This window comes from Acipenser ruthenus, chromosome 16, assembly GCF_902713425.1.
Source record: "Acipenser ruthenus chromosome 16, fAciRut3.2 maternal haplotype, whole genome shotgun sequence".
NCBI lineage: Eukaryota > Metazoa > Chordata > Actinopteri > Acipenseriformes > Acipenseridae > Acipenser > Acipenser ruthenus.
Genome location: NC_081204.1, coordinates 20,678,743 through 20,733,258, shown reverse-complemented (window position 1 = coordinate 20,733,258; position 54,516 = coordinate 20,678,743). Strand labels below are relative to the sequence as shown.

The window sequence follows — 54,516 nt, the reverse complement described above, 5'->3', positions numbered from 1 at the left end:
TAAAAAACAAACTTACAATCACAAGTAAACACAAAAACACTGTATAAAAACAAAACATGAATCAGAGCTAACAGTGGAGTCCGTGAGAGGAGTGTGAATCAGTGTGAATAATCTGTTTACATTTACAAAGAAGGAACTCGAAGGAGAGTCAATAAAGACAGGAGGAGGTTTGCAGTTATAATACACATTCAGAAAGGAGCCCTCCACCAAAGATTGATTTGACCGAATCTTTATGCATTTGTCAAAAGGATTAAGAGAATGTAATATACATTTTGGCCCATGGCTTTGGCCATTGAGCTCTAGAGCTGCCTGTGTGCTGGCTGACTGAGATGAATAATTATTGCTTGATGACAGGTATTGCCAGCAAGCAGGACCAGTGGCACTCTGGGTCATGTTCCACTGCCCCGTGTACTGGCTGATTGTGATGTAATGTTTATTGATTAATGACAGTCATGCCAGCAGCAGGACCAGTGGCACTCTGGGCCACCTTCCCCATGTGGTGATGAATTGTTATGAGATGATTATTACTTTTCACAAGTTTTTACAAAGGCGGATACAGACAACATGCCCCACATGTCGACCTGTTCCTATCCAGTTTTAAATAACCTTAGCATAACAGAGGCAGAAGTGTTAAAGGGACTAGGAGCTCTTAAAATAAACAAATCACCTGGGCCGAATGAGATCCTCCCAATAGTAGTCAAATAAATGAAAGAAGTTATTTACAAACTGCTAACCAATATCATGCAGCAGTCTCTTGACACAGGGGTTGTACCGACAGACTGGAGAATTGCAAATGTAATACCGATCCACAAAAAGGGAGACAAAACTGAACCAGGTAACTACAGACCAATAAGCCTGACTTCTATTATATGTAAACTTATGGAAACTATAATAAGATCCAAAATGGAAAATTACCTATATGGTAACAGTATCCTGGGAGACAGTCAGCATGGTTTTAGGAAAGGGAGATTGTGTCTAACTAACCTACTTGATTTTTTTGAGGATGCAACATCGACAATGGATAATTGCAAAGCATATGACATAGTTTACTTAGATTTCCAGAAAGCTTTTAACAAAGTCTCGCATAAAAGATTAATTCTCAAACTGAACGCAGTAAGGATTCAAGGAAATGCATGCACATGGATTAGGGAGTGGTTAACATGTAGAAAACAGAAAGTACTGATTAGAGGAGAAACCTCAAAATGGAGCGTCGTAACCAGTGGTGTACCACAGAGATCAGTATTAGTTGCTTTTCCTAATCTACATTAATGATTTAGATTCTGGTATATTAAGCAAACTTGTTAAATTTGCAGACGACACAAAAATAGGAGGAGTGGCAAACACTATTGCAGCAGCAAAGTTCATGCTTCATAAAGTTGAATGAAACCTGCTGAATAATGTGACGTTAACTTATTGAACTACAAACCGCTTTGTAGTTTTCCACGTACTTAACTAAAAACTGACACAAATTGAAAAAATTGACATTTTGAAATCTAACTTAAAATATTGTACTACTATTATATCTTCCAGTAGACTTTTGCTAAATCATTTTGTAGTTTCTTTGATTACACAATGTTAAATAAAATATCTACTTATGTTCATTTACTTTTTTAAATATGTCTCAAAAATTCTAGGTGATGCAAAACTGGCCATGGCTGTATATTTGAAAAATGATAAAGAGGTATACATTATGCATTTTCTAATGAGATTGTTATTGGTACATTAGAAGTTGAAATATGTTTGAATTAGCCTGTAGAATAATTAGTCTGCAGAGTTGTTTGCAGGATTGAACCAATTGAAGCAGTCTAATAAACTGGAACGTTGCAATGACCTCTGGAGTTTATCGCTGCAGCTCAGTGGGATTGGGTCCAGTCAGTTCCAGTAAAACTTAATTGGGTAATAGGGTTTGTATAAATACAGACAGCTGGAGGATGTCTCTGAGAGTTTTTCACTGTTTACACTGATAGGATTTTCAGGGGCTGTTCACACTTTTACCAGTTGGTCATTGTGAAATAAAATCCTTTCCAGAAAATAGCAGAACAGTAAAGGGATGTTTACTGCTTTTCAGTGCTGTACTAGGCAACAAAACAGTCACACAAGTGATAGGCTGCACACCTTAAAGAATATACAATATATTGAGTAGGCAGTTTAATGTTAAACCCCAATTTCTGTACTTTAATAACCTCGTTCAATGGATTTGCACGAAAATTTAGATGTGTGGTCCCTTTGGTCAGATCCCTTGATGTGGGCCATTTCATTCGGTTTAGATATGCAGATTAAAATATCTGTTCCTAAATTATAGGGATTTGAAATTTTGGTTCTGAGCATGCTCAGTACAGCTTTTGCAGTTAGATGATTGTGCAACTATTTATACAGCTGTGCCAGGATTCAATAACTAATTAATTATTCACTTGAATCCCAGCACGTGAACTAATCTGTGCAATCCCTGTGCTCACATATTAATACACATTTTATCTGCACGTGAAGTGATTGTGCAATTCCCGTGCTTAAATACAACTAAATATTTTAACAACACTCGTGCTAAGTATCCCACATTATATCCCGTGCACCAATATATATATAGACCAACAGTAACACACCACACACAACATAAAATACAAAATACACAAAGGGGCAGGGCACACTGCCACAGGTGGACTTTTTTTTTTCAATAAAAAAGAAACTGCCTGAAAATCATATATCTTTAGTAAACCATGACATGTCTGTATATAATTGGGAATCCATAAGATTGACTGTAACATTGTCTTTTCATTTTATGAGTGGGAAATGTGTTTATTTTATCTTTTAATATCTTTTTTTGTCACACGTCTCACGAAAAAAGGAATTCTTCTCATGAAAAAAACAGGTGTTCTGGTGAATAGAAAAAATTTAGAAAAAACAACCATTAACTACCGCTGGGTCCTTGGTTAATATGGGGCGGGCCTGTAGTGTAGAGGTTAGCACGTTTGCCTAGCATGCCAAAGCTCATGGATCGAAAACTGGTGAAAACATCCAAAATGCTAACAGTGTATTACGTTCGATTTGATATATTAAATATTTTAATTATAGTAAAATTAAACGTCCTCGTCCTCGCTGTGAAGTAGACCAGAATCCTCGGATTCTGGTCTACTTCACAGTCTTGCACCAGGGCCCAGTAAATCGTAACGCCAGTGTCACACGAAATTTGGGCCCTTCTGGAAAAGGTTCCCCCCCAGACTATTTTTCATAGACCAGCCTATGAAAAATGGTCCTCGCGGTCTATTTTTCATAGATTGAAATGAAATATATAGCTTTGCAGGATGAATTACATTTTAAGCATGCGTATTTGTAAAAAAAAAAAAAAAAAAAAACTAAATATTTGGGTTTAAAATGTAAAAAAGGCCTGAAACAGAAGGATGGTTTAACAGGTGTTGATATATCAATGTAATTGGCTACATGATGCATTTTGTAATACAGGATTATCACAAAATTATTATTATTTATTTATTAGCAGATGCCCTTATCCAGGGCAACTTACAATTGTTACAAGATCTCACATTATTTTTACATACAATTACCTATTTATACAGTTGGTTTTTTTACTGGGGAAATCTAGGTAAAGTACCTTGCTCAAGGGTACAGCAGAAGTGCCCCCCACCTGGGACTGAACCCACAACCCTCCTGCCCTAAACACTACTCCACACTACTGCCTGATGCAAAAGGCTGAGCATGTGCCTGCATAAGGTTCAGTAATAGCTGCTTTTAAAATAGGTCATACAGTCATACCTTTGGATGGATGCCAAACCTCCACCCCTGTAAATATAATAGGAGGCTGTGTGGTCCAGTGGTTAAAGAAAAGGGCTTGTAAACAAGAAGTCCCTGGTTCAAATCTCACCTCTGCCACTGACTCATTGTGTGACCCTGAACAAGTCACTTAACCTCCTTGTGCTCTGTCTTTCAGATGAGACATAATTGTTAGTGACTCTGCAGCTGATGCATAGTTTACACACCCTAGTCTCTGTAAGGTGCCTTGGTAAAGGCGTCTGCTAAATAAACAAATAATAATAACTGATAACCTTATTGTCATGGAAAAAACACAATTTTGTTTTAAAAAAGTAATTTTAATGCAGAATTTTTACAGATAAAGTAATGCGAAATAACAGCTATCTCAAAAACTGAAGCAGGTTATATATTTATAGTCTACCGGTTATTTAAAGTTTAATGTGAACAGCAACAATACTACTGCGACTGCTAGCGGGGACTGTTTTTCATAGGGTGATTTATGAAAAACAGTTTGGGGGCTCGTATTTCATGGGGGACAAATTTTCGCATGACAAAAGCACAGGGTGGGGGGTGGGGCTAAGATCGCTAAACACTTTGCATATATAATCCTGTGACATTTTTAATCAAGTTCACAAATATAGCCAGTTTTACTTGTTGTGCTCTATTATAGAATATACATGCTTGCTAGCTATAAATATATTCTCAAAAAGGAGGGAAATTATTTGCAAAAAACTCTGTCAATGCATCAGTTAGTGTTGATATTCAAATGAGAAAAGTAGGGAAATGCGATGTTAGAGTTTTTAACCCTAACTCTGCATTCCCTCCCACCCCCTTACTCAGTGGAAGAGGCAACACAAGCAGCCACAGACAGCCATCATCAGTTAAGACAAACAACAAACAACTCTCTGCAGATAACACAAGAGACATCCATCATCATGGTCCACTAGGTGTATGAGGTCTACTGCCATGCCGGTGTGTTGGGCAGCCATGTACTGTATATGTGGGCAAAGCTTATGCAGGTTTAGTAGCAGACAGATGCATAATAGTGGCACCAACATCACACTGTAACTCTATGAATTGATGCGCCTAGTTGGAGACTTGATGGAACCTGTATTTTAAAGAGTTCAGAGTTCTAGCTTTGAATAACTTATTCAAAGCTACAGTGTTTGTTTTGTTTTGTTTTGTTTTGTTTTGTCTAATTTTGAAATCTACCATGCCTTCATTTAAATCCAACAACATAATGACTGGATCTCATTTTTCCAAATCGTCCCGCGTTGCTGAGCAGATGCGACGCTTCATCTAGGGAAGTAACTCTCCTCGGCGGAGGAATTTAGGGTGAACAAGACTGTCCTTTACGTGCATTATCCTAATTCATGGAGCAACTACAGTATCCCATGGGCATTAATAGAGTTTCCTCGTTACATGAAACCTTGCATTGCTTTCTTAGTAGTTTTGTTTTTATAACTTATAAAAGATGACTATATTAAAAGCATATAGCAAAGTGTAATAAAGCATAGGTAAGCATTGGAAAGCACAGAGAAGTCAGTTGAAGCATTGTGACGGGGTACTCCCTGCCCGTGCATTTTTGTATTTGTTTATTCATCTTATTCTTCTTCTTATTATTATGATTTATGTATTTTATATGACGATGGAAAGCCAGTGTTTTGATTTATTATGTTTGGCAGGACGAGCGAGGTGTCGTCCACCATTATTTGTTTTGGTTTTTAAAAATACCTCATGAGAATGCAGGGCTGTCAGCTACTGATTATTTAAATAGCTGACAGTCATAATAAGCTGAGGGATAATAAGATCATTAATAGCTAGTTAACCCCTCGGTCACCACTATAAAGACCTGCAGCTTTGGCTGCAACAGGGTTGAGTGTTCAGTGAGTGGAGAACAGGAGTAGAGAGGAAGTAAAGAAAGGAAAACTAAAAAGTAAAGTACAATGATACACTGTGTATGATATAAAGTATAATGCTACACTGTGTATGATATAAAGTATAATGATACACTGTGTATGATATAAAGTATAATGATACACTGTGTATGATATAAAGTATAATGCTACACTGTGTATGATATAAAGTATAATGCTACACTGTGTATGATATAAAGTATAATGCTACACTGTGTATGATATAAAGTATAATGATACACAGTGTATGATATAAAGTATAATGATACACAGTGTATGATATAAAGTATAATGATACACTGTGTATGATATAAAGTATAATGATACACTGTGTATGATATAAAGTATAATGATACACAGTGTATGATATAAAGTATAATGATACACAGTGTATGATATAAAGTATGCACTGTGTTTCAGGAGTGGTGTGTCAATGTATTAGCAGCTGATTTGAGGGTTAATTATTAACCACTTCCTTTATCAAACAGCCTGGAGCAGGCTAACTCGCTTTGTATGTTTTAACAATACACCTCGATAAGAATTTGTTTTCCTAAATGAAACTCCCCTGAAACAGGTCCGAACACTCTCATACCACACCTTTCCTGACTTTTGTCTGGAGGCAACAAAAGGACTCTGTGTCTGCATTTAACACTATGTGATTTACTAACAGAGATCCCCTTCAGTGACTGGACAATTCTTGTTAAATATACAGTATACTAATCTGTCCAAAAACATTTCACAATTGCAATAATGGGCAAGTCAGAATAAAGGGACAAGTCATCTTAACATGTCATATAAAATAAAGTTTATAAAATAAAAAAAGCCCTGTACATTTAAACAAGACATAATTGGGACAACTCCCTCCCCTCTCATTTTTACTTCAATAGGAACTGGTACAATGTGAATAAAAAAAGCAGGGGGCAAGTTTGTCCCATTGTGTCTTGTTTAACTTTTACGAGCCAGTCTTCGTGCTGCATCATTATGGGTACTTTTTATTAAATGTGATCGGAGGAGCCCCTCGAGGGAGCCCTGTGGAGGGACCTCTGTGTACGGATCCCCTCGAGGGAGCTCCTCGAGTGAGCCCTTTGGGAGGACCCCTCAATGCTGCTCACGGATCTGTAGGTCTGGAGAGAGCCCTGTGGAGGGAGCCCCTCAATGCTGCTCACGGATCTGTAGGTCTGGAGTGAGCCCTGTGGAGGGAGCCCCTCAATGCTGCTCACGGATCTGTAGGTCTGGAGAGAGTCCTGTGGAGGGAGCTCTTCGAGTGACCCCTTTGGGAATAGCCCCTCAATGCTGCTCACGGATCTGTAGGTCTGAAGTGAACTCTTTGGGAGGAGCCCCTCAATGCTGCTCACGGATCTGTAGGTCTGGAGTGAGCCCTGTGGAGGGAGCCCCTCAATGCTGCTCATGGTTCAGAAGGACATTGTTTGGGAGTGGCTATGCTGGAAAGTATGTGTTGAAGTGAAACCTTTCCCTTTATTGCCTTATCTTGCTTTTGTGCTGTGGACAAAATGAGTTAGCCATGGTACAAAGTAACATTATTATATGTTATATCACCAATCATGAAATGTGATTATTGTGCAACAGGTTGAAGTGGAATTGCTACTTGATGTGTTAAAATTCAATTAATCCAGTTGCATTGTGCTTGACAAAGTAAGGCAAGGCGGGTGTTGGATATGTGTGAAGTCCAATTTGCTGCTGGTTTTCCTTGGCTATCCCTGTCCCAGGCAAAAAATACACTGAAAGCTTCTACATTCAAAACCAAAACTAATACTGCAACCTATTGCACAGTTAACAGGTTTCCTTGTCTTTCAATGCAGTACCCAAGTAAACAAATCCATTACTCTAATACCCTATCCACACTAATACTTGGACTGGAAGTGCCAAGGTTGTCTACAGTACATGTGTGCAGGGTGTGGCTGGCCTTTTGAAGAGAGGAGAAGGAGGCTTGGCAGGCTGCTAAGTACTTACAGTGTATACAATGACTCTCCACTGCTGGGCAGGCCTATAAGAGACCTGCTCAGATCTGTTTAATTAACTTAGTCAATCTACAGGAGGATGATGACAATGATCAGTATTCGAAGATAATTCTGATGGACGGAGCATCATGACAAATCTTATTTGCAGCATGACCAGCATGCCCCCCCCCCCCCCCCCCCTGTTTAGCTTCTGAGATGTGATAAAAGTCTTAAATAAAAGTTTTACATGTTTTTTTCTTTCCTTATTTTCACTATACACATGACTTTGCTTTTACCATTGCAATTCACTATTTATGAGAGCAACACTGTGCTAAATCTAGAAGTGCTGAGGACCATGGAGTAAAATACAAAACAGGAGTAGAGAAGCTAAACTTAGCCAGATCACTGTAATCATCTAATACTCACTGCAGATATAGGGGTTCTAGTCAATAGAGCTGAACATCGGCGCCCCTAAATACTGCCACTAATATATATATATATATATATATATATATATATATATATATATATATATATATATGTCATGAAAGGCTCCTTGCGTGCCAAGGTTAAAAAAATCCAGCAGTGACTACGAGCCTCTTGTGTATTCCTGTACAAATAGGAGTCATTCTCTGCTATGGGGGTACAACAAAGTCTGTCTAATGTCACATACAAACACACTTAACTATTTTCTCTGGCAAATGGAATTATCTTTAAATCAGTTTCAGAGAAGTGCAGTAAGATAAACTCCAACGACCAGATTTCGAAAAGCATTTAAACTGGCATTTCTAAAGTTAAATCTTTTGTCAAGTCTAGGGTTTAGGGTGTGACGCATCTGTATCTAGAAAGAATACTGCTGTACAAGTGAAATAATGTATTCCATCTACAACGGAGGGATTTGTTTTCTTGCTGTTCATGGTACATTTTAATTCAAAATGTTGTTGTTGATGTAAAAGTTGTTTGGAACAACGCAAGATTGGCTGGCAAGACCTATGGTCAGTGGATCAGAGCAGGATCAGTTTCCTCATCAGGTCAACATATGATGTTCTCCCATCACCACAGAATCTAAACCTCTGGGTAGGAGAGGATCCCTCATGCCCATTGTGTTCATCACCTGCAACATTAAGGCACATTTTGACAGGATGTTAGATGGCTCTTAGCCAAGGACGGTTTACTTGGCGCCATGACCAGGTGCTGCGATGTTTGGCCTTAGCATTGGAAGACAAGCGTAACATGACCAATAAGTTGCCACCTGTTCCATCAAAACATTACACTCAAAAGACAACATTCCTCCGCCCAGGAGAGCAACCACCAAGAAAAGGTGTTAAAACCAATCCTCGCCCAGGACAACTGGAAGCTGCTAGAGACTGGAAAATGCTGGCAGATGTTGGTCAACAGCTTATTTTTCCACCTGAGATTGCCACCACTAACCTTCGACCAGATATTGTCTTGTGGTCTGGATCAGTACGCCTTGTTCACCTGGTAGAGTTAATAGTGCCATGGGAGGATGCTGTAGATGAGGCGTATGAGAGGAAGGAGAGTCCGGGTTTACCCAGTGGAAGTGGGTTGTCGATGATTTGTGGCACACTCTGCAACCCGGTTTCTCAGAGACGTCGGATTCCGTGGCCAAGAGTTGCGTCGCACAGTGAAGAACATATCTGAAGCAGCAGAGAGGAGCAGCAAGTGGCTGTGGTTGAGACGGAAAGATTCTGGCTGGGGATCTCAAGCACAATAGAAAGGAAAGCTGATGTACGGGTAAGTAAGCTGGGCTGAGTTGAGTGGGGGACGGAGGGGGGTGATGCTGGGACGCCAGAATCACCGTCGAGCCCTCTTGAGGTGTCGTGGGCTAGTCGACAAAACACAGAGGATGGAAGGTGCCCACTTGAAGACCCCAGAGATGTACCCTACTTAGCTCAATCCAGACGGTTGTCATGCTGATGCGCTGGGGAGACCGCACTGTGGTTGATCCCCGGAGCCAGCATCATAGCCGTTGTGTGTGCTGATGCGCTAGGGAGGCAATAAGCTGATCCCTGGAGCCAGCATTACACTTCAGCCATCAACACCAGACAGAAGGATATCTACTTCATCATATGGAAGGAAGCGCAAATGGATGGAGACAGAGATGGATCACATTAGTTTACTGTGAAGCCAAATCTTAGTTGGTGCTTATCTTGGCGAGAGCTAAGTTCAAAACAGCATGAAGTTTTAATATCTACTCTCGTGTAATGGAGGCTGTGTGGTCCAGTGGTTAAAGAAAAGGGCTTGTAACCAGGGGGTCCCCGGTTCAAATCCCACCTCAGCCACTGACTCACTGTGTGACCTTGAGCTAGTCACTTAACCTCCTTGTGCTCCGTCTTCTGGGTGAGACGTAGTTGTAAGTGACTCTGCAGCTGATGCATAGTTCACACACCCTAGTCTCTGTAAGTCGCCTTGGGTAAAAGCGTCTGCTAAATAAACAAATAATAATAATGGAAAGCTAAATATTTGTTGGTGAGTTATTGTGAACGCCCCTAAAGCACAGAATAACCCATACGCGAAAGGTCCTTCTGAATGATTGAAACTATATATAAGTATCTTAGCAGAGGGTGACTCCTCAATACCTGGTATTGGAGACACAGCCCTTTGAGAACCCCTAGTTTCACATAGTACTGAATCAGGTTTGGTATCAGTTTGAATTACAGAGCAGTGCAGTATTCACACCCTGCTCAGTTGGTTCGACAAACAAACCTGAGCAAATAGCCAGCAGGGAAGGGAAGTGGGCTGCGTCAGCACTGGCTTGATAATGAAGGGACATTAATCAGCGCTCTTGTATGGGGTATTTGCACTTTGGGGTTTAGACTGATAAGGGGAGTGGAAACAGTTTCATTGAAGCTCGACTCACTAGGGTTGCAGAGGAGCAGGCACGGCTGGAGTAGAATCCACTCTCAGTTTAGTTCCAACACGTCCTTCACCATGCTGAAGATTATTACCATCCTGTTCAGTGTTCTAGGTAAGTTCCAAATACCTTCTATCGTCTTTACATAGAACGTTCAAATAATGCTGCAGGAATTTTATTTTTAATTGTTTTTATTGAAAATCTGAGTTGCCCGCCATTTTAGCAGGACTATGGGTGTGGCATTGCTCCATGCAATATAACTAAAATGTATGAACGATTAAATAATAACACAGTACTCTCTCTTCATTTCGCTGTCAGTCATACTTACACATCAAAAATCAAGAAATATTGAAAACTGAATTATAGAGTGCGTTAACAGTAACATATAGTACATGTGCAATTTACTGCCAACACAGACTATCCACGAATTAAGCGAATTTGTGAATTATCGAATTGTGGAAAACAATAGAGACCACTGTATATCTATATTTGCTAGCTCCCTATTTCATTTCTGGTTTTCTTTTCTTGCAATAGAAGTAGAATTGTTAGACTTGTTCAATTCTGAAATTTGCTCTAGAGGAAAAAAGTTCAAAGGGAATCATGATGAGGGCCATAATTAAATTGTAATCTCATGGCAATTGTGGATTTATGAGTTTAGGCTTCTACTGTGCCATGTTGGTAGTGCATTGTACAGGAATAAAGGATGAAATAGAAAGGGTGCAAACTTCACTGACATTGCATTGCCTATAGAATGTCTGATAGACTCACTTGGCAAAATGTAATTTTGGACGAAATATTTTCAATTTGTTGGAAATGTGATACTGGTGTTGTTCAGTTGGACTAATGTAGCCGCTCATCTGGTTAAGAGGGAGTGGCTCGCATCTCGCACTGTAGAGATTTCCAGGAAAGGTGCACCTAAAGAGCTTATTACTCAGCAGGAATAGATTTTGTAAAAATATGTGACTGGGTGTGCAAAAATATTCTTTCAAAATTCAAACGAATATTCAAATGATTTCTGTTTTAGTCCAGAGAGATTTCTCAGAAGCAATACACACCTGTTACATCATCCTGTTATCTTATAGAGGAGAGACACTTCTGTACAGGATGATGTGTGCTGTTTCTTTCAGGTGTCATTTATGCAAAGGTTTCCTTTAGATGATATCTTTGTTCATAGTCATGTATAAATGCTGTTGTAGAAACATGCACAAACATGTTTGCCTCTGCATACAATTCAAGCAGTGTAAAGTCATGCTCAGTATTGAGGCCTTCATTCGGTATTGAGGCCACCCTCTGCAGTTCCAAGTGTATCAAACCTCTTTAATGACCTAGACTAACATGCTGTAAACTACCCATTGCCTTTTCAACATGCTGTAAACTACCCATCGCCTTTTCAACATGCTGTAAACTACCCATCGCCTTTTCAACATGCTGTAAACTACCCATCGCCTTTTCAACATGCTGTAAACTACCCATCGCCTTTTCAACATGCTGTAAACTACCCATCGCCTTTTCTACATGTTGTAAACTTCAATCCTTCTGGCAGCTTGGTTTCATCAAGGATGTAAAAACTGGAAAAACAAAGCTGGAAACTAAAACTAAAAACTCGGTCAGTTTGCTTCAGAGAATGACATTACAAAAAATAAGTAAAGTGCTCAGTGTTTAATCAGTGTAAAGAACTTGTTTATATATTTTTTTAAAAACATAAAAACAAAAAAAAAACATGGTATTATTTGTTACCCCTTCAGTAGTAAGGCTTGTCTTAAAATGCCATTACTGAAAATGTTTATTGTCTACCATCCATATATGTGCTGTAAATCCTGTCCGGTATTGTATATACTGGCTGGGGGCCCAGTGAGAGGCTCAAATATCTGTTAAAATTCTCAGTTCTTAGCCAGTCACCAGTTCACCACCAGCTACTGGAATTTTCAACAGAGATGTTTGGGAAGTTACTTTTAAAAAGTAATCTGTTACAGTTGCACGTAACTTGAACAAAATTGTAGCTTGTTACATTACTTTGAAAAAAAATAAATAGTTCCAGTTACAAATAGTTGCTCAGGTACAGTTTGCATTTTACAGAGATATTTTTTTTCGGTTTGGTCAGGCTGCAGCTCAAAATATTCTTTGAAGATCCAGCTATTGAACCCACTCGTTCCCTCCTCGGACGCCATTTTCTAGCACTTTCATATTTCCACGTTATGTATTAGCCGTTGTCCTTTTTTTTTAAATCAAGCTAAGTAATTATGTTTTCACATAAAATGTCTGAAAAAGGAAGGTTCCAGTTCCAGGTTGCTGAATAATGTAATGAGATGACAGCAATGCGTTCCATGCAGTGCGTGACTGCCCAACACTGACGGTAACATTTCACTATTTGTTTCACAGTTTACACTGCTGTGTGTGGCTACCTCTGTGTGCTTTGTAATGTTTCTGTATTGTCTTTGTTACAGGCAGCAGTCACTTAGTCACCGTGAAGGTTCTAGACCAACGCCTCAATGTGACTGACGGAGGGAGTGCCACTCTGCAGTGCACCTATACAACTACTATAGACACAACAACTGATTTAAACATTCAGTGGACCTTTCACCAGGCAAACGCACAAAGGAATGATCAGGTAAATGGTTTCTAATCATGTCAACTCCGATAGTATATTCTGAATGTCCTTTCTCTTGTGAGGTATAGAATAGGGTGGCCAGCTCTATCTGTTCATAAATTCAAAATATGGAGCAATGGAAGATAAATGAAGAAGAAGGACGTAGTCTGAAACATCCAGATATAATTTTTTTTTTTTTTATCAGTTATTCACATTTTTGTGTACCTAAATTACCTTTTTCTTTTTGATTTTGCACCTTTTGGTACAGACCAGTTTTCTTTTTTCAAATGTTATATACAGTATATATCTATCTATCTATATATATAACTAACTAAACTATTGTTTCTAACTATAAACAGGACGGCTAAATCACAACACTTTTACAGATCAGAGTTTTATACCTGTTTCTCCACCCCACCCTGACACAGGCTCCCTCCACATCAGGGTTTTTATACACCGTCTGTAGTAGTTATACAGTCCCTTCTTGATTAATTATACTCATTAACTGACAATCACCTTGTTGAAGAATCAAACCCAGGTGAGAACCTCTAGTGGTCACCTCACTGATACTGCAGGCTATTTTATCCAATGCCTGTTTCAATAAACACTGACATGCACTCCGGTCACTCTGTCACAATATATGTCAATGGGAGGGGGGTAATTAACCAGTAATTCTCCCGCAAAAGTAACTGCAGACAAAATTATTAATTGTAGAAAGTGATGCGAGACACGTCGGGAGGGTTTGTTTAAATTGAGGCTTATCAGGTGTGGGGGGGGGGGGGGGGGGGGGGATGGGCAGAGAGGCCATGGCCCCCCACTTTTTGACAAAAGGGCCCAGCATATAAACATTTCTGATTCGGCATCGTTGTTGTGTGGTTCACTAGCAGAGCAGAGAGCCCGTTATCAAACAACCCAGACTTTACGTTTTGGGAAACTGCACCTCTGTACCCATTCCTTGTATTTCTGAAATATATTGTGTGTGTGCATGCGTGTTATAATTAGGGCTGTATTTCTTTCATGGTAACATGGCTAATTTCACTGCATTTGATGGTCTAAAAATAGGTATTTCAAGATATTTTACGATTAAACATAATAGACAGGATTTTCAAAAAACAGTGTTGCAGTATTGTAACGACAGCTTTAGTAGCAAGTGATTTTCAAATGAAATTTGTTAATAAAATCGATGAGGTTGTTAATTAATGCATTTCTTGTTAAAAAGTTAATTGTCGCAGGTCACATACATCACTTCCTGTCTTAATGACTAGATAAGGGGAACTTAATCAAAATGCATGTTAACGAGATCCAAAAAAACAAAGCATAATCCGCTGTTATGGAAACTACTAGTATACAGGGAGATGGCTTTCCAACCAGCGAGCAGCAGCCAAATGGGAATAAAAAATACTGGAAATATCTATTTTGTGTATAATTTGTGAACTTAATTTAAAATTGTGCATTGTGTCATGCAGAATGTACATTTATTTAGAACACTTCACATATAAAATGCTGATTTACCATTATCTGGAGTGTGGGTAAAACTCGGACGGCACGGATTTAAAAAAAAAAAAAAGCCATCTATGTAGACTTGGTTGGAATTTATTTTCTTATGTTGACATCTACTTTTGTATGTATTTTAGTGTGTACGATTGTAGGCTACAAATAAATATGTTTGAAGTGCCATTTGTGTTTATAGTTGCTAGTTATTATACATGTATGTAACACTTCATTATATATTTATTAAGCTTTTAAAATTACAATAGAACTCCCTACCCAATACACAATCTATTTCTAACTGTTCGGTGAATTCCTCTAATCATGTTGAATGCATTTTCTCTGGTATTCTTTGCTCGCCTCCACGATAAATAAACTCGACATGATTAGAAGCAGCCACTGAACACTTACAGTATTATAAGAACATTGTATATGCATACAAATGTGTGAAGGTGAAAGTGTACAGGAGTCTGACTACATTACAAATATGTTTAGGCAAAATCCATGTCAATGATCTCGATCACATTCCTAGTGGATCTGTGTGCCCTTGTATGCCTGTTCTTCATTCTTGTGTGGATTAGACACAGGTGTTAAAAGGCAAGGATGCATTGCAAATCCGCAATCACCTAAGGAAACTTTATTGTAATATCTAATATGTTGTTTCCTATACCAAGATTTCATTATTTACTCTTAGGTTTTTATTTGTATAATTCAAATGAAATCTACAGTAGAGGTCAGCTATCATATACTGTACGTATCCAGAGTTCAGGCTACAGTTGCATTGATCATTTCTTGGTAGTAACATTACACTTTGTGCAAATAACGGTTTAATAATCATTTTAGCAATGCAACAAACGTTCTGTAAAGTTACAAATGGTTAAAACAAGTGAATAAATCTCATTCATAACCACAAGTATAGAAAAGGCTAAAATATTTTCATAACTACAGGTAATGAATTATCTAGGTAGTCTGTGAGAAATTAACTCTGGTCCTGTACACTCTCTCTCTCTCTGTCTCATCGGCGTCACAGCCGAGGACTGTTAAATTTCTGTTTCAAAGTGAGTTATATACTCTTTCATTAATTAAAACCCTCCTTTTTCAAGTGCAAATTAACTCCTGATAAATTATGACAATGAACACGGATTTGTATCTAATCATATCCTGATGTAACTATCACTATTTAATCATACCCTGATGTAACTATCACTATTATCTGCTGTATTATTGAATTGTGGTTTGTCACACTTATACTTTGCTTGAACAAAAGTTATTGTATTTCTTGCTCTTATTGTATTACTTGTATTGTAACACTTGAAATGTATTTGCTTACGATTGTAAGTCGCCCTGGATAAGGGCGTCTGCTAAGAAATAAATAATAATAATAATAATAATAATAATTTGCTTTTAAATTCCCACGCAAACCAAATAAATAGTTGCAAGAAGCCCTGCTCGTTAAGATATTAACATTATTTCGTAAATCAACATAATTTCGGAAATCACAGTAGCAAGATTATTAAATAATGAAATAGGCATAATGACCGCTTGAAAATGACAAAATCAATGCTACAGTACATACCGATTTCTGGATTAACACTGGAGTTATCATTTACGGCCTTTTGAAAATCCTGCCCAATGTTTATTAAAGCAGAAAAAAATATTATACAACAGATGTTCCTAAATATTTAAATGCTTACCCAAAAAACGTAAATTGTAGAATATTTCGTTTTTTATGTCTACCTTGTAAATAAAGAATAAAAACAAATGCTGTTTATTGTTATGAAAGTTCTTGTTTAAAACAGTTCTAGAAAAAAAGTTCCCATTTCAATGTGTGCTGCCCAAGCAAGAATGTAATTACAGTTGATGGTATCTTCGATTTGTAAATGTTAGAAAATCTGCATTATTTCTTTATTGATATTTAAGTTGATAATTACTTGAGCTGAAGTTGTTCAGAGCAGAGTCCTGAACAGCAACTTACAGCAACTGTGATCAGCACTATTTCATTTTTGGAAGAAGGATACATCACCCAGTTCAAAGGTAGATGAGAGCCTCAGTGTGCAGAGCCTTTACTTTTGCTGTGAGATAACGTTTTTTTCAGCACGAGAAATAGATTAGTTTTAAAACGGGAAATATACAGAGGACTTGGATAATTAAAGAAAGTGCTTTAAAGATGATAATATTGTGGATGAGGCAGTGAAAACCTTAATTTCACCACCACCAAAAAATAAAATAAAACACGGCAACATATGAAATTATTTGTGCAGGAGCCGCTCCCCACAGCAAAGCAAAAACACTGACAACTTTAAACGCAGTGGCTTTGATAAGCATACACAAAGACAGAACTAACACCGTGAATGCTGGAAAAAACATGGACATGCTTATAACAAAGAATGAGCACAGAGAAGCCGACTGTGTACTTGAGAGCGAATGTTTCATCTTCTAACACTGTAGAAGACTATTTAAAAATGTGTTGCCATTTCATGTAATTTGTGTCTGAATCAATAAATAACTGTAGAATTAAAAACAAATAGCTACCCTTTAGTAAGGCTATTAAAGCTAAACAAATACTTTGTAGACAGCTGTTTAATATCCTTTATCAATGTAAATGCTGTACTTGCTCAAACCCCCCCTCCCCGCACATACACTTTTAGAAAGGCTCTGGTGTCGTTGCACACTTGAGCCCTTTTATACACCTTCACCAGCTTACCTTTTTGCTGACAACATTTATTGAAATAAGCAGCTACGTCTTTGTGTAGATTTGCTACGTCTTTGTGTAGATTTGCTACGTCTTTGTGTAGATTTGCTACGTCTTTGTGTAGATTTGCTAGTCTTTGTGTAGATTTGCTAGTCTTTGTGTAGATTTGCTATGTCTTTGTGTAGATTTGCTAGTCTTTGTGTAGATTTGCTAGTCTTTGTGTAGATTTGCTATGTCTTTGTGTAAATTTGCTAGTCTTTGTGTAGATTTGCTATGTCTTTGTGTAGATTTGCTACGTCTTTGTGAGTATTTTCTACATCTTTGTATAGATTTGCTACGTCTTTGTGTAGATTTGCTATGTCTTTGCACTTCTTGGCCACTGTACTGTGGGTGTTACTACACTGCAACCACATTGTAGTGAGAGACACTTCATGTCAAGTTTTACTAGTGTACAATGATAGAATTGAAGGGTAGAACGTGGATTTGAAGTAAGCACGTTTTCACCCAATGCAGCCCACACTGTGCCCAAGTGTTGACAGTTCGGACGAGTCTTCCCAGAGCCACTGTCTCAAGACCATGTACAGCACAGATAAACGGGGGAGATGTAGCTGGAAAAACCAGGTAAGAAACCATTCATAGCATGTACTGACTGACCAAGAGAAGTTGGGCAAGTAGATCAACATTTCAACTGATGTTTTCTGATAACACTGCATAAGGCAGAATGGGTCACAGTGTCATGGAGGCTGGTGTAGATGTATAGAATGGGTCATAGTGTAATGTATGCTGGTGTAGATGTATAGAATGGGTCACAGTGTCATGTAGGCTGGTGTTGATGTATAGAATGGGTCGCAGTGTCATGTAGGCTGGTGTAGATGTATAGAATGGGTCACAGTGTCATGTAGGCTGGTGTAGATGTATAGAATGGGTCACAGTGTCATGTAGGCTGGTGTTGATGTATAGAATGGGTCGCAGTGTCATGTAGGCTGGTGTAGATGTATAGAATGGGTCACAGTGTCATGTAGGCTGGTGTAGATGTATAGAATGGGTCACAGTGTCATGCAGGCTGGTGTTGATGTATAGAATGGGTCACAGTGTCACGTAGGCTGGTGTGGAAGTATAGAATGGGTCACAGTGTCATGCAGGCTGGTGTTGATGTATAGAATGGGTCACAGTGTCATGTAGGCTGGTGTAAATTGATCTAAACAATGTAAGATCTAAATACTGCTAACATTTAAATATTACATTAGGATCAAACCTCTAGTGTTACTGACTTTTAAAGACTAAAACACAATTAAGAGACTCTCACACACACTGTTAGAGATGTTGGTTTACTCGAAATCCATGTCTTTTAATGATTTAAACAATCACAGCATTTACAAGTTTCCACCGTTTCACCCCATTGTGTGCTCGCGTAAAATCATTTTGGACTTTTATACTGTTTTGACAAGCATTACCTACCTGTTAATCCCGGACTATTCTGTAACACAGCTGGCTTCTTGTGCTAGTGCCCCGTGGAGACCCAGTTGAAGGGTTGGTGTGGGCTGGGTGGAGCTTCCCTATTCTATTCCCTGGTTGAGCCTTTTCCTTTGTTTGCGTTTCTCCTCCAGCTATGACGAGAACAGAGTCCACTTTGAGCTGCAGATCTAAATACTCCCTCCCTCTATATTAACACAGGCTTCCAGATTTACAATTATACACGCTAACGACATGCTTCAGATTTACAATTATACACGCTAACAGCAGGCTTCCAGATTTACAATTATACATGCTAATGCCAGGCTTGCTTCCAGATTTACAATTATACACGCTAACAGCAGGCTTCCAGATTTATAATTCTACATGCAGGAGCTGCTACACTGCTGCCCCCGCCATGCTGCTCTGTGGTTTAATCACTCCATTCCCTACCTTCAGATCTATTACTTTGAAAGTGGACAGTCCTACAGTCTCGGAAGCTTTAAAAACAGGATCACAGCAGCAACGTCCCCAAACAACGCAACGATAACCATCAGCAACATGCAGCCGTCCGACTCCGGTGTCTACATCTGTGAGGTGAACAACCCACCGGACTTCCAGGGCAACAACCAAGGCTTGTTCTTTGTGTCTGTATTAGGTAATACAAGTGGAGTTGTTAGTCAGCAATTTAAAATCAGTACACAACCTTAAGGCAATGTACCAAGGAAGGAATGCCTTTTCAAAGAGATTTTATAAGCAAGATTTTAAAATAAGGACAGACTATGCTTGTCTAAAGGGGTAGGTCATTTCTAAACATAGTGTACGGCCAGGGATGTATGGAGATAATAATACCTTGAGATATATTTGAAAAACATCATGCAACACCTTATAGGTAAGGAGTAGGAATTTAAAATGAGTTCTAAATGGTACCGCAAGCCAATGTAGCGAAGGCCAAACCGGGGTGATATGATCATATTTCCTAGACACAGTTAACTCTTGCAGTAGCATTTTGAACAATCTGAACATGTGATCCACTCTGCTGAGTTCTCTTTGTCAGAATTAGCTCTGTTTGTCTCTGTCTGGACAAGTTGCTCTTGCTTTGAGGCTCCAGCCTGTTTGAAACCGATCAATGTTTCTTCCTTGCAGTTGAGCCATCAAAACCAATCTGTGCCATCCATGGGACACCAGAATCAGGTCACCGGGTATCCCTGACCTGCCACTCAGAGCAAGGAAACCCCGCCCCTACCTATACCTGGAGTAAACTCAGCGATGGGGTCGCCACACAACCGCTGGGACAAATGGGTAACACTTCAGTTCCAATAGCTCTTTTGGCTTGCTGTTGATTTTGTAAAGCATCATGGAATACTTGCACATGAAGGATGCTGTATCCACTTCAGTCACTGCGTGTATAATTGTACCATGTTAAGGTTCCTATCTATCTATCTATTTTATAATGCACAATGTTGTTTTTTAAAGTTTTGACAGTACAACTTCCTGAACTCTATAGAGTTCACACAAACTCTTCTAAAATTCCTAAAAATGTAATAAAAAAATTGTGACCGAAGGGGATATAAATAAAATTGGTGTGGTATGGTATGGTATGGTATGATGTGGTGTGGTGTGGAGTGGTATGGTAAATACAGATTGTGTTTAAAATGTTATGCAACTCAACAATATAATGGGATATCAATGATCAATATTTCATATATATTACTTTTGAAAGAATAATAATTCCGAATGAATCTTCTTAAATAATCGCTTTGTTTTTTTTTGTTAACGGCTATTTGAAATTTGTGGTGAAGAACAGCATGCTCTCATGCTTTTGAGTAACTTGGCTAATCAGTAACAAATTGATGCTTTTCTTTCATTTTCAGTGTTTTTTTTGATTTTGCAAAAATATATTCTTTTTTTCTCAGATATCATATCTGGCAATATGAAGATTGGAAATCTGTCCCAGTTTGAAATTGGTACTTACCAGTGCAATGCCTCCAACAGCCAGGGGTTCTCTGTCTGCACCGTGGAGCTCTCTGAAGGTAATGGCTGGACTCAGTGTGACTGCATCTCACTGTGAGCCTGCTCTCCTCATGCATTTAGCTGTTGCTGCATCTCACTGTGAGCCTGCTCTCCACATGCATTTAACTGTGAATACATCTCACTATGAGCCTGCTCTCCACATGCATTTAACTGTCACTGCAACTCACTGTGAGCCTGCTCTCTACATCCATTTAACTGTCACTGCAACTCACTGTGAGCCTGCTCTCCACATGCATTAAACTGTGAATACATCTCACTATGAGCCTGCTCTCCACATGCATTTAACTGTCACTGCATCTCACTGGGAGCCAGTTCTCCACATGCATTTAACTGTCACTGCATCTCACTGTGAGCCTGCTCTCCTCATGCATTTAGCTGTCACTGCAACTCACTGTGAGCCTGCTCTCCACATGCATTAAACTGTGAATACATCTCACTATGAGCCTGCTCTCCACATGCATTTAACTGTCACTGCATCTCACTGGGAGCCTGCTCTCCACATGCATTTAACTGTCATTGCATCTTACTGTGAACCTGCTCTCCACATGCATTTAACTGTCACTGCATCTCACTAGGAGCCTGCTCTCCACATGCATTTAACTGTCACTGCATCTCACTGTGAGCCTGCTCTCCACATGCATTTAACTGTCACTGCATCTCACTGTGAGCCTGCTCTCCACATGCATTTAACTGTCATTGCATCTCACTGTGAGCCTGCTCTCCACATGCATTTAACTGTCACTGCATCTCACTGTGAGCCTGCTCTCCACATGCATTTAACTGTCACTGCATCTCACTAGGAGCCTGCTCTCCACATGCATTTAACTGTCACTGCATCTCACTGTGAGCCTGCTCTCCACATGCATTTAACTGTCAATGCATCTCAGTGGAAGCCTGCTCTCCACATGCATTTAATTCAGAGTTGCACAATCAGACCCATTCTACCTGACCCTCAATATCGATAGCACAATCCAGTCTGGATTCAATCCACAATTGGACTGCTGGGCTTATCAGTCACCTGTTTACTGAGATATACCAGGAAGTCATTTTATGATCTAAACAGTGGTGGATCTAATACCACCACCCTTTGACTGTATTTATTTACCCTTATTGACATCACTTAAAACAATATGCATCCAGTGGATGTGATTCATAGAAGAACAGGTTTAAGGTGGCAGTATTGATATCTGCCAATGTTTAGATCCACATTGTCTCTGTTTTAAAATCTTCCCTGGCATGGAAAATGCACAACAATTCATAGACGAACATGGTAAAGAACAGAGTACGGTAAACAGTTATAAACTACTGTATGACAAACTGTTGATCTATTGTGTAAATGTACACTATTGACAAATCACAAAAAAAGAACCTTTTCACCACGTTTTGTTTTGATGTCTCGAAATGGTAAAAGTCCCAAATTATGTATTTGCAGATTTGATATTAAAATTCCACTGACCACATATGTTTCAAATTATATACTCATTGCACACATCTGTAGACTCACAGTGGGCTGGATTTTCCATTGAAATATCCCAGTTTAAAGGGACATGAATTACATGTAAAATGAAAAAAAATATAAAGTGTGATAATAGAATTTTGCAGTGTACTAAATGAAATGTCATGCCTTGTTATTATAGCACAGGGAAGAATCGGATCCTTTGATTGTTGTAGGACAAGGCATTTCCTACAATGCAGTAATATCTCCTATCACAGGTGCACATGAAGGAGCTATCGCTGGAGCCGTGATCGGGGCTGTTCTGGCTGCAGTCATTATAGGGACGGTTGTCTGGTTTATCTCAAGCAAGAGGAAGGGGAAATCTAACAAGGAGAAGTCTGCTGGTACTGAACTGCAGTAAGTGCAATACTTTGTGATATCATTCTGTAGTTTCTTTGATTACATGATGTTAAATAAAATATCTAAATTATGTTCATATAGTTTGTATTAACACAGCTTTTAAAGTATGATTGTGCCTATTAAGTAATATTCTTTACCCCTGTGTGCGCTATACAACACATGTGCATAATACAAGGCTTGTTAAATGAAACTGTTCTGTCGTGCGCATAAAGCACAGGGATCACACCCTACACAAGGTACACATGACTTATTTTGCATGCATGGTTCAATATTTTGGTTCAGACACTTTTCAATAGATGGTGCCGAAGTTCTGCCACTCATGAAATGCCCTGTTGTGTAAGGTATACAAATTGCCACCTAACTTGCCCAATCTAGCTAATTCTGATTAACTACACCATATACACATCTGTCTTTATTTATTGCTGCATATTGAGCAACATTGATATGCCTCAGCTAGGTAAACTAAACTGCCAGCCTTGTGCACAGAAATACAGTGAAACCCTCTCAAGACTGACTTTCATCAAGTCCCCAGCGATTCACCTAGTAAAGGCACTGCTGCGTGGAGAGGGGAAAAGTCATGTGCTAGGGAGCTCCCTGCTCTGAATCCCGGCCATGCTGAGTTGACAATCTTGCTTGTGGGCTGATATGAGATGATCTGAAGTTATCTTCACTGTATTACACAAGGCAAATAAAAACGGACCCTATTAATTCAAAACTTCATAAAAAATAGGGTAGCAGTAGATTACAGGGTAGGTCGTGTAATTACATTGTAATAAATGTGTAATTACCAATGGTATCTGCTCTTACACAGTAACAGGCTTGTAACATAGTAACAGCAGGGTTGAGGCCATTTCCCTGTTTACTCACTTATTCCATCAGTAGTTACCATGTAATAATGATTATACTTATTATTTTGTAATGTATGCCTCATAATCTAAAGTACTGTCAAAATAGTGTGGCTGTGGATAAAGCAAAGGCAGACTTGTGCATTACAATGTATTACTCCGGAAAATCTCACAATACTGTATACACAGATGGAATTGATATGAATGTTTCTATTTACTTAACAAAAGGACGAAAGCTAAAAGCGATGTGAAGTATCAAGATGTCCCCACTGTGGAGGCGGCTCCAGTCCAGGCCCATGCTGTGGAGGTCCAGGCGGAGGAGCCCCACGAGGAGGGGGAGGAGCAGGAGGCTGTGCAGAACAATACATCTGTGGAAGCATAGGAGGAGCGAGGGCAACAGGGGGGCAAGAAAACCCAGCAGGCCAGCACTGAGGCGATACGGGGGGGATTGTAAAAAGCCAGTAGCTTCAAATGTCATTTTATGAATCTGTTCGCCTTTCCCTTCGTTGAAGAATGTTTGCAATCATTTTGATGAGTTCTGGGTTTTGATGCTCCGCATTGAGTTATTAGTATTTGTTCTCTATATCTGTCTTTACCTGGCTTGGAACTTGCTTTGAGCCAGTCTGTAGGATTCTAGCTGCCTAGCACTGAACAGATCTCATTCTAGCCAATCCATTGGAGAATGTGACCTTACAACTCCACTGTCCAACTGTAAATATACAGAGAGGGTGAGTAGATGGGACCAGCCAAGTGGAAGAGTCATTTTGTCACATGAGGAAGTCATTCAGTGTGGGCAATTTTAATTTCCAGACAAGCTCACAGACAGATAAATTCAGATATAGGGAACGTTGAACTCAATATTGGATCTACGGAACCCCAAACCACTCAACATCATTTTAAACATCACAAAAAGACAAGGGAACATTTGAAGCTGCTTACTCTTTTATTACTTGAACGTCGGCTGACTGTTTAGCTGTGTGTATCCTGCAGGAGTTCCCCTCCTTGGGTGATTTAAAGAGCCTCTCATTGACATCACTAATATACAGCACAGCCGTGGCCCGTTATTCACTCACTGCCGATCTACTGTAGGCTTCAGCATATCAGCAATGATACAGTGAGATAAGTCAGATAATGCCCTCTAGTGTGCAAAACGGTTTAACCAAACCCCCCAGCACATTTGACCCCAGTTACGCTGCAGAGTACAGCGCATCACACTTTGTTGTTTTTTTATAGCTGGCCACGGCTGCCCTGTAGTTTACTGACTGTTTGCTCTACAGTTATTTTTTAAATGTTCTGGTAACAAGCTTTTCCAATGGCGTTTTCATTTTATTTTATTTACATTTTTTTACGATTTCATACTCAATTAAGTCCAATTAACAGTTAAGAAAATATTCTTCTATGATTATGCCTGATTGTTATTGTCGTGAGGCATGTTAAAATGTTGATAACAAGGGTGGCTTTGTTTGGGACAGCATGTTTCACTGTCATTGAAAATAAAATAAACATAAAAAATGCTGTGTTGTTGTTTTGTTTTTTAAAATATAAGAGGAACTTTTAATCAATGATTTCCATAAAAATGAACAGCACAGTGCTTAACGTGAAATATCAAAGAAGTGTTAATAAATATCTATCTAACGGCTACACTTTCTGAGGTATATTGTAAGATTTAATTGAATATATCTCAGGGTAAATTAAACTCCAGCACAGTTAAAAGTATTTCAATTCATTATTGTATTTTAATACAAAGCGTGGTCCAACGTTCCCAGATAAATGCAAATAAACGTAACTAAAAAACATGTCACTTCATCATTTATTTAATATACCCTATTGGTTCAAAAGATGCAATATTTCAGAGCCTTGAGTAACAGAGAAAGCAAAACGAAGACTTGAAAAGTAAAACAAAATGAATGTGTTTATTTACAAGTTACACAATTCAATACAAATATCATATGAGCATTGTCACAACTGGCATTGAAAGTATATTGAGAGTATATTCAACCAGGGGCGGACAGTTAACAGTGTTCACTTGCTCGCTGAACCCCCGTCTCTTATTAATGAATTGTGCTTCCCTTCTTCTGGGTGATGTGCATTTCATTTCCCCCCTCTCACATGACACTGGCACATCAACAATGCCGTTCATCCCATCTGTTTAATGGGCTGACATCGGGCTGTGCTGGCTCAGAAATGTGAGCCCCCAAATCCGCCGTGTACATGTGCAGTAGCAGCCAGCGGTCAGCTAGGACTGGCTATGATTGGCTTAAAAATGTCTGCAGCCAGTTAGTGAACACGGTGATCAGGTGATCAGCACACACGTGCCAAGACAATAAAGGCTATAAATATGAGTAGCACAATTTCGGCTCTTCTCAGTCTTGCATGGTATGTTACTTTGCAGAAAGACAGAAAACATTTAAGCTGTTTAAATATTAAAAAAACACTTCTCAAGTCTAATTATCTTTGTCTAACTTTGTTTAACTTTTAAATGAATGTTATTTGTCTTATTTGTTGAATCTGGTTCTTTTCACAGTTTTAATCTGCTTTTATTTTGCGCCATCTGTCTCTTTTTCTCCCGAGGCTGCTGCTTTAACTTAAGCTCAGTAACATCTTGCTGTGTTCGGCAATTTTTCTCACCTGCATCTGAGGTGTGAACACCCAAACATTTTGGTCACCAGCCACCACTGTGTTCAACACATTTCATCAGAAACAGTTACACAGAAGGAATGTCCTGATTTTATGCAACATTAAATTCAATAAACTGTTTAGCTACCATACTTTGTCTAAGAGGAAAGTTTGAAACAAATCCTGTGATGAACGCTGTCTCTCAGTCTGCTCGGTACTTGTCCTGCTGAAGCAAGGTGATTTCATGGACACGGTATTGCAGTTATGAAGAATTTAACATGCAAATGTGTCCTAAATACTTTGTCCAGCGACTACTGGTTGTAGTTTTTAAGTTGCAATTTTTACTAGTGGTGGCAACGATATGAAAATTGTATAATATCAAAATCTTCCAAAACACAGGAAAATGTAATAACACAATTGCAATATCAAAAAGCTAAGCTGTTTGCCAGTACCCAAAACACTTATTCTCTTATTCACACAAGTATATTACACAGTACCTTTTTCAGGTCTGCCCACACAGGTCTGCCCACACAGGTCTCTTGTTAGGTCTCTTGTCAGGCCTTAGCCTCAACGCAGATCCAGACCACGCCTTACAGATCTGTTTAAATACCTGCCTGCTAATTACAGACAGGTGCACTTCATTAAATCAGTGCCAGGTGATCTGGCTCAATAAAACAATTAAACAATTAAACAATTGCAGCCACAAAGCAGCCACAAAACACACATTTTCCCAGTGTTACAACTACCAAGGCAATTACTCCACAATTAAACACAGTTGATGTTACCACAAGTTTCCATGGTCTTTGGTTTAGTAGTACGAACGTTATTTTTCCTTGAAATGTTCCAGTCAAAGTTGCTTTCAATTTTATTCAAATTTTCGTAGATCTGGAGGTCCTTCCAGTGCAGCCGTAACGTACTTGGTAATTTTTCAAGAGATAGCGTCGATAGAGATTTCAGGAACAAGACGCCATTTTTTTAAGTAGAGAGCAATTTTTTTATAAGAGAGAGTTAATCCTGAACACAGGTTTTTAACTCCTAGGAAAGAAGGCAAGAAATCCAACACATCCAATCACACAAGGGATTACTACTATCCAATCAAAAGCACAGTTTTGTCACAATGTCACTCAAGATAGGTTCATTCTTGTAAAGGGCATATTTTTCCGAAATGAAAAATGGCATCTTATTATCATATTCTAAAATGATTGGTCAACCGCAAAAGGTGGCGGACCTGGTAACTCAAGAGCTTAATTTCTAAACTAAAGCTATTTAACTTTCAAAAGCATATAACTCTCTGCAAATATTTTATTATTTATTGAGAACGTTAGTTAAGTTTTTGTGAAGAAATACCCTATCTTCACATACTAAATATCTCTCACCACAGTTCAACACAACTTCCATCCTCCACCAGCATCCTTTTGATGTCTGCTTATGTCTGCTGATAAGCAGTATAATTGTTAACATTTACATATTAATGGCCCATTCATTATCAGCGGTGGCTCCAGAAATAATTACAGGGGGTGGCTTAGCCTGTGGGGAGTGGAGCCAAGGAGAACGTGGGATTAATGAGCTCGGACAACCCAGAGCAACCTTGTTGTTGCTGTTGTAGCGGTTGTTATCTCTGAAGCCATTCTCATGACTGAGCTGTATTATAAATACATAGATTGCTAGCTGATGCTGTATATTGTGTTGTATTCTAGCGAGAGTTTCATATGAGAAAGAACCTTAATCAACCATGCAAAGGTAGCCACAAGAAATAAGAACAGCATTTGTTTTACAAGTGAATTCATTATATTACCTTATTAAACCAAAATGAAATGAAGAACAAAACACATGTGTTGTGTTAGTGCTGCCTTCATGCTGTCCCTTTGGTATAAATAAACTGTCTGAAGTTCTTTGCTTCTGTATTTTCAATCGAGATGCAATGTACTGCTACTGCTGTCACTTAAACAAAAATTCAAAAAGCATTACTAGAATTGCTTTGCATGATTTGCCTATATGAAAAGTGTCTAGCTACCACTGTTACACAACATAAAATAAAAAGTGTTTCACATATGTAAGTACAATGCATTACACACATATTGGTTACAAATCGAATTAGGTACTTATTTAAACTAATGTAAATGAATATATAAATACATCAGAACATGAGCCTGAGAAAATCAAACTGATAAAATTAAGCTGATTTAAACAAATTATTAGCGTGTCTGGTTCATTTATTTATCTACATCCTGAAGATGTTACTCTCTGGGCGCCCGCGTGCTCAATTTGAACGTGAGTTTTTTTAAGCCTGAAGTATAATTTGCATTGCTCTCTCATTGGTTAAGAGTGACGTTGATGTTAGAACATTTACAAGTGTTACAAATTACCAGAGAGAGAAAACAATAAAGATGTGTGAAATGACATTGCAGATTAGGCAAAAATTAGTTGATTATACAATCGTCACCTGGATTGTGCCAGCTACCTACACAATCCGCACAACAGGCTAAAAAAAGCCTTATGGCAGAATGGTGGTGTCCTGCGTGGGATCTACAGCGCCTCCAGGACTCAGGCCAGAGCAGGAACAGCATTTTTGGATTTAAAAAAAAAAGAGAGAAAAAAAAAAAAAAAAAAATGGCAGAAGACACCATCAAAGTGCGGGACTGGATGCTGGAAAATGCTGGGCTGGAGGCCCAGTCTATACCAGTAGTCGTCCGGTTCCTGCGGTTTATGGATAGGGAACGATGGGAGGCTTATGCAAGGGAACAGACCGTAAGCACCTGGGAGGAAGGTGTGGGGTTGGTCCTCAGCTACCTGGAGGCAATTATAAGTGGAACAGCAGCCCAGGTAGCAGGTCCACCAGCAGAGGAAGAATGCCTGCTGTCCCCGTCTCCACAGCCCGAGCGGGAGGAGCCAGAGCGTTCACAGCCCGAGCGGGAGGAGCCTGAGCGTCCACAGCCCGAGCGGGAGGAGCCTGAGCGTCCACAGCCCAAGCGGGAGGAGCCCGAACGTCCTATGCCTGAGTGGGAGGAGCCCGAACGTCCTACGCCTGAGTGGGAGGAGCCCGAACGTCCTACGCCTAAGTGGGGGGAGCCCGAACGTCCACAGCCCAAGAGGGGGGAGTCGGTGCGTCCACAGCCCAAAAGGGAGGAGTCAGTGCGTCCACAGCCCAAAAGGGAGGAGTCGGTGCGTCCACAGCCCAAAAGGGAGGAGTCGGTGCGTCCACAGCCCGAAGAGAGGGAAGTCAGGGCTTTCACAGCCCTAGGACCCAAGCTGCCAGCAGAGGGAGAATGCCTGCTGGTTCCACCTCCACCAGCAGAGGGAGAATGCCTGCTGGTTTCCCCGTCAAAGGCGGAGCAGTACCAGTTCCCTGCAAGAGAGGCAGAGCAGCACCAGTCCCCTGGAAAAGGGGGAGACTACACGCTGCTCCCACCTCCATCGGCAGGAGACTACACGCTGCTCCCACCTACACCGGCAGGAGCAGAGCAGCCGGAGCTGCCTCTGCCTCCGCCACCTCCACCGGAAGGAGCAGAGCAGCAGGAGCTGCCTCTGCCTCCGCCACCACCACTTCCAGGAGCAGAGGAGCAGGAGCTGCCTCTGCCTCCGCCACTGCCAGAAGCAGAACAGCAGGAGCTGTCTCTGCTTTCTGTACCTCCACCACAGGGAGTACGGTGGCCGGAGCCCCAGAAAGGGGAGCTGTCGGCCACGAAGAAGGGGGAGGAGGTCTGGAGACCACCAACCCCAGGAGATCGTGGGGAAGGTTCGGAGACCTGCTCCCACTTCAGCAGTTTCGCTGCCGGAGATCGTGGGGGAGGTCCGGAGACCTGCTCCCACTGCAGCAGTTTCGCTGCCGGAGATCGTGGGGGAGGTCCGGAGACCTGCTCCCACTGCAGCACTTGTGCTGCAGAAGATACTGTGGCCGGAGCCCCGGAAGAGGGAGCTGCCAGCTACGAAGAAGAGGGGAGGTCAGGAGACCATTCCCCAAGCAGCTTTTCCGCTGCCAGGACTGCACCGGCTGAAGGAGTCACTCTGGGAGCTGTCAGCACGTCTGCTGACAGCATGGCCATTAGCAGCCTGGCTACTGGCAACATTGCCACCTGTGGGCCCCTGGAAGCCTCCCTTCCCAGCCCGAGACTTTGGCCTGGACTGCTGGATTTTTAAGGGGGGAGGTGGCCGTTGAGGCCATGTGGGCTTTGCACAGGGGGGGGTATATGTGGCAATGTGCCCCGCCCCTGTGTGCTTATTATGTGTTGTATGTTGTGTGCGTGTGTTAAATGTTGGTGTATAGATTGGTACACAGGATATAAACGGGTCTGTGTTTCACGTGTGATTGAAAAATGTAGATTTGTATTTAGGCACGAGGAGAGCACAAATCACTTCACGTGCTGGTTAAATGTAATATGTGAGCACGGGGTTGCACAGAATTAATTCACGTGCTGGGATTCAAGTGAATAATTAATTAGTAATTGAATCCCAGCACAATAGTATATATAGACACACATTTCTTGCAGTTGGGGTTGTTAGGTGTTCGGTGAGTGGAGAACGAGTGTGGAGAAGGAGAAACTAAATATAAAGTGAATAACTGTCTGTCACAAAGACGGCCAGAGTGGGTGGCGTCAGACCAGACAGGAATACACAAACGACAGAGAGATGGGGTTTTGGTAAAGCTGAGCGCGTGATTGCGCTCAGCATTTAATTAAACAGCACAGAAAATAAAAGGTTTGAAACACAAAAAACACTGGACACGGCACTTGACGCCAAAATAAACAGACAGACAAAACGGACTAGACAGTGCACAGACAGACAAACGAAACACGGTGAGTGAGACAGTTATTCACTTTTATATTTACGTTCTTTCTTATTATTTAATTTCTCCTTCTCCACACTCGTTCTCCACTCACCGAACACCTAACCACCAGTGAGTGAAAATGTGTCTCTATATATACTGTTGTGCTGGGATTCAATTACTAATTAATTATTCACTTGAATCCCAGCACGTGAATTAATTCTGTGCAACCCCGTGCTCACATATTACATTTAACCAGCACGTGAAGTGATTTGTGCTCTCCTCGTGCCTAAATACAAATCTACACTTTAAATACACGTGAAACACAGACCCGTTTATATCCCGTGTACCAATCTATACACCAACATTTACACACGCAACATACAACACATAACACAAATGCACACAGGGGCGGGGTGCTTTGCCACATATACCCCCCCTTGTGCGCAGCACACATGGCCTCAACGGCCACCTCCCCCCTTAAAAATCCAGCAGTCCAGGACAAAGTCTCGGGCTGGGAAGGGAGGCTTCAGTGGGCCCATGGCTGGCCATGCTGTCAGCACCCCTGCCGGTAGTGGCACGGCTGACAGCCTGTTGGTCCCGTCCTGCAGCGAAAAAGCTGCGGGGGCAGGTGGTCCCCCGACCTCCCCCTTCTTCGTAGCCGGCAGCTCCCTCCTGTGGGGCTCCGGCCACAAGAACTCCTGCAGCGAAACTGCTGCTGGGGAAAGTGGTCTCCAGACCTCGTCCCCCTTCTTTGTAGCCGGTAGCTCCCTTTGGTGGGGCTCCGACCACAGTACTGCCGGCAGCGAAGAAGCTGCAGTGGGAGCAGGTCTCCGGACCTCCCCCACGATCTCCGGCAGCGAAACTGCTGCAGTGGGAGCAGGTCTCCGGACCTCCCCCACGATCTCCGGCAGCGAAACTGCTGCAGTGGGAGCAGGTCTCCGGACCTCCCCCACGATCTCCGGCAGCGAAACTGCTGCAGTGGGAGCAGGTCTCCTGACCTCCCCCACTTTCTTCGTGGCCGACAGCTCCCCTTGGTGGGGTTCCGGCCACAGTACTTCCTGCTGCGATGCGGAGCAACTAGCAGCCCCAGGCGATGCGGCACGGCTGGCAGCCCCAGGCGAGGGTGAAGCGTGGCAGGGAGTCAGGACCAGCCGGGATGCGGGTGTTGGCCCTCTTCTCGGCCTCTGCGACCAGGCGATTCTTACCCATGCTTCCCTCAGCAGCCTATGCAAGGGCTGCGGAGGGCCGCCAGCTTCATGCCCTGGTCTTTCTGGTGAAGGGAGAGGCAGCTCCTGCTTCTCTCCCCCTGATGGTGATGGAGGCAGAGGCAGCTCCCGCTCCTCTCCTCGTGATGGTGGGGAAAGTGATACCAGCAGGCATTCATCCTCTGCTGGTGGGGGAAGTGATACCAGCAGGCATTCATCCTCTGCTGGTGGGGGAAGTGATACCAGCAGGCATTCACCCTCTGCTGGTCGACAGGGACCCAGCAGGCATTCACCCTCTGCTGGTGGACATGGCGGAGGCAGAGGCAGCTCCAGCTGCTCTGCTCCTGCCGGTGGAGGTGGCGGAGGCAGAGGCAGCTCCTGCTGCTCTGCTCCTGCCGGTGGAGGTGGCGGAGGCAGAGGCAGCTCCGGCTGCTCTGCTCCTGCCGGTGAAGGTGGGAGCAGCGTGTAGTCTCCTGGCGACGGAGGTGGGAGCAGCATGTCGTCTCCCCCTTTTTCAGGGGACTGGTGCTGCTCTGCCTCTCTTGCAGGGGACTGGTGCGGCTCTGCCTCGGAAGGGGAAACCAGCAGGCATTCTTCCTCTGCTGGTGGAGGTGGGACCAGCAGGCATTCTCCCTCTGCTGGCAGCTTGGTTCCTAGGGTTATGGAAGCCCCGACTTTCCTCTCTTTGGGCTGTGGACGCACCGACTCCTCCCTTTTGGGCTGTGGACGCACCGACTCCTCCCTTTTGGGCTGTGGACGCACCGACTCCTCCCTTTTGGGCTGTGGACGCACCGACTCCCCCCTCTTGGGCTGTGGACGTTCGGGCTCCCCCCACTCAGGCGTAGGACGTTCGGGCTCCTCCCACTCAGGCGTAGGACGTTCGGGCTCCTCCCACTCAGGCGTAGGACGCTCGGGCTCCTCCCACTCGGGCGTAGGACGCTCGGGCTCCTCCCACTCGGGCGTAGGACGCTCGGGCTCCTCCCACTCGGGCATAGGGCGCTCAGGCTCCTCCCACTCGGGCATAGGACGCTCAGGCTCCTCCCACTTGGGCTGTGGATGCTCAGGCTCCTCCCACTTGGGCTGTGGACGCTCAGGCTCCTCCCACTTGGGCTGTGGACGCTCAGGCTCCTCCCACTTGGGCTGTGGACACTCAGGCTCCTCCCACTTGGGCTGTGGACGCTCAGGCTCCTCCTCATAACTGCGGAAGGGACAGTTGGCGAACAGATGATCCTGGTCGCAGAGGAGGCACCCCGGCGTTGGCTTGTTAGATCGCCGTGGATGTCTGGCCCTTAGGCGGCACTCCTCCTCCCTGTCCTTCACCTCTTTATCCTCCTTCCATCCCATTTTATTTATTTATATATATATATATTTTTTTTTTTTTTTGTAATCCAACACTTTTTTTTTTCCAAAACATGCGGTTCCTGCTCTGGCCTGAGTCCTGGAGGCGCTGTCGATCCCACGCAGGACACCACGTGTCACAAAGACGGCCAGAGTGGGTGGCGTCAGACCAGACAGGAATACACAAACGACAGAGAGATGGGGTTTTGGTAAAGCTGAGCGCGTGATTGCGCTCAGCATTTAATTAAACAGCACAGAAAATAAAAGGTTTGAAACACAAAAAACACTGGACACGGCACTTGACGCCAAAATAAACAGACAGACAAAACGGACTAGACAGTGCACAGACAGACAAACGAAACACGGTGAGTGAGACAGTTATTCACTTTTATATTTACGTTCTTTCTTATTATTTAATTTCTCCTTCTCCACACTCGTTCTCCACTCACCGAACACCTAACCACCAGTGAGTGAAAATGTGTCTCTATATATACTGTTGTGCTGGGATTCAATTACTAATTAATTATTCACTTGAATCCCAGCACGTGAATTAATTCTGTGCAACCCCGTGCTCACATATTACATTTAACCAGCACGTGAAGTGATTTGTGCTCTCCTCGTGCCTAAATACAAATCTACACTTTAAATACACGTGAAACACAGACCCGTTTATATCCCGTGTACCAATCTATACACCAACATTTACACACGCAACATACAACACATAACACAAATGCACACAGGGGCGGGGTGCTTTGCCACACTGTCTCACTCACCGTGTTTCGTTTGTCTGTCTGTGCACTGTCTAGTCCGTTTTGTTTACCTGTTTATTTTGGCGCAAGTGCCGTGTCCCGTGTTTGTCTGTTCAAACCTTTTATTTTCTGTTCTGTTCTGTTTAATTATTAAATGCTGAGCGCAATCACGCGCCCAGCTTCACCAAACCACATCTCTCTGTTTATTTATTTCCTGCTTCTGGTCTGACGCCACCCACTTCGGCCGTCTTTGTGACACAGAACCACCCCTGTTCATCATCTCTTGCAGTCAGCAGAACCATCAGTTTTAATTCAAATCAGATACTGTGTTTACCAAAGTATACACAATTGCTTGTTTGAAGCTTGGTCATTAATAATCTGTCAAGACAGCATGTATGGAAGTGGTGCTTTTGTCCTGCGAAATTGCAGAGCCTGTAATCCTTTCAGAGTACAGCTGTTTTATATAAATTCGAATTGTATGGACTTGTATATATTTAAACATATTATACATTTTTATTTCCTCCACAACTTTAATGTCATGAATTAATCAGGAACAGTTCGAATCTACAGGATTGTATGTCTCCTGTATTCCCACCAGCTATTAATATAATTCAGTACTCAGTATTGTAACTATAAAATATATTTCAATTTAGGCATCAAATCATGGCTTTGCTAGAGTATCATGTGCACACATAAAGCAACTCGTGTTTTTTCTACCTATCTTCTATCTTGTATGTATACTTGTACTATCTTCCATCCTGTATTGCTCCATGATACTCTTTTATCCCACAGTTGCCATTGTCGTTATCTTTTTTTTTATACAGAATTACATTTTTAATTCAGCTAAACATTAAGATGCAATTTGGCATTCATGTGTGGCCCCCACTGCAGCCTACAGTGTTACAACTAGGAGGTGCCAGCTTCAGACAAAGTGTTCTTTGGTTGGGCTGGAACATCAACTATATCTTCACAAGATGCAAATCTGTTTCATAAGTGTTCCCTTGTGTTGCTTAAGCTCAAGTCATTCGCAAGCTGCAAACACCAAAGAATTCCCTAGCTGACAGTACTGTGGGTTTGTTACACTTTCACATAGTCACACCATGGGCCTGGATTGAGTTGATTTCAAGCTGCCCTCTCACCCACACATCCCCAGCCATTGGATAAACCACAGTACCATTGCTGACAATGACTATTTCATGTTAACAGATACAGCAATGACTGGTGTTGACATGTGCTCTGAAACTCCATGGCCTGACAATGACAATGTGTAGGAGCTGAACATGGTTTGGCTGTGGTGCTGCATACCAAGCATGGTCTGGCAATTAACAATGGTTAATCAGGGATGAACGCTAGTTTATCTATGAAAAAGCTAGGTGTAACCTGGTTAAAACGTGATACAAATCCTGGCTGTGCGATCGGCCTTCACTGGGGATTTCCAAAGGGAGCATCGCATTGGTTCTGGTGCTCCTGTGGGTTAAGTAGGACAACACTGGCAGGGGACCCTGCTGTCCAGGTGTCCTGTGAGCTCAAGGGCAGACACCTACAGGGCTGGCCTTTGTCCTCCAGAGGCCGGTAACTTGCTGACATCCACCCTTAAATTCCTGGGTGTAAAAGAGGAAGCTGGCTCGGTCGTGGTATCAGAAGACGCCCACTGAGCCTTCAGTTCTCCTGAGCTATATGGGGAATTGCTGTGATGAGGAGAAAATGTTTATAATTGTGCAGTTAATGTTCCTTTTCAGAAGTTGTGCATATGTCTAGGAAAGTGCTTCTTCGGTGGTGATGAAACTTGGTTTGGACTTTCTTAGAGCATGTTATTTAGAGAATCAGAGTGGGGTTATAAGGAGGTATCTGTCCACCTGCCTGTACTTTGACACACTTTCTTCCATGCTAGAGAGCTCTCATTTTGCACCTGATTGGGATGAATGTCACTGAGATGCTTGCTCTGCGAGTGGTCATGTGATTTAAAGAACCCAGGGATTGCATGGATCGAGGGGCTACTGTACGCTACATGAAGTTTTAAATATGTGGGAACTCAAGTACTTCAGAAAATGCAAAAGAATGCAAACGATGTCCCTGTTATTGTGGTGACGTGTTAGTCATGTCTTTGTAAGAATCTCCCCAGGCTAATCCTGTAAATCTACTCTATGTTTCCTCTCTGCCTGCTAAACTACCCCACGGACTCACTAATGCCAGATGGTGAAATAAGTAACACAATACTTTAGAGAAAACTTCATGTAAGTGTTTACACTCGTTTTTTTGTCCTTTATTTGTCATATGTACAGTTCTAAAGTTTCACTCTTGTTTTACTTTCATGGATACTTATTTAAAAAAAAAACTATTTCAGCAGGTGCCCTTTGAGGCACCACACATTGAAAGGATAGTAATGCCTTATTGTGCATGCTTGTCTTACAGTTAAACTTCTTAAAGAAAATAATAAAAACCTGCAATGCAATGTGAAAAAGAAAAAAAAGTAAGTAGTTCTAAAGCAAGCATAACTGGGATAGCTGGTTGGAAAGCTTACATTGTTAACTTTTAGAGGGGTTAAAAGAGGATTTTATGCAAGTAACAGTGAAACTGAGCTAAAGGAAGCAATTTCTGGATATGTTAGTTACTGTAAAGAAAATGTAAAATAATAATAGTTGTATGTCTTTGCTATTTTTTTGCTTTACTTTAGAAAAGTAAAATGTAAAAGTGTTCAGGTTTGAAAAACAGTAATTAGTATTATTACTATACTACTACTACTAATAATAATAATACCTGTACCTTATTGCTTCGTATGCTCTGACTTGTATAAACACTATAAAAAATCAATTGCGCCATTGCCCTGTATTGAGTAATTTCCTGTGGGCCTATTTACTATTAGTGTTTTAATAGATCAATATTTTCTTTATTTTGTCAACTGTCAAGGTAATTTAAGATTCGCTAGCTGTGGTGCCACAATGCAGAACACTGTGGTGTGCATCACGTGCGATCTGAGGATTATGAAAAGGATTGTGGGATGAGATCGCAGGTCTAGTCTTTCAATCCATTTCATTGTTCTCTAATCGCATGTAATGTACACCCCAGAGTTATTTATTGCTATTCAATAATAACCCAGTGTCTGTCCACTAAACCAATTTTCATTGTAACTACAGAATATAGAAGATTTTAAACTCAGGAGGGAGCTTAGGCTGATTAAATTGAAATACTGATGCCTGTAATGGTAAGCAAGACATGCAGTAGAAGGATCCTGGGTTTCCCATTAAAATATCTTGTAATGCATAGGCTAGATTACATATTAAATGGGTTCAAATATCTTGTAATGCATAGGTTAGATATACATATTAAATGGGTCTGCTGTTAGCACATGTGGTCGTTTTCTTTAATATAAAAACTGCAAATGCCTGTTGCTGTAAAGTTAAATATGGCATAGTTTCCCTTTTACTTATTTTACAGTGCACTCTGTTTATAAGAATCACTGATACAAGAATTAACCGCACATAGTGATCAAAACCACTGGGACCAAATAATTCCTATACTAACCAATGTAAAATAATCTGCTTGTAAGAATCAAGCAATCCGCTTATAAGAATCATTTCGGGGCAAACTGAATGCATGTAATACGGTACTTGATCAAGTGCAATGACGTACACAGCCAATAAAAGCTGTTTTTGAATTTGAATTTGATCACATCTCGCGTGATTAGGCACGTACGCAACGTGGATCATGCAGTGATGCAGGAAACACTGCATTGTTTGTAAACAAACGTGACTGCGCCACTGCATTGTGCAAGTATGTTTTTTGTGTTCTCTGTTAGTGAAAATGTGTTTCAATAAAGTGAATACACGTTCATTGAATACATACTGAGTACAGCAGTGTTATTGTGTGATATGCATGTAGACGGCGTGGTGCGGGAGGAGGAGGAGGAGGAAGAAGAGGGTGAGGAGGAGGAGGAGGAGGAGGAGGAGGAGGAGGAGGGGCGGGGGGGATTGCAGAGCTTTGCATCTCCGCTTAATGAAAAACTATGAGATTTGCAGAAAATAAGTAAACCACAGATGCTTAAATGCAGTGGGTGTCTTGAAAGTAAAATACTGTACTGTAATGTCATTTTAATTCAAAGGCCATAACACATAACACCGCACGGCAGTTAAACTAGGCACCCTCACGAGACGATCAATTCTCAAGTATACTGTAGTAAAATAGGATTCTGCAGCCTTGAGTAAACATAAGTCATAACCGTGATCGTATAACAAGCTGCTTACCAACGGCGATTTGTTTTGATGTACTGTCACTAGTGATTGAGCACCATTGACATTTTTTATACTTTATTTAAACTGCTGACACGCAGAGGCGCTTTTGCTAATTATAATGTGACGTGGCCAAGTGCAGTGTAAATGGTCAGGCTGGAGTCTTGATTTACAGTTTAAAACTGGTGTTGGTTTTATTTTTGTTACAGTGTGGTGAGGAAACAACCGCTATTAAAACAAACAAACTAAATAAATAAACCTTGTTTTCAGCTGGAGCACTAACTGAACAACACTGGTCCCTGTGCACACATGCGGGAACTCATGACATCTAGTGGTCAAACCGTTACACTGCAGGGAACAAAGCTTTCATTCTCAAACTAACATATTGATTCTGCAGCACTTCACCTCAGTAATCATATTGGTCTGCTTTTAAGAATCAATCGCTTATCAGAATCAAATCATCTGGGACAGATGTGATTCTAATAAATGGAGTGCACTGTATTACAAAAGTACCTTGTGTGACCCCACTGCTGCTGAACCTGTTTCAGGAGCTGTCAGAGGCGCAGATGTTTTTCTGCAGCATGAGAGCTGAGTCCCCTCTATTATAGGTGAGTAACATCATTGTGAGTCTTCCCCAAAGCATTCTTATCAGAGATTTCATACTATATTATACCCTACAATTTCAGTAGCTTATTAAAATTTCACAAATGAATGACTGTACTCACAAATGTATTCACTAACCTGTTATTGACATATAAACTGTCTTTGTTAACCTTCTGTAGTTTAGTTATCCAGACTTTATAGTCACTAACTCCAGTAAAGCCAATATAACCTTCCACCACCATGCTGCAGATGAAATTCCTCAAAGAAACGTCTGCATGATAAATAATTAGAGGATAGATTATTAGAGGGTATTTAAAGTTGTATATGCAGTGATTGTGTAAGAATTTCAAAGTACGTTCAGTATCCAAGCATATTTTGTCTCCAGGAATTCATCAGCCACAATGTTGGACCTCAGTTATCTAAGTGAGGAGGAGCACGGTTATATAATGGGTGTTCTGATCAGAAATGTATCACTGAAGGAGAAGGATACCAACAGAATAAGGTAAACGCATTGTCACAAAGACGGCCGGAGTGGGTGGCGTCAGACCAGAAGCAGGAAATAAACAGACAGAGAGGTGTGGTTTGGTGAAGCTGAGCGAATGCTTTCGCTCAGCATTTAATAAACAGAACAGAAAATAAAATGTTGGAACACAAAACAGGACACGACACGGCACTATACGCCAAATAAAAAGACAAACAAAAACGGACCAAACAGACAAAACCCGGTGAGCTTCTTTTAACGATTATTACTTTAACAATTACTACCTCCGTCTCCAATCCCGTTCTCCACTCACCGAACACCCAACCACGAGTGAATGCTACATGTCTCTATATATACTGTTGTGCTGGGATTCAATTACTAATTAATTATTCACTTGAATCCCAGCACGTGAATTAATTCTGTGCAACCCCGTGCTCACATATTACATTTAACCAGCATGTGAAGTGATTTGTGCCCTCCTCGTGCCTAAATACAAATCTACCTTTTTAAATCACACGTGAAACACAGACCCGTTTATATCCCGTGTACCAATCTATACACCAACATCAACACACGCACGCAACATACAACACCGAATATGCACACAGGGGCGGGGCACATTGCCACGCGCATCCATTAAAAAATAAAGAAAATGGAACATATTCTTAGATGAAAGAAATTAAGAGAGTTTTCCCTTCTGCGGTTTCCAAAACTCCTGTTAAAATAGCCTGGGGCAAGGGCGTTTAGTTGTTAAAATCGTCTGGTTCAAGGGTGTTTAGTTGTTAAAATCATCTGGTTCAAGTGTGTTTAGTTGTTAAACCCCCAGCCTATGGAAATCAATCCCAATCAGTATCAAAGCCAGTAGAACTGCATTTTGAGCAGATTTGAGACATACTGGATCTGTATGAATGTGCTGTTTCATAGCTGGATCTGATCCTAACCACACGCTCATTGGTGATCTTTTACATTTTAATTGTGAAGCGCTCTGGGATGCCTTGGCATGAAGAGGGCTATATAAGAGTACATGTGTATTATACTTGTGCTTTATTCTGTAGATGTTTGTTCAGACAGCTGCCTGCTGATTTTGGTGATGAAAGGACACAGAGACTGGTGACAGGGAGCTGGTTTGAAGAAGCCAAGGCCATGCGTTATCGTGATGGGCTGAACGGGGCGGAGCTGGTGCTGGCGTCCCTGCAGAGAACCAGCAGGGCTTGTGAGTGACAGAGCTCATTATGAACAAGGAGCTCTTCTATCAGCATCCTTAAAGAACAGCAGCTCCAGAGCAGCCTGCAAAGGGACAGGTCCTCCAAGTTTTCTACTCTAAATCGTCATTCGCACATTTTTAAAACACACCCAGTAAAGTTACCAAAACAGCAGGATTCGATACAGGGGGCTTAAGAGCCTTAACGGAGCGATCACGCCCGCTCTGCTAACCTCATGTAAAGTCAGCACTGCTAAATGATACACCGGTATCCCGGAAGCTTTAGAAAATGTCACATTTGATCGTTTAGGCATTATCTATGGGGTGTTTGTTTTACATCATGTCCAAAAGAAAGCAACCCAATGTAGTTCTTGCTTTAAACTGTGGTTCCATGTTAAAGGTACACAAAGGGAATATTTACATTAAATGCAGAAGCTTGTGTGTTCCATTGTTGGGTGCACCAGGGTTGACCTGATTCAGTATGTGAGGTCTCTTTACTTTGTGTATTAATTCAAGTCAGTTTTTTATTTCTGTATTGTAGTTGAGTTGAATGAAAGCAGCAGCTCTGTCAGAAGCACTGATTCTTCACAGGATCTTGACAGCTGGTCCACCGGATCAGCAGACCGGCAACCCCAGAGGTAGGGAAACTCAGATATAGCAAGTCATGTAGAATCTTAAAATCTACAACAGCTAAGCTTTGGGGTATAAAAACGTTTTCTTCAACATTACAACCACCGACAAATACATGATAAATAATGAATTGTTTTGTGTAAAATGTATGTACTGTTTGGGACCACAGTTTTCAATGGAACGGAACAATTATTCTATCAACAAAAACCATTGAGGCTGGAGTTCAGCCCTTAGTACTCCAATATTTAATTAACAATTGTATCCACATTATAAAGTCCATCACATCAGTATGAGGAACAGGACTGAAACAAACTGTATTGAAGTGCTAGGATTGAAATCGCTTCTGAGTCACACCTCTATTGTGTTACTGTACAGTAATGTATCTATAACCAGGCTTATTTGTAATCACTATTTCTTTTCCTTGTAAGTATTGCTGAAGAGAAGGAGAATTCAAGGAATGCTGAGATTCCTGTTCTGAGACCCCCACGTGTACCTCCTCCCCCGCCCCCTCCTCCTCCCTCATTGGACCCTGACTCAGTATGTACCTCCTCCTCCGCCTCCTCCTCCTCCCTCATTGGACCCTGACTCAGTATGTACCTCCTCCCCTGCCCCCTCCTCCTCCCTCATTGGACCCTGACTCAGTATGTACCTCCTCCCCCGCCCCCTCCGCCCTCATTGGACCCTGACTCAGTATGTACCTCCTCCCCCGCCCCCTCCTCCTCCCTCATTGGACCCTGACTCAGCATGTACCTCCAGCCAGTATTGACCCCTCCCATAATCACATTGCATCCAGTACTGACCCCTCCCATAATCACATTGCATCCAGGAGTGTATTGTTACAATCATTTATTTAAATCACTTTTTTTATACATGAGCAGTTACACAAAACAACATCTTACGATGAAACACTAACAGAAAACGAGAATATAAAGCATTGCAACTAATATAAAGCTTTAACACTCAACTGTATACTTTAAACAAAACAGAGGAGCACTGTACACTACCTACTTTGTAAGTAGACTGTAATAGCATGTGTGCCACCATAGGACCATACAACCTTATGTGTTAATACAGTGGAATTACAAAATATGCTAGCAACTGTAATTATGTTACTACACAACGATATGTGTAATTACTACTTAATTATAGTCCATTTTACAGTGTAGTCAAGACAATGTAAGATATTACTCAAAAACACACATTGTAGGAAAAGTTAATTTCATTTGCTATAATGTGTGTGTGTGTGTGTGTGTGTGTGTGTTTAATATAGAGCAGTGCAGTGTTGTAGTTTGGGTGATTAAATAGACAGTTCATTGTGATTCAGTACTGAGCTGGTATTTTTCTGTGGCACTACACTTCACAGAGGTTGAACGCAGCCTTGCAAACAGAAGAGAGTGAGACTGGATCCGATGCTGCAGCATTTCAGACACCAGATAAAGGTAGCGCTTTGAATAACTGGAATACAAGTGGAGTGATTTTGTACATTACATGAACAGTGTTTCAGAAGGCTGAATATAACAGGTTTTGCCACACCAGGCTCCTACAGGGGGGGGGTTACAATGAGGTGTCGTTTTTATTTCTGTCAGATCTGGGCTACATTCTCAACGCTATTTACTCCTGTGATAATTAATAGCACCTGCTTGTGTCTGCCTGGGGGAGGGAGAATATGATCTTCAGAAATCCTCCTATTGGTCACATGAGTGTCTCACTTCACCTGATAGCTCAGTTAATCTAAAGTAGATTATGATGTCACAGTATCATGGTTTTAAGGGTGGGGGTTCCAGTCTGATGGGTAATACAATTGTATGAAGCAAATGCAAATAAGTAAATCCACTTTTTATATTTAATGTTCCAGATCGGCTTAAACCGCCAGCAAATCCCAGCACTTCTTTAGATTGGTTACAAAATGAACAAAGAGGAAAAGCAGACAATGCAAGAAGTTTACCATTGGAGGACTGGTTTGATCATCAGGAAGATGGACATTTCAAGAGCAGAAGATCGGTTTCCAGCAGCTCCTCTGAGTTTTCACAGAGTTACAACACAAATAAAGAGCCCTCCTTCACAGGCTCAACGCACGGGCTGAAAGATCAAAGAGAAAACCACAGGGACTCAACCTACAGCATTACAGGTAAAAGCGCATCTGCATTGTACCAGCACAGGAGTCTGGATTTGAGTAACCCTCCAAGATTTCTAAGGTCTATCTCTCTGCAGCCCTTCAGAAGTCCACCCCACAGAAATATCATGGAGGAGATGTATATAAAAATGTATTTCATGAATGCCTCCCAGGATGTCCTGTCAACTGGAGATGCTAATAAAATGCAGTGGTCTCCCCCGAGAAGAGCTCCACCTACCCCTGCACCCAGATCAGCATACGCCACAGCTGAGGATAGCGACCTGTCTCCAAACAAGTATGGGGGGAGCCTTAACAATGAAGAAGTGGTCGGATCCCCATTGCACGTTGCACTGTTTCCTTCCTCGACATATGAGACGTTCCTGGAGGAGAATGAGCAAAATGGGGTAGATCCTGTAGAAGATAGAGAGCCTTCCATTGATACGATAGACAACTCTGAAGAAGCAGTGACCCTGAGCAAGGATGACACCTATAAACTGCGGGGGTATGTGAAGAAGGTGATCACAAGCACCTGCATGCAAATGGACGATGACGTCCAGGAAAGAGGAGAAGCCATTTTAGTCGAGGAAACTGTCGTGGATAGCGCTTCCTATCAGAGCCGTGCTTTCGGTTTGTAAATCTTGTTTTTGCTGCATATATTTCTCAGTATTAGAAACAGCTCAATGACATTAAGGAAACCATGCCTATCTTCCATTTGCCTTGCTGTTTCATATGTATACTGTTTTGATTTACTCTGATCTCTAATTTGCACATTCCGATGATGCTGAAATATGCATCTCAGAATTCTGATCCAATCCAGTGATAATTTAAACAGTTGACAAACATTCCTTTTCATGAATAGATGAGCAGTGAATATAAAGTAAAGAGAAGGGTCATCTCATTCCTTTGTCTGCAATATTATAATACATATCAAACTGTGGCTATATTTTCAAAGCTATTTACTCCATTGAAATTGGTAAAACCACATTGCAATTCTAAAAAACAACTCTACTTACTGTACAAGCCCTTCATTTTTAATGTCAGAGTTTACTAATGTATGCTTGTCAACCCAATACTCAATGTCTGAAAAAAAATGGTCCTTTTTTTTCCTCCCAAAACTGCTCCTGTTCGCACACAGTGTAACCAATCAACATGAAACCTGGCAGGTATCATCCCGTGTAGATTACAGTTCAGATGCAAAAAGAAAACTCGCTCCTGTGTCAATTAAGATGGCGGCCTGACCCATTTTTTGGGAAAACCTTTCAAATCTTGTTCATGGGAACCGGTGAACCGATTGATCTGAATCTTCGCATACGTCATCAGCAACCAAACCTGCTTCAAGTTTGCAAAGCAGAAGTTGCTGCAATACATTTTACTATCAAAATGGCTGCCACCAAATTAACCAAAATGCGCCCAAACATCAAACTGCTTCTGTTTGCAAACCGTTTAACCAGCTAACTCCTAACAGCGTCATCCTGGGGACAATGGAATTCAAATATGGTAAAATGGTGTTCTTACATAAAACAAGATGGCGGCCAGACCTACGTTTCGTTCATAAATTTAAAACCGCTTCAGTTGAACACGGTTTAGTTGATTAACTCCAAAGTTGACAAGCTTCATCCCTGTGTCAATACAATTGACTTTTTCTGTTTGTGCGTAAAGCAAGATGGCCTGACACATTTCTTTAAAAACCTTTCAAAATCTTCGATCAAATGTAAAACTAGCTTATAAATCCTTACAAAGTGTATATAGATTAATGGTTACTATAGAACACAGATAGGAACCCACATATGCTCTATCCAAAAATCACCTTGCCTGTGACCTTTGATCTCTCTAAGGTGAAATGTAAAACTAGTTTATTACTCCTTACAGTGCACATGGAGTTATGGTTGCTATACAACACATTTAGGAATCCATATATGCTCTATTAAAAAAAAATTACCTTGATCATGACCTTTGACCTCTGCTTATGGTTAAATGTAAAATTAGCTTAAAACTCCTTACAGTGTGTAGATAGGGTCATGGTTGCTATGGTGTTTAAAGTTATAAAGCATTGTGAGATAATGAACTAATGCAGTATTTTGAATTCAAACTGCTCCATAAAACTGATCTGTTGCTACCACTTGTGCTGCAATGCTACAGCTTGCCAAAATTTCCAATTGGTACTGAGCTTGGAAGCCATAAAAATAGTTATTATTATTATTATTATTATTATTATTATTATTATTATTATTATTATTATTATTATTATTATTAACTGCCTAATATTGTTTTTAAAATCCTTTATAACACACATTTGGACCCACCCTTAGAACACAGGGCCTATACACAAAATGTTAAGGCCTGTTTTAAAGAATAAGTAGGAGGTTTCCGAAAAATATAGCGTTACACATCTTTGAGTTTTTTAAGGATTGTTTTTTGAAAAGTGTAAACATTTTCTTAGGTTAAAATCAGAATAAACAAACAAATCCTCTCATGAAAAGCTGAAGTCTAAACAGTGGTTAACAAAGACTAAGCTTACTCAAATAGACAAGTCCTCAGTCTTGAACAGTGTACCAGAGAAGAGCCCTTGTACAATAAACAGAGCTCTGTGAAACCTCTTAGTAGAGCAGAATAAAGCTGTGCCAGCCGAGCACACAGAGGAGCAAGACAAGTCCACAGAAACAGGTCAATGAAAACAGCCTGAATCCAGACTCGACCCTCAAGATTCTCAGTGCTTCAGGTGTGTATTATTTAAAAGCATGTCGATTCCATTCCACTGCTGCCATCTCTGTATCCGGTCTGCCTGGGTTTATAGTGACCGAAGATTATACAGTAGACATGACGGATGCACCTAGAACTACAGGAACAATGATTCGGTTATTGCAGTCTGAAGTAGATGGCAACTATATTCTGAACTGCTTTTACTGCAGTTGTTACAGTATGTTTGGATGTTCCCAGGAATATTGAAATACTACAGGAGTGTTCTGTGTAAAAGTGTAAACGTGTTGTATGCATTGTAACTTTTTGAAGATGAACATGCTTTCAAGTGCACTTTTTAATCATATAGGTATGTATTTATTTGCTTGCTTGTATAATTAGACACACATGGAATGGGATCTCCTGTCATGAAAGCTTTGGCCAGAGCCACCACTGCAAAAGTGACGGATTCTGCATCTGAACGCAGTGAGTCTGTCTTTCATTGTGAGTGTTTTCTGTTCTCACACACCTGTTGAAATGCATGATGAATCCAGTATTAGAAACATGTACTGTGTGCCAGTAGCTAGAACATGTTGAATCTATTACGGTGTGTCTGCTCCTCCTTGATCTACTGTTTCCTGCACAGGTTTTCTTTACAGTGCTGACTTTTGTTTGTACACGCTGAATACTCAGTGCTGTGTCCGCAGTTACTGCTGGTGGCACATACTGGGGAGGTGTATGTCTGTCAGATAATGACATTTGAATCTACTTTCTGTTATGTTAAACTTTTTCCCATCTAAGAAACAGCCAGACAAGCCTGTACGGTGTATGGCAGTTCAATAAACACATCTACTGTTTATATTTAAAGAGAAAGTAGATTCAAATGTCATTATCTTAGCTTTTTATGTTTTCATTCATCCTTTTTGCAATTACTAAAGATGTTTAGTCTGATCCAGTGTCTGCTACCTGTATTTATGGCAGGCAACTGCATCTGAAAAGCTGCTCCTAAACTCAAGAACTAATGTGTTTATAGAAGAAAAGCTTAAATTGCTCAACCTGTGCCTATTTTGTTTGGGGATTTCTAGTGTATAATTCTCCAGTAATCCCGAATGAAGATCTGGAGCAAAACGACACCGAAGAAGAAAACTCAACCCCATCAACAGCTTCAGCATCAGAGGTAAATCCAAATTAATTTTAAGAAACTGCGTTACGCAAACCCCCAGAACCAGGGAATATTTGCCACAGTAACAACAGCTTGCAGTAACAGCCTTGTGTCTATGCCCAGGTGTCCGTCAGGGTTGACTGGAGTGTGAACAGTGTGGATTCGAGCAGTCTCGATGACCAGCCCCGGGTACAGTTTGCACTTGACTTCTCCCAGAGGAGCCAGAAGTTCCAGATCTATATCTCCCAGTGCAAGAACCTCGACAGGATGGAGGTGCACAGAGGCAGCGTTGACGCGTCAGTACGACTCCATCGTTTACAAGTCTTTTATTTGGCTATTGTTACACTGTCTTTGAATCTTTCTGCAAGCGTCAGTGATTGTCAAGTTAAGAGATGCTAATCGATCATTAATCCTTGATTTAAATATTCTTTGATTGATTGGTCACTGGTGCCCTGTTTGGAGTCTCTCCTTGCTAGCTACCCAGTTACTAAGCTAAAGCTCTTGTGTATGTTTCAGGATGAGAAATGGCATCATTTTGTTCGTTTTTAATAATAATGTTTTCTTAATGCAAAGATTATTGTTGATTATTACCTGTCAAAGTTGGATTAGAAAATTGGTTGTTGATTGCGTCTCTAAGTCAAGTTTTTGATTTACAAGATTCTATGCTTTACAGTCGATTTGCTTTACGTGTTTCAAAGGGACGCTTGACTATACATAGAATCTTCCCATAGAATTAACAAATTTAGCTTCATAAAGTCAAACGAAACTTGCCGCATATTGTTATAACATGTTGAATTACATACCACTTTGTAGTTTTCCATATACTTAACGAAAAATTGACAAATGTTACATTTGGAAATCTAACATGAAATACTCTACCACTATTATGGCTTCCGGTACACATTTGTCTAAATGATGTTCATATGGTTTTTTTAAATGATGTTTCAATCCTATAACTTGTAGGTGATGCAAAGCTTCTGATCGCAATATCAATACCAGTGCAAAACAAGAGGTATTGTAACAAGAGTGCCCCCAGATAAATATGTGGTAAAAAGTATATCTCATGATTTTACTGGGTCACACTTCATTTCAAAGAATTACTAACAAACTAACTTCCCAACATGTTAACAGCTTGGAGGCTGGGCGCCACCCGGTGACCCACTCACCACAAGCAAGCATTGTAACCACAAAGCAAAAGAGCCGGGCTCGTCTGCATTCGTGGCTTTAGAGCTTTTAAAGGGTACATAAGGACCTTTTTATTTTATTGTGTTACATGATCCCATGTGTTGCACCAACTGTTTACGTAAAATGTGTGTATTTTATTTTATTATTTTTTTTTACATTTTGACCACTTTTTGCCTCAAGATGGCTTCCCATGTACCCGCATGGACCTCTCAACTGCATTTCCCATCACCCTCCTGCTCACTGGTAAATCCATCTCCATTACATATGTTTGCAGGAGGATGATGGGAAATGTAGTTCTGAGAGGTCCATTCGGGTACATGGGAGGCCCTTTTGAGGCAGGGAATGCAATCTAAAAGTTTAAAAAAGTGGTCAAAATGTAATGATAATAATAATAATAATAATAATAATAATAATAATAATAATAATAATAATAATAATAATAATAATAATACACACCTTACGTAAACAGTTGTAGCAACACATGGGAACATGTAACACAATAAAATAAAAAGGTCCTTATTTACCCTTTAACCTCATGTCATCTCATTTTACCAACAGGGGACAGAATACACAAAGGCAGTAACTCCAGTAACTGGAGCATTAAAATAGGGTTGTTTAAAGGAACATTAAGAAGGTTTTATGTTATTATTTTGTATTACTTTATAAAGTGGTTACTATACGATTAACACAAAGGGAGTAACATTGTTTTACTTGTTTGTACACTTGTTTTTAATAAACAAAAAGCAAAGAGTCATTATTGCATTTGCAGCATTGTTGAGCAGGTGTTGCATGTTTTACTGCGTTGTGAGCAGTGAACAACCACAAGCAATAAACTAACTAACTAAAATCTGTCAGTGGCGACAGCTTCAATCTTTATTTAACTCATATTTCACTTGGAGAATACCCATCCTGATCTCAAAATGCGCTCAGAACAGCAGCGTAAATAATCACACACTGCTACCTGAGGCCTGGTAGAAGGTTTAACTCCACCTGCTCTGTGAAACCTCGTTTTTTAAAACATGGATTTTATGTTTGATTTCCAGGTACATAAAAACATATTTGCTCCCAGACAAATACAAAATGTCAAAGAGGAAGACTACAGTGAAAAAACGGTCGACGAATCCTGTTTACAATGAGATCCTGAGGGTAAGAGCTACAGGATCAAAAACACGCTTCTTCGTGCGGGTTTACATTGGCAGCATGATTTCAGCAACTAAAACAATTCTGAAACGCACTGTGCGGTGACACCTAGTGGTGAAAACATTGAATTACAAGAAGATTTAAAGGGGCATTGATGATCCTATCCACCACATTTATACATCTGAAATTTCAGATTCACATTATTTATCGCGGGTAATTGAGAGTATGAGAATTAGAGGATATATGGAGGTGTCTGTATGTCATACTTACATTTTTACATGTATCTTAAGCATCTCATTTTGATGAAACATGGTGATCACAGTCTTTCACTAAGTTATTGAGAGTAACACAATCAATAAAGATGCATGTTCACCCATTCATATAAACCTCACACCAGCTTGAGATTCACCTTTCATTTTTATAGTCATACTGACAGCTCCAATTCTGAGTTTACTGTTGTGTGGTTAGTTGTTGTATTGCTTATGTGAATACATGTGTACTTACACATAATTATAGTGTTATTATGCATAGTCACAATGTAGTTAATGTGAAAATCTTTTTGCATGATATAACCCTCACTCTAACCCCACTAACTCTAACTCTTTTCTGATGCAATTGTGTGCTTACATATATCATGCATGAAGTACATTGTAACTATGCACAATAATGTAACTATGTGTAAGTACACCTGCATCTACTAAGTGACTGCTATGTAAATAGAGACAATGTAAAGTGTTACCAAAATATGTATGAACTAATAATACGCTTAAAAGTGATGTTTTTTTTTTTTTATTATTATTCAGAATATTGTTTTTGTTTGACTGTAAACAATGTGTATTTAATAAAAGGGTTTCCTGAACTGGTTTTTAGGTCTAGCTACTCAGTCTAAGAAGCTGAAGAAAGACTGAACTGGGAAGAGTGTTTCATGAATATGTTTGTACTGCATAACTAAAAGAGAAGACTGCATTGTAACTGATGCGTTTTCTTTTGTGTCCACAGTATAAAATAGAGTACAGTCCTCTGCTTACCTGCACACTGGAGCTCTCTGTCTGGCACTCCAGTATCCTGGGTAGAAATGCCTGCCTCGGGGATGTCCAGGTGGATATGAGCAGCTGGGACTGGCAGGATAAAAGACTAAACTGGTACCCACTCAATCCAAGGGTAGGCAATTGAGCAGAGAATATCCGCTTGTATGAAATAATATCACCAAGTACCCCTAATAACTGGAATGACTGAGTCCAAGTATAAGTCATTTTCAACTCCATAAAATATTTCTGCTTTATTATTGTAAAGACAATTGACATGAGCTTGTAATCTGTGTTTCGAACATCATGACAGCATTGTTAATATGACATAGTTCATTAACAAAACTATGCGTCAGATTCTCAAAGATATTTCCTCCAAGCCTGGGTGAGCCGTGGGGTGTATGAGACTGCGTTAAAGTCACTTTCTAGTTCAATTACATGGTATATCTTTTGGGTCATCTACAGGAAGAGAGAGAACAAAGCATCTCAACAGCAGTGGCGCTGATCCTTTTAGCTTTAGAAGATTATTGCGATAGTACCACTACCAAGAATCATTTTCCAGTACAATAAATTATCAAGCCATAACAAATTATAGATAATATCTCTGGCCATCTGTGGCAATGCGCCCCGCCCCTGTGTGCATTTGTGTGTTTTGTGTATGTATGCGTGCGTATGTTAATGTTGGTGTATAGATTGGTACACGGGATATAAACGGGTCTGTGTTTCACGTATATTTAAAAAGTGTATATTTGTATTTAGGCACGGGATTGCACATCACGCACGTGCATTTAAAATATAATGTGTGGCACGGGGTTGCACGTAATGAATTCACGTGCTGGGATTCAAGTGAATAATTAATTAGTAATTGAATCCCAGCACAACAGTATATATAGATGCACGTTTCTTTCACTCCGAGTTAGGTGTTCGGTGAGTGGAGAACGGGATTGGAGACGGAGGTGAAGTAAAATAATAATAACAGTAAAAGTAATAGTTAACGTGTTTGTACTCACCGTGTTTGTTCGTCTCCGTTTCACCTGTGTGTTAGTGTTTAGTCGTTTTGTATGTCTGTTTATTTTGGCGCAAGTGCCGTGTCCAGTGGTTTTGTCTGTTCAAACCTTTTATTTTCTGTTTAATTATTAAATGCTGAGTGCAATCACGCGCTCAGCTTTACCAAAACCACATCTCTCTGTTTATTGTGTTCCTGTTTCTGGTCTGACGCCACCCACTCCGGCCGTCTTTGTGACACCATCAGAGATTCGGGACACACACTCCATACCATAGAACACTCCAGCCAGGAGACACAGCCTGATAATCTATAGTGTGGGTCTGCAAACTAGGGGTTTGTGGCATTGTCACAGAGATCTGTACATAAGCTTTATTCATTTTACAAGTCATTTCATTTCAGAGTCTTTCAAACCCTGGTACAAGAAGTCTGCAGCCTTCAACAATGCAGCTCAACACAGAATGAATGAAGAATTGAAGAATATAGGAATTGAGACACAAGGAGAGCGGTATATGAAGCAAGCTCTTGCAGTCTGTGGTGAACCTGCTGTAATGTACTGTATATCCTGTATAGAGAATCTACAACCTATTTATCAAATGAGAATGCCTGATCTTGTATGTTTTAAAAAATCCCCATGGGACATCTAAGGAAGATTTGAGCATCTTTTTATTTATTTGTTTTCTTGTGGGGTACATGGTCATTATGATTACTGCCTCTGATTCCTTCAGGGAAGCTGGGGGTGCACATCTGTAGTGCAATCCATTGCAGTGTATCCAGCTCATGCTCCTGTAACAGATCTACAGTGCAATCCATCACAGTGTATCCAGCTCATGCTCCTCCTGTAACAGATGTGCAGTGCAATCCATCGCAGTGTATCCAGCTCATGCTCCTCCTGTAACAGATCTGCAGTGCAATCCATCGCAGTGTATCTAGCTCATGCTCCTCCTGTAACAGATGTGCAGTGCAATCCATCGCAGTGTATCCAGCTCATGCTCCTCCTGTAACAGATCTGCAGTGCAATCCATCGCAGTGTATCTAGCTCATGCTCCTCCTGTAACAGATCTGCAGTGCAGTCCATCACAGTGTATCCAGCTCATGCTCCTCCTGTAACGGATCTGCAGTGCAGTCCATCGCAGTGTATCCAGCTCATGCTCCTCCTGTAACAGATCTGCAGTGCAGTCCATCACAGTGTATCCAGCTCATGCTCCTCCTGTAACAGATCTGCAGTGCAGTCCATCGCAGTGTATCCAGCTCATGCTCCTCCTGTAACAGATCTGCAGTGCAGTCCATCACAGTGTATCCAGCTCATGCTCCTCCTGTAACAGATCTGCAGTGCAGTCCATCGCAGTGTATCCAGCTCATGCTCCTCCTGTAACAGATCTGCAGTGCAGTCCATCACAGTGTATCCAGCTCATGCTCCTCCTGTAACAGATCTGCAGTGCAGTGTATCCAGCTCATGCTCCTCCTGTAACAGATCTGCAGTGCAGTCCATCACAGTGTATCCAGCTCATGCTCCTCCTGTAACAGATCTGCAGTGCAATCCATCGCAGTGTATCTAGCTCATGCTCCTCCTGTAACAGATCTGCAGTGCAGTCCATCACAGTGTATCCAGCTCATGCTCCTCCTGTAACAGATCTGCAGTGCAATCCATCGCAGTGTATCCAGTTTAATATGGGCCAACATCGCTGTTTAATATGGGCCAACTTTATATGACTGTTACTTTCTAAGATGTATTTAATAATAACAAAAGGTATTATGAACAGGTACTGCAAGGAGTCATGATTTATTTCTCTAGAAAACATATGGCATGTTTGTATCAAATCTCTGCATATTCCATTAAACAGTGCCCAAACTTACTTTTTTACTTGGCTGCAGTTCATGAATACCGCCACTAGATGGTGTGGTTTATCCAAATTTATTTAAGTTTGTTCCAACAGGAAAAGGCAGTTTAACTTTGATAAAGACTGTTTCTCTAGTTTAGATGAAATGGAAGTAGATTCATTTTCACGACAAGAGAAATAGGTTTCTGTTGTGCTTCGGACCCCATCTCAAATGAGAACCTGTTCTTAACACCTTTATTTCAGACATCATTAGAATGCATTTTTGTCCATGTTTTTTAGGCAATAAATATTCTTAGGCAGCACTAAAGTTTAAAGGCAGTTTTTCAGAGGGTGGAAATGAATATTTAAACTAGAACTAACTAACAATTGAGAATTAAATATAACTAACAATTGAGAATTAAATATAATTATGACATTACTATCCTTATCCTCAGTCAGTATACAGTATAGCCCCCACAGTGCTGCTCTCAGGGCTGTCAGTCAGTATACAGTATAGTACCACAGTGCTGCTCTCAGGGCTGTCAGTCAGTATACAGTATAGCCCCCACAGTGCTGCTCTTGGGGTGTCTTGGCTGTGTTGTGTTGAGGTGTCATTGCAATAGGAGTTAGAGGATTTTGGGCCTCATTCCCTAAACAGCAGCAACGTGTTTTGCATGCAGTAAGCCCCTTTACTGTATGCTTTGTACATCTGCTGTATTCATTAACCAGTGGCAGGCAACCTAACACGTGGAAAACAGCACGTGGAAAAAGTACAGCGTTCAAGTCATTTATATATAATGAATAATGTTAATGTGTGGAAATGTATGCAAATCACGTCACCAAATACCACAAGGGAAGTATCTGATATGCAAACCATATTCACTTAAGGTTAACTTTACTAGGTGCCTCAGTGTGTGTTTAAAGTAACGCTTATTGAAACCAGGCCGTGTCACAGAACCAGCAGAAGAGCTGCACAGGAGAGCGAGAAGAAGAGTCCGGGAGAGAGTATTTCAAACCAGGCAGATGTTACTAGGGCTGGTAATAACTAGATACAGACTGAGCACAGATCAGCATTATAAGTAGGGCCCAGGAAAATTCACAATATCACGAA

General features: G+C 40.9%; 3 protein-coding genes across 4 annotated transcripts; all 3 read left to right on the top strand.

The window, feature by feature from the left end:
• The first annotated feature begins 10,470 nt into the window (after positions 1-10,470).
• LOC117412498 (V-set and immunoglobulin domain-containing protein 1-like) lies at positions 10,471-24,965 on the top strand. 2 transcript variants are annotated; one of them, XM_034020952.2, is made up of 8 exons: positions 10,471-10,625; positions 12,956-13,119; positions 17,792-17,899; positions 19,190-19,388; positions 19,877-20,032; positions 20,647-20,763; positions 22,478-22,616; positions 23,693-24,965. In XM_034020952.2, the coding sequence occupies exons 1-8, from the start codon at positions 10,589-10,591 to the stop codon at positions 23,844-23,846; spliced, it is 1,074 nt and encodes a 357-aa protein (XP_033876843.1). In that variant the 5' UTR covers positions 10,471-10,588; the 3' UTR covers positions 23,847-24,965. The 2 variants fall into 2 exon arrangements, with proteins under 2 accessions (XP_033876843.1, XP_058845001.1); XM_058989018.1 differs by lacking the exon at positions 17,792-17,899 and having other exon boundaries at positions 10,473-10,625; positions 23,693-24,964.
• Positions 24,966-36,290: 11,325 nt separating this feature from the next.
• On the top strand, positions 36,291-41,866 carry LOC131697873 (synaptotagmin-like protein 1). Its single transcript, XM_058989614.1, has 6 exons — positions 36,291-36,374; positions 38,915-38,974; positions 39,355-39,471; positions 40,506-40,663; positions 41,193-41,289; positions 41,710-41,866. The coding sequence occupies exons 3-6, from the start codon at positions 39,371-39,373 to the stop codon at positions 41,864-41,866; spliced, it is 513 nt and encodes a 170-aa protein (XP_058845597.1). The 5' UTR covers positions 36,291-36,374; positions 38,915-38,974; positions 39,355-39,370.
• Positions 41,867-42,632: 766 nt separating this feature from the next.
• On the top strand, positions 42,633-53,435 carry LOC131697776 (synaptotagmin-like protein 2). Its single transcript, XM_058989017.1, has 8 exons — positions 42,633-42,720; positions 43,137-44,021; positions 46,473-46,556; positions 47,156-47,247; positions 47,356-47,528; positions 49,461-49,563; positions 50,557-50,718; positions 51,988-53,435. The coding sequence occupies exons 2-8, from the start codon at positions 43,523-43,525 to the stop codon at positions 52,048-52,050; spliced, it is 1,176 nt and encodes a 391-aa protein (XP_058845000.1). The 5' UTR covers positions 42,633-42,720; positions 43,137-43,522; the 3' UTR covers positions 52,051-53,435.
• Positions 53,436-54,516: the final 1,081 nt, after the last annotated feature.

Coding starts and splice junctions, on each gene's coding strand:
- LOC117412498 (XM_034020952.2), top strand. CDS start 10,589: ATGCTGAAGATTATTACCATCCTGTTCAGTGTTCTAG. Junction 13,120..17,791: donor ACGCACAAAGGAATGATCAG/GTAAATGGTTTC, acceptor CACCCAATGCAG/CCCACACTGTGCCCAAGTGT. Junction 20,033..20,646: donor ACAACCGCTGGGACAAATGG/GTAACACTTCAG, acceptor TTTTTTTCTCAG/ATATCATATCTGGCAATATG.
- LOC131697873 (XM_058989614.1), top strand. CDS start 39,371: ATGTTGGACCTCAGTTATCTAAGTGAGGAGGAGCACGGTTATATAATG. Junction 39,472..40,505: donor AAGGATACCAACAGAATAAG/GTAAACGCATTG, acceptor TTTATTCTGTAG/ATGTTTGTTCAGACAGCTGC. Junction 40,664..41,192: donor GCAGAGAACCAGCAGGGCTT/GTGAGTGACAGA, acceptor TCTGTATTGTAG/TTGAGTTGAATGAAAGCAGC.
- LOC131697776 (XM_058989017.1), top strand. CDS start 43,523: ATGGAGGAGATGTATATAAAAATGTATTTCATGAATGCCTCCCAGGAT. Junction 46,557..47,155: donor GGATTCTGCATCTGAACGCA/GTGAGTCTGTCT, acceptor GGGGATTTCTAG/TGTATAATTCTCCAGTAATC. Junction 50,719..51,987: donor GGTACCCACTCAATCCAAGG/GTAGGCAATTGA, acceptor ATTTCATTTCAG/AGTCTTTCAAACCCTGGTAC.